Source organism: Rutidosis leptorrhynchoides, chromosome 1, assembly GCF_046630445.1.
Source record: "Rutidosis leptorrhynchoides isolate AG116_Rl617_1_P2 chromosome 1, CSIRO_AGI_Rlap_v1, whole genome shotgun sequence".
NCBI classification, from domain to species: Eukaryota; Viridiplantae; Streptophyta; class Magnoliopsida; order Asterales; family Asteraceae; genus Rutidosis; species Rutidosis leptorrhynchoides.
Window position 1 is genome coordinate 342,363,260 of NC_092333.1, and position 72,089 is coordinate 342,435,348.

The following is a 72,089-nucleotide window of genomic DNA, read 5'->3' on the forward strand; positions in this document are numbered from 1 at the left end:
ACTCAATTAGCATGTCATCGTACCCAAAACATTTAACAAGTCGTACATTAACACGAAACCGCATTATATATATATATATATATATATATATATATATATATATATATATATATATATATATATATATATATATATATATATATATATATATATATATATATATATATATATATATATATATATAACAATATGCTAAATAAACGACAATCTCAATATGGTTAACCATAAACGCTATGGTGCTACCGGCTCGTGGTTCACACCATACGCAATTGAGTCATACTCTTTTATAGTGCTACCGGCTCGTGGTTCACACTTGATGCTACTGGCTCGTGGTTCACATCTAGTTTATAGTGTTACCGGCTCGTGGTTCACACTCGATGCTACCGGCTCGTGGTTCACATCTAGTTTATAGTGCTACCGGCTCGTGGTTCACACTTGATGCTACCGGCTCGTGGTTCACATCTTATCGCACACATGTTATGGCACTACCAGCTCGATGGTTCATACCATAACACCCACAAATAAACGCATCATATACACATACGTATAATTACTCCACTCACCTCAAAATCTCTTGTGAAAGATAATCAAGCTCGGAAATCTTCAATGTAATGTACCTATTACATTATACATAATATCAATCACAAACTCAAGTTGGTCAACCAACTAAAACTCCATTCTAGTGTATCTTGACCCATGGTGCAATTTTGACCCATTCACACCCTTAACCCTAATATTTGGGTTAACATCTCCAAAACCCTAATCGTTAGCCAAGTTAGGTTTAAAACGCATTTCAACACAAGGTTCATGCATTACACAACAACATTAACTAACTTTGGTCCATCTTGACCCATTTGACCAAATTAAGGTCAACACACCCATTTCGGGTTATCCCCCAACCACACAATGCCCATTTACTTATCTCTAGGTGTTCTAGTAATTAACTAACTAATTTAAGCTCATAAACATCAATTAATACTTCGAAAAACCCTAGTTAATCATCTTTAGGTCTTCATGACCCAAATTCACCCAAAACACCCAATTTACTAACAAAGTGGGTTTTAAGTTCACCATTAACCCTAACACTAACCCTTTCACAAAATTATATTAGGAAATCAAGATTAGAGCATACCACTACAATCAAAACGTAGCTAGAGGATAGATGAACAACTTTAATGCTTGCACTTAGACCCGAAATCGGCTTCTGAAATGTCCCGTTCATATTGATTATAAACGTTCCATATTAATTGATTTCGTTGCGAGGTTTTGACCTCTATATGAGACGTTTTTCAAAGACTGTATTCATTTTTAAAACAACCATAACCTTTATTTTATCAATAAAGTTTTTAAAAGCATTACGTAGATTATCAAATAATGATAATCTAAAATATACTGTTTACACATGACCATTACATAATGGTTTACAATAGAAATATATTACATCGACATATGTTTCTTGAATGCAGTTTTTACACAATATCATACAAACATGGACTCCAAATCTTGTCCTTATTTTAGTATGCAACAGCAGAAGCTCTTAGTATTCACCTGAGAATAAACATGCTTTAAACGTCAACAAAAATGTTAGTGAGTTATAGGTTTAACCTATATATATCAAATCATAACAATAGACCACAAGATTTCATATTTCAATACACATCCCATACATAGAGATAAAAATCATTCATATGGTGAACACCTGGTAACCGACATTAACAAGATGCATATATAAGAATATCCCCATCATTCCGGGACACCCTTCGGATATGATATAAATTTCGAAGTACTAAAGCATCCGGTACTTTGGATGGGGTTTGTAGGCCCAATAGATCTATCTTTAGGATTCGCGTCAATTAGGGTGTCTGTTCCCTAATTCTTAGATTACCAGACTTAATAAAAAGGGGGCATATTCGATTTTGATAATTCAACCATAGAATGTAGTTTCACGTACTTGTGTCTATTTTGTAAATCATTTATAAAACCTGCATGTATTCTCATCCCAAAAATATTAGATTTTAAAAGTGAGACTATAACTCACTTTCACAGATATTTCCTTCCTCGAAAATAAGACTTGGCCACGGATCGATTCACGAACCTATACAAATATGTACATATATATCAAAGTATGATCAAAATATAATTACAACCATTTTTATTATGTTTTAAAGATTTGAGTGTATTAAGTCAGTTGTCCTCGTTAGTAACCTACAACTAGTTGTCCATAGTTAGATGTACTGAAATAAATCGATATATATTATCTTGAACCAATCCACGACCCAGTGTATACACGTCTCAGGCTAGATCACAACTCAAAGTATATATATTTTTGGAATCAACCTCAACCCTGTATAGCTAACTCCAACATTACTGCATATAGAGTGTCTATGGTTGTTCCAAATAATATATATACATGGGTCGATATGATATGTCAAAACATTTGCATACGTGTCTATGGTATCCCAAGATTACATAATATATTAGAATACATGTATAATACAATATAAGTTAGCTAGGATATGATTTGTATAGATTTGTTAAACATTTCCCGTAGCTAAAAAGATCAAAAATATTCAATCTTGTTTTACCCATAACTTCTTCATTTTAAATCCATTTTAAGTGAATCAAATTGCCATGGTTTCATATTGAACTCTAATTTAAGAATTCAAACAGAAAAAGTATAGGTTTATAGTGGAAAATTTAAGTTACGTGTCAATTACTAAAGAGGTAGTCATTTCCGTCGAAAGAACGACATCTTGATGACCATTTTGAAAAACATACTTTCACTTTGAGTTTAACCAAGATTTTTGGATATAGTTTCATGTTCATATGAAAAATTATTTTCCCAGAAGAACAACTTTTAAATCAAAGTTTATCATAGTTTTTAATTATCCAAACAGCCCCCGGTTTCACTACGACAGCGCATATCCGATTTTATGGTGTTCATCGTGTTTCCAGGTTTTAAATCATTAAGTTAGCATATCATATAGATATAGAATATGTGTTTAGTTGATTTTAAAAGTCAAGTTAGAAGGATTAACTTTTGTTTGCGAACAAGTTTAGAATTAACTAAACTATGTTCTGGTGATTACAAGTTTAAACCTTCGAATAAGATAACTTTATATATATATGAATCGAATGATGTTATGAACATCATTACTACCTCAAGTTTTATGGATAAACCTACTAGAAAAGAGACAAATGGATCTAGCTTCAAAGGATCCTTGGATGGCTTGAAAGTTCTTGAAGCAGAATCATGACACGAAAACAAGTTCAAGTAAGATTTCCACTCGAAATAAGATTGTTATAGTTATAGAAATTGAATCAAAGTTTGAATATGAGTATTACCTTGTATTAGAAAGATATCTTACTGTAAATAAGAAAGATTTCTTGAGGTTGGATGATCACTTTACAAGATTGGAAGTAAGCTAGCAAACTTGGAAGTATTCTTGATTTTATGAAACAAGAACTTATAGAATTTATGAAGAACACTTAGAACTTGAAGATAGAACTTGAGAGAGATCACTTAGATGAAGAAAATTGAAGAATGAAAGTGTTTGTAGGTGTTTTTGGTCGTTGTTATATGGATTAGATATAAAGAATGTGTAATTTTGTTTTCATGTAAATAAGTCATGAATGATTACTCATATTTTTGTAATTTTATGAGATATTTCATGCTAGTTGCCAAATGATGGTTCCCACATGTGTTAGGTGACTCACATGGGCTGATAAGAGCTGATCATTGGAGTGTATATACCAATAGTACATACATCTAAAAGCTGTGTATTGTACGAGTACGAATACGGGTGCATACGAGTAGAATTGTTGATGAAACTGAACGAGGATGTAATTGTAAGCATTTTTGTTAAGTCGAAGTATTTTGATAAGTGTCTTGAAGTCTTTCAAAAGTGTATGAATACATATTAAAACACTACATGTATATACATCTTAACTGAGTCGTTAAGTCATCGTTAGTCGTTACATGTAAATGTTGATTTGAAACCTTTAAGTTAACGATTATGTTAAATGTTGTTAACCCAATTTTTATTATATCTAAAGATATGTTAAATTGTTATATTATCATGATATTATGATATATAATATATATTAGTATGATATATATACATTTAAATGTCGTTACAATGATAATCGTTACATATATGTCTCGTTTCGAAATCATTAAGTTAGTAGTCTTATTTTTACATATGTAGTTCATTGTTAATACACTTAATGATATATTTACTTATAGTTTAACATAATTAAACAAGTGTATCAATATCTTACTAGGTACATATGAATCATATTAAGATATTGATACACTTGGTTAATTATGTTAAATGATAAGTAAATATATTATTAAGTGTATTAACAATGAAATACATATGTAAAAATAAGACTACTAACTTAATGATTTCGAAACGAGACATATATGTAACGATTATCGTTGTAACGACATTTAACTGTATATATATCATACTAAGATATATTATATATCATAATATCATGATAATATAAAAATTTAACATCTCATTTGTTATAATAAATAATGGGTTAACAACATTCAACAAGATCGTTAACCTAAAGGTTTCAAAACAACATTCATGTAACGACTAACAATGACTTAATGACTCAGTTAAAATGTATATACATGTAATGTTTTAATATGTATTCATACACTTTTGAAAGACTTCAAGACACTTATCAAAATACTTCTACTTAACAAAAATGCTTACAATTACATCCTCGTTCAGTTTCCTCAACAATTCTACTCGTATGCACCCGTATTCGTACTCGTACAATACACAGCTTTTAGATGTATGTACTATTGGTATATACACTCCAATGATCAGCTCTTAGCAGCCCATGTGAGTCACCTAACACATGTGGGAACCATCATTTGGCAACTAGCATAAAATATCTCATAAAATTACAAAAATATGAGTAATCATTCATGGCTTATTTACATGAAAACAAAATTACATATCCTTTATATCTAATCCATACACCAACGACCAAAAACACCTACAAACACTTTTATTCTTCAATTTTCTTCATCTAATTGATCTCTCTCAAGTTCTATCTTCAAGTTCTAAGTGTTCTTCATAAATTCCAAAAGTTCTAGTTTCATAAAATCAAGAATACTTCCAAGATTGCAAGTTTACTTCCAAGTTTTCTAAATCCATTCCAAGTAATCATCCAAGATCAAGAAACCTTTGTTACTTACAGTAGGTTATCTTTCTAATACAAGGTAATAATCATATTCAAACTTTAATTCAATTTCTATAACTATAACAATCTTATTTCGAGTGGAAATCTTACTTGAAATTGTTTTCGTGTCATGATTCTGCTTCAAGAACTTTCAAGCCATCCAAGGATCCTTTGAAGCTAGATCTATTTTTTCATTTCCAGTAGGTTTATCCAAGGAACTTAAGGTAGTAATGATGTTCATAACATCATTCTATTCATACATATAAAGCTATCTTATTCGAAGGTTAAATTTGTAATCACTAGAACATAGTTTAGTTAATTCTAAACTTGTTCGCAAATAAAAGTTAATCCTTCTAACTTGACTTTTAAAATCAACTAAACACATATTCTATATCTATATTATTTGCTAACTTAATGATTTAAAACCTGGAAACACGAAAAACACCGTAAAACCGGATTTACGCCGTCGTAGTAACACCGCGGGCTGTTTTGGGTTAGTTAATTAAAAACTATGATAAACTTGATTTAAAAGTTGTTATTCTGGGAAAATGATTTTTATTATGAACATGAAACTATATCCAAAAATTATGGTTAAACTCAAAGTGGAAGTATGTTTTCTAAAATGGTCATCTAGACGTCGTTCTTTCGACTGAAATGACTACCTTTACAAAAATGACTTGTAACTTATTTTTCCAACTATAAACCTATACTTTTTCTGTTTAGATTCATGAAATAGAGTTCAATATGAAACCATAGCAATTTGATTCACTCAAAACGGATTTAAAATGAAGAAGTTATGGGTAAAACAAGATTGGATAATTTTTCTCATTTTAGCTACGTGAAAATTGGTAACAAATCTATTCCAACCATAACTTAATCAACTTGTATTGTATATTATGTAATCTTGAGATACCATAGAAACATATACAATGTTTCAACCTATCATGTCGACACATCTATATATATATTTCGGAACAACCATAGACACTCTATATGTGAATGTTGGAGTTTGCTATACAGGGTTGAGGTTGATTCCAAAATATATATAGTTTGAGTTGTGATCAATACTGAGATATGTATACACTGGGTCGTGGATTGATTCAAGATAATATTTATCGATTTATTTCTGTACATCTAATTGTGGACAACTAGTTGTTGGTTACTAACGAGGACAGCTGACTTAATAAACTTAAAACATCAAAATATATTAAAAGTGTTGTAAATATATTTTGAACATACTTTGATATATATGTATATATTGTTATAGGTTCGTGAATCAACCAGTGGCCAAGTCTTACTTCCCGATGAAGTAAAAATCTGTGAAAGTGAGTTATAGTCCCACTTTTAAAATCTAATATTTTTGGGATGAGAATACATGCAGGTTTTATAAATGATTTAAAAAATAGACACAAGTACATGAAACTACATTCTATGGTTGAATTATCGAAATCGAATATGCCCCTTTTTATTAAGTCTGGTAATCTAAGAATTAGGGAACAGACACCCTAATTGACGCGTATCCTAAAGATAGATCTATTGGGCCTAACAAACCCCATCCAAAGTACCGGATGCTTTAGTACTTCGAAATTTATATCATATCCAAAGGGTGTCCCGAAATGATGGGGATATTCTTATATATGCATCTTGTTAATGTCGGTTACCAGGTATTCACCATATGAATGATTTTTATCTCTATGTATGGGATGCATATTGAAATATGAAATCTTGTGGTCTATTGTTACGATTTGATATATATAGGTTAAACCTATAACTCACCAACATTTTTATTGACGTTTAAAGCATGTTTATTCTCAGGTAAATACTAACAGCTTCCGCTGTTGCATACTAAAATAAGGACAAGATTTGGAGTCCATGTTTGTATGATATTGTGTAAAAACTGCATTCAAGAAACTAATTTCGATGTAACATATTTGTATTGTAAACCATTATGTAATGGTCGTGTGTAAACAGAATATTTTAGATTATCATTATTTGATAATCTACGTAAAGCTTTTTAAACCTTTATTTATGAAATAAAGGTTATGGTTTGTTTTAAAAATGAATGCAGTCTTTGAAAAACGTCTCATATAGAGGTCAAAACCTCGCAACGAAATCAATTAATATGGAACGTTTTTAATCAATAAGAACGGGACATTTCAGTTGGTATCCGAGCGTTGGTCTTAGAGAACCAGAAAATTTGCATTAGTGTGTCTTATCGAGTTTGTTAGGATGCATTAGTGAGTCTGGACTTCGACCGTGTTTTCTTTAAAAATGATTGCTTAACATTTTTGTTGGAAACTATATATTATTAACATGTATATATTATGTGATATATTAATCTCTTAACATGTTTGATATTGTGTGATAGATGTCTACCTCTAGCACAAATCCCATTGACTCACCTAATAATAACGAAGAGTCGAATATATATTGGACTGATTCACAAGTTCCCGAAGAAGAACCGGAAGAAGAATCAGAACCGGAAGAAGAATCAGAACCGGAAGAGGAGGAACCGGAGGAGGAAATAGAACCGGTGGGGGAAATAATAAAACGGCTAAGTAAAAGAAAATCCTCAACCAACCGACCAAGGTGAATTATGCTCAATGGTGTTTTCGCCAAGGAAGTAAAATATTGGGAGGATTACCAATTCTCCGATGAATCGGATTCCGACGAGAATTCCGATGATGTTATAGAAATTACCCCAACTGAATTTAAAAAGGCAAAAGAAAATAATATGGGAAAGGGCATAAAAATAGAGAAATCTAATTTCAACCCCGATGAACTTTATATGTATCGTCAACCCCTGAAGCCCTTAAGTTGTAACAATGACCCGGGAACCTCTAAACCACCAGGTTTTTCTAAACCGTTGTGGAAAACGACAGCTCGTATTAGGGGAACATCATATATCCCTAGAAACTTGGCAAAATGAACCAAAACCGAAGAAGAAGAAGAAACGAGCGAGTCAGAATAAGATAGTTGTATTCGTGTGGTGTAATATATGTAATATAGTGTGCTTATGCTTTATGATATATGTAAAAATTGCTTGTATTAATAAGTATTTTTTTTTATGAATCTAACTCTTGTCTATTTTACAGTATAAAAACACAAAATAGATAGACAACCCAATATTTTAAGAGACCTACCCGGAGACATGATTGATGAAATCTTGTCTAGAGTCGGTCAGAATTCTTCGGCACAACTATTTACGGCGAAATCAGTTTGTAAGACATTCGAAGAACGTTCCAAGAATGTCTTGGTTTATAAGAGACTTTCCTTTGAAAGATGGGGGATATCACATTGGGAAACCCATAAGTTACGATGTGTTTACTTTGACGCATATATTTCGGGGAACCCAAATGCTATTTTACGCAACGGGTTAAGAAATTATTTTGACTCAATGTATCCGAATATAGGACTTCATGATTTAGAAAAAGCGGCTAACATGCAACATAAAGAATCATGCTATGTTTACGGGTTAGTAATGTTCGCTTCTCACCAAAGTGGGAAAAAGAACATCGGGCTACAACTATTAAACAAAACATTCCCACAAGTGACGGAGTCAGTAATTGGGGTAAGAAATGAGGTTTTTAGGTTATTACGAGACTGTTGGTCATTACGTAACCCTCTACCCTTTGATGACGTTACAACACACTGTCTAATCAACGGCCATAACGGTTATGTTCCACAAGACCAAGGATGGGAAGTAGTCCTAGTAAAACCAGAATGCATGACTTGTTTCTGGACGTATGAATTACGTGTCTTTATTGCCTTTGCTGAACGACTTGTGTACTAGCTAGAATTATCTTCACAACTATCTTGTATCAAAGTTATTGTGTGCTATATTTCATGCTTTATGTAAAATAAGCGGTATTGTAAGTTTGTAAAATATTGTATAAAAGTTTGAACGCGAAATATTATTATAATCAGTTTTTCATATAGAATTGTAGTAGTTGAATTGTATATTAGCTGCTAAGTATGAACTTAACGGGTAGGTACTACCCGAATTTAAACTTATAAAACGCTAATATGAAGAAAAAGCTTTTATAAATGAGTTCATATTATGCTACGAAATACTATTAACTACTCTTAATATTCTGTATGATTAACTTGTTCCATTTGACTATTTTGAAGGAAATGGCACCGACTACTCGACACACCGTGAATATGAATGAAGAGGAATTCCGTACTTTTCTAGCTTCAAACATAGCCGCATTACAGGCTGTGCTACATACCAACAATTACCTTGGATCTAGCCGTACAGGAAATCGTGTAGGATGCACCTACAAAGAATTCACTGCCTGCAAACCTTTGGAATTTGATGGAACCGAAGGACCGATCGGATTGAAACGGTGGACCGAGAAGGTCGAATCGATGTTTGCCATAAGTAAGTGTACTGAAGAGGATAAAGTGAAGTACGCTACACATACCTTCACAGGTTCTGCGTTAACATGGTGGAATACCTATCTAGAGCAAGTGGGACAAGATGATGCGTACGCACTACTGTGGTCAGCATTCAAGCACTTGATAAACGAGAAGTACCGTCCCAGAACCGAGGTCAATAAGCTCACGACAGAACTTAGAGGGTTACGAACTCAAGGATTTGATATTACCACGTACGAAAGACGATTCACAGAATTGTACCTATTGTATCCGGGAGCGTTCGAAGATGAGGAAGAGAAGGTCGACGCGTTTGTGAAAGGATTACCGGAAAGAATCCAAGAAGATATAAGTTCACACGAGCCCGCCGACATACAACAGGCATGTAGAATGGCTCACAAACTAGTGAACCAGATTGAGGAAAGAATTAAAGAACAGACGGCTGAAGAGGCCAATGTGAAGCAAGTCAAAAGAAAGTGGGAGGAAAATGGTGATAAGAATCACCAATACAACAACAACAGCAATTACAATAATAATCGCAACAATTATCCCAACAATCGCAACATCAATCGCAACTACAACAAACGGCACAACAACAACAACAACAACAACAACAACAACAACAACAACAACAACAACAACAACAACAACAACAACAACAACAATAACAACAACAACAACAGCAGCAACTACAACAGCAACTACAACAATCATCCCAACAACAATAACAACCGCAACAACAACAACAATCAGAAGCAGCTATGCCAAAGGTGTGAAAAGTATCACTCGGGGTTCTGCACCAAATTTTGCAACAAGTGTAAAAGAAATGGTCATAGCGCGGCAAAGTGTGAGGTCTACGGACCAGGGGTTAATAGAACGAAAGGAACAAATGGTGTCGGAACGAGTAATTGCGGAGCAAGTAGTGTCGGAGCAAGTTATGCCAATGTAGTTTGTTATAAATGTGGAAAACCGGGCCACATTATTAGAAATTGCCCGAACCAGGAGAACACGAATGGACAAGGATGCGGAAGAGTTTTCAATATTAATGCGGCAGAGGCACAGGAAGACCCGGAGCTTGTTATGGGTACGTTTCTTGTTGATAATAAATCTGCTTACGTTTTATTTGATTCGGGTGCGGATAGAAGCTATATGAGTAGAGATTTTTGTGCTAAATTAAGTTGTCCATTGACGCCATTGGATAGTAATTTTTTACTTGAATTAGCAAACGGTAAATTAATTTCAGCAGATAATATATGCCGGAATCGAGAAATTAAACTGGGTAGCGAAATATTTAAGATTGATTTGATACCAGTATAGTTAGGGAGTTTTGATGTAATAGTTGGCATGGACTGGCTGAAGAAGGTGAAAGCAGAGATCGTATGTTATAAAAATGCAATTCGCATTGTACGAGAAGAAGGAGAACCCTTAATGGTGTACGGAGAAAAGGGCAACATGAAGCTACATCTTATTAGTAATTTGAAGGTATAAAAACTAATAAGAAAAGGTTGATATGCTGTTCTAGCACACGTCGAGAAAGTACAAACTGAAGAAAAGAGCATCAATGATGTTCCCGTCGCAAAATAATTTCCCGATGTATTTCCGAAAGAATTACCGGGACTACCTCCACATCGATATGTTGAATTTCAAATAGATCTTGTACCAGGAGCTGCACCAATAGCTCGTGCTCCTTATAGACTCGCACCCAGCGAGATGAAAGAACTGCAAAGCCAACTGCAAGAACTATTAGAACGTGGTTTCATTCAACCAAGCACATCACTATGGGGAGCTCCTGTTTTGTTTGTCAAGAAGAAGGATGGTACATTTAGGTTGTGTATTGACTACATAGAGTTGAATAAACTTACCATCAAAAACCGTTATCCAATGCCGAGAATTGACGACTTATTTGATCAACTACAAGGCTCGTCGGTTTTTTCGAAGATTGATTTACGTTCTGGATATCATCAAATGCGAGTAAAGGAGGATGATATTCCAAAAACTGCTTTTAGGACGCGTTATGATCATTACGAGTTTATGGTTATGCCGTTTGGATTGACTAACGCACCAGCTGTGTTCATGGACCTTATGAACCGAGTGTGTGGGCCATATCTTGACAAGTTTGTCATTGTTTTCATCGATGACATACTTATTTACTCAAAGAATGATCAAGAGCACGAAGAACATTTGAGAAAAGTGCTAGAAGTATTGAGGAAAGAAAAACTGTACGCTAAGTTTTCAAAGTGTGCATTTTGGTTGGAAGAAGTTCAATTCCTCGGTCACATAGTGAACAAAGAAGGTATCCAGGTGGACCCAGCAAAGATCGAAACCGTTGAAAAGTGGGAAACCCCAAAAACTCCGAAGCATATACGTCAATTTTTAGGATTGGCTGGTTACTACAGAAGATTCATCCAAGATTTCTCCAAAATAGCAAAACCCTTGACTGCATTAACGCATAAAGGGAAGAAATTTGAATGGAAGGATGAACAAAAGAAGGCGTTTCAATTATTGAAGAAAAAGCTAACTACGGCACCTATATTGTCATTGCCTGAAGGGAATGATGATTTTGTGATTTATTGTGACGCATCAAAGCAAGGTCTCGGTTGTGTATTAATGCAACGGACGAAGGTGATTGCTTATGCGTCTAGACAATTGAAGATTCACGAGCAAAATTATACGACGCATGATTTGGAATTAGGCGCGGTTGTTTTTGCATTAAAGACTTGGAGGCACTACTTATATGGGGTCAAAAGTATTATATATACCGACCACAAAAGTCTTCAACAAATATTTAATCAGAAACAACTGAATATGAGGCAGCGTAGGTGGATTGAATTGTTGAATGATTACGACTTTGAGATTCGTTACCACCCGGGGAAGGCAAATGTGGTAGCCGACGCCTTGAGCAGAAAGGATAGAGAACCCATTCGAGTAAAATCTATGAATATAATGATTCACACTAACCTTACTACTCAAATAAAGGAGGCGCAACAAGGAGTTTTACAAGAGGGAAATTTAAAGGATGAAATACCCAAAGGATCGGAGAAGCATCTTAATATTCGGGAAGACGGAACCCGGTATAGGGCTGAAAGGATTTGGGTACCAAAATTTGGAGATATGAGAGAAATGGTACTTAGAGAAGCTCATAAAACCTGATACTCAATACATCCTGGAACGGGGAAGAGGTACAAGGATCTTAAGAAATATTTTTGGTGGCCTGGTATGAAAGCCGATATTGCTAAATATGTAGGAGAATGTTTGACGTGTTCTAAGGTCAAAGATGAACATCAGAAACCATCAGGTCTACTACAACAACCTGAAATCCCGGAATGGAAATGGGAAAACATTACCATGGATTTCATTACTAAATTTCCAAGGACTACTAGTGGTTATGATACTATTTGGGTAATAGTTGATCGTCTCACCAAGTCAGCACACTTCCTGCCAATAAGAGAAGATGACAAGATGGAGAAGTTAGCATGACTGTATTTGAAGGAAGTCGTCTCCAGACATGGAATACCAATCTCTATTATCTCTGATAGGGATGGAAGATTTATTTCAAGATTCTGGCAGACATTACAGCAAGCATTGGGAACTTGTCTAGACATGAGTATTGCCTATCATCCACAAACTGATGGGCAGAGCGAAATGACGATACAAACGCTTGAAGACATGCTACGAGCTTGTGTTATTGATTTCGGAAACAGTTGGGATCGACATCTACCGTTAGCAGAATTTTCCTACAACAACAGCTACCATTCAAGCATTGAGATGGCGCTGTTTGAAGCACTTTATGGTAGAAAGTGCAGGTCTCTGATTTGTTGGAGTAAAGTGGGGGATAGACAGATTACGGGTCCGGAGATAATACAAGAAACTACCGAGAAAATCATCCAAATTCAACAAAGATTGAAAACCGCCCAGAGTCGACAAAAGAGCTACGCGGACAGTAAAAGAAAAGATATAGAGTTTGAAATTGGAGAAATGGTCTTGCTTAAGGTTTCACCTTGGAAAGGCGTTGTTCGATTTGGTAAACGGGGGAAACTAAATCCAAGGTACATTGGACCATTCAAGATTATAGATCGTTTCGGACCAGTAGCTTACCAACTGGAGCTACCTCAACAACTCGCAGCTGTACATAACACTTTCCACATCTCAAATTTGAAGAAATGTTTTGCTAAAGAAGATCTCACTATTTCGTTGGACGAAATCCAAATCAATGAAAAACTTCAATTCATTGAAGAACCCGTCGAAATAATGGATCGTGAGGTTAAGAGACTTAAACAAAACAAGACACCGATTGTTAAGGTTCGATGAAATGCTCGTAGAGGACTCGAGTTCACCTGGGAGCGTGAAGATCAGATGAAGAAGAAATAGCCGCATTTATTTCCAGAAGATACGTCAACACCTCCAACTGCTTAAAATTTCGGGACGAAATTTATTTAACGGGTAGGTACTGTAGTGACCCGAACTTTTCCATGTTATTATATATATTAAATGAAATTGTTATTTACATGATTAAGTGTTTCCAACATGTTAAGCAATCAAACTTGTTAAGACTTGATTAATTGAAATAGGTTTCATATAGACAATTGACCACCCAAGTTGACCGGTGATTCACGAACGTTAAAACTTGTAAAAACTATACGATGACATATATATGGTTATATATATAGTTAACATGATTTTATTATAAGTATGTATCTCATTAGGTATTTTAACAATGAGTTATATACATAAAAATGAGACTATTAATTTAAGAAACTCGAAAACGATATATATAACGATTATCGTTATAACAACGTCTTACTAGGTACATATGAATCATATTAAGATATTGATACACTTGGTTAATTATGTTAAATGATAAGTAAATATATTATTAAGTGTATTAACAATGAAATACATATGTAAAAATAAGACTACTAACTTAATGATTTCGAAACGAGACATATATGTAACGATTATCGTTGTAACGACATTTAACTGTATATATATCATACTAAGATATATTATATATCATAATATCATGATAATATAACAATTTAACATCTCATTTGTTTTAATAAATAATGGGTTAACAACATTCAACAAGATCGTTAACCTAAAGGTTTCAAAACAACATTTACATGTAACGACTAACGATGACTTAACGACTCAGTTAAAATGTATATACATGTAGTGTTTTAATATGTATTCATACACTTTTGAAAGACTTCAAGACACTTATCAAAATACTTCTACTTAACAAAAATGCTTACAATTACATCCTCGTTTAGTTTCATCAACAATTCTACTCGTATGCACCCGTATTCGTACTCGTACAATACACAGCTTTTAGATGTATGTACTATTGGTATATACACTCCAATGATCAGCTCTTAGCAGACCATGTGAGTCACCTAACATATGTGGGAACCATCATTTGGCAACTAGCATAAAATATCTCATAAAATTACAAAAATATGAGTAATCATTCATGACTTATTTACATGAAAACAAAATTACATATCCTTTATATCTAATCCATACACCAATGACCAAAAACACCTACAAACACTTTTATTCTTCAATTTTCTTCATCTAATTGATCTCTCTCAAGTTTTATCTTCAAGTTCTAAGTGTTCTTCATAAATTCCAAAAGTTCTAGTTTCATAAAATCAAGAATACTTCCAAGATTGCAAGTTTACTTCCAAGTTTTCTAAATCCATTCCAAGTAATCATCCAAGATCAAGAAACCTTTGTTACTTACAGTAGGTTATCTTTCTAATACAAGGTAATAATCATATTCAAACTTTAATTCAATTTCTATAACTATAACAATCTTATTTCGAGTGGAAATCTTACTTGAAATTGTTTTCGTGTCAAGATTCTGCTTCAAGAACTTTCAAGCCATCCAATGATCCTTTGAAGCTAGATCTATTTTTCTCATTTCCAGTAGGTTTATCCAAGGAACTTGAGGTAGTAATGATGTTCATAACATCATTCTATTCATACATATAAAGCTATCTTATTCGAAGGTTTAAACTTGTAATCACTAGAACATAGTTTAGTTAATTCTAAACTTGTTGGCAAATAAAAGTTAATCCTTCTAACTTGACTTTTAAAATCAACTAAACACATGTTATATATCTATATGATTTTCTAACTTAATGATTTAAAACCTGGAAACACGAAAAACACCGTAAAACCGGATTTACGCCGTCGTAGTAACACCGCGGGCTGTTTTGGGTTAGTTAATTAAAAACTATGATAAACTTGATTTAAAAGTTGTTATTCTGGGAAAATGATTTTTATTATGAACATGAAACTATATCCAAAAATTATGGTTAAACTCAAAGTGGAAGTATGTTTTCTAAAATGGTCATCTAGACGTCGTTCTTTCGACTGAAATGACTACCTTTACAAAAATGACTTGTAACTTATTTTTCCGACTATAAACCTATACTTTTTCTGTTTAGATTCATGAAATAGAGTTCAATATGAAACCATAGCAATTTGATTCACTCAAAACGGATTTAAAATGAAGAAGTTATGGGTAAAACAAGATTGGATAATTTTTCTCATTTTAGCTACGTGAAAATTGGTAACAAATCTATTCCAACCATAACTTAATCAACTTGTATTGTATATTATGTAATCTTGAGATACCATAGACACGTATACAATGTTTCGACATATCATGTCGACACATCTATATATATTTCGGAACAACCATAGACACTCTATATGTGAATGTTGGAGTTTGCTATACAGGGTTGAGGTTGATTCCAAAATATATATAGTTTGAGTTGTGATCAATACTGAGATACGTATACACTGGGTCGTGGATTGATTCAAGATAATATTTATCGATTTATTTCTGTACATCTAACTGTGGACAACTAGTTGTAGGTTACTAACGAGGACAGCTGACTTAAAAAACTTAAAACATCAAAATATATTAAAAGTGTTGTAAATATATTTTGAACATACTTTGATATATATGTATATATTGTTATAGGTTCGTGAATCAACCAGTGGCCAAGTCTTTCTTCCCGATGAAGTAAAAATCTGTGAAAGTGAGTTATAGTCCCACTTTTAAAATCTAATATTTTTGGGATGAGAATACATGCAGGTTTTATAAATGATTTAAAAAATAGACACAAGTACGTGAAACTACATTCTATGGTTGAATTATCGAAATCGAATATGCCCCTTTTTATTAAGTCTGGTAATCTAAGAATTAGGGAACAGACACCCTAATTGACGCGAATCCTAAAGATAGATCTATTGGGCCTAACAAACCCCATCCAAAGTACCGGATGCTTTAGTACTTCGAAATTTATATCATATCTGAAGGGTGTCCCGGAATGATGGGGATATTCTTATATATGCATCTTGTTAATGTCGGTTACCAGGTATTCACCATATGAATGATTTTTATCTCTATGTATGGGATGTATATTGAAATATGAAATCTTGTGGTCTATTGTTACGATTTGATATATATAGGTTAAACCTATAACTCACCAACATTTTTGTTGACGTTTAAAGCATGTTTATTCTCAGGTAAATACTAAGAGCTTCCGCTGTTGCATACTAAAATAAGGACAAGATTTGGAGTCCATGTTTGTATGATATTGTGTAAAAACTGCATTCAAGAAACTGATTTCGATGTAACATATTTGTATTGTAAACCATTATGTAATGGTCGTGTGTAAACAGAATATTTTAGATTATCATTATTTGATAATCTACGTAAAGCTTTTTAAATCTTTATTTATGAAATAAATGTTATGGTTTGTTTTAAAAATGAATGCAGCCTTTGAAAAATTTCTCATATAGAGGTCAAAACCTCGCAACGAAATCAATTAATATGGAACGTTTATAATCAATATGAACGGTACATTTCAACATTTCACTTAATCCACCAATTAACAACATAAACTAAGTACTTAAGTACTTATTACACCAACAATAGCCTCAAATCCTAGTTTGACACCAAATCAAGGTCAACACCCATTTTAACCAATAAACATGTTCTGATGAACATCATAATTACCAACACACTTGCTAACTAGTGATTAACACCCAAACCATGACAACTACTTCCAAATTCGCCATCTAGCCCTAAACCCACAATATCGGGTTTACTTACACAATACATACAACAAAACCTCCAATGTCATAAAAATGTGGTTTATAACCCAACACTAACACAAACCCAAACTCAAATCAAGAATCTAACACTAAAATTCGGATATATGGTTTTCCTTAGCACCAAAATGAGTCCTAGTAGCTAGAAACATCAAGAAGCACCAAGATCCACTCCAATTTGGGCAAGAATCATCATCTTCTTCAACCATGCAAGCTTTCTCTCTCTAAAAACCCACTTCCTCTCTCTAAGAAGGGTTTGGTTGGTGAGAAATGAAGATAAGAGTAGGTTTTGAGGTATAAATCTGACTCCATGTGCAAAGACCCAAATGCCCTCATCAATTTTACAAAATTACAAAATAAAACCCTTCAGGCACAAAGTGTAAGACCCAGTTTTCAGTTCAGTAAAATGGGACGCCGTCCAAACATCTAGGACGCCGTCCAAGTGGTCTGACGGGCCAGCTTAGGTAAATTGTTTTATTTAGAAAGGTATTTTGGTATTTTCACTTGTGGGACGAATTCAGGCCACAAAACCTGATCCATCGTCATCCTTATCTTCATTTATCACACTCTTCCACCTCCATCTTAAATTAGAGAGAGAAACGAGGTTTCTAGAGTGAGAAAGTGAAGATACTTGAAGAGGGAGAGTGATTCGGGTCAAAGCGTAAGAGTCAAGGTTGTTCTCATTGTTACTAGCTAGGTTTTGATTGTGGTGGTATATCCTAATCTTGATTTTCTTTACTTTGATTTGTGCGTGGGTTAGGGTTTGGGTTAGTAGTGAGCATAAAACCCATTTGTTGGTGATTTGGGGGTTTTTGGGTAAGATTGGGTCATGAGAACCCAAGAATGACTAACCTAGGTTTTGAGATGATAAATTGTGTTTATGGGTCTTAAATGGGTGGTTAATTACTAGCACACTTTGTTGCTAAGTGAATGGGTGATGTTTGGGTTTGTGGATGACCCAAATGGGTGTGTTGACCTTGGAATGGGTCAAATGAGTCTTAGGTGACCTAAGTTGCCTAATGAGTATGAAAATACACTAACCTTGTATTAGTAAGGGTATTAAGACCATAATCAATTGATGTTAGTGATTTGGTGTAGTCTAGACCTAGTGTGAGGGTTAATGGTGCAAATGGGTCACATTTGCACTATGGGTCAAAATGACACTAGGATGGTGAGTGAGTTGGTTAACTAACTAGATTGTATGATTGATTATGTGCATAATGTAAAAGGTACGTTACATTGAAGGTTGCAAGCTTGACTTATCGTTCACCAAATGCATTAAGGTGAGTGGAATAATTATGCGTGTACGTATATAATGTATTTATTTGTGTAGCGCGAAATGTGGGTTAGTCGCGGTGTTAAGACACTACATTTCATGTGACGAGTGGGTTAGTAGCGGTGTTAAGACACCACTCCTAGAAGTTTGATGGGTGGGTTAGTCACGGTGTAAAGACACCACCCGGGGGTTAGTGATACGCGGTGTTAAGTACGCTAACAGATATTGTGAACACCGATGGTCTTTCGCGAGCACCATTCTCTTGTATGATTGGTTAACCATGGTTATGTGTTATAGTGTAGCATATTCTATTGTTTTGACTATATGCTATTGGATATGCTATATGCGGTATTGGAGATTATTAGCTTTATACTTTGAGATGGTATGCTAATTAAAATGCTAGCATGTATGCGGTATGTGTGTAAGTGTTTGCAAGTAGGTATATTATATATGTATGTGTATAATTATTGCATTTACTAATCGTTTTGCTTACCCTCTCGTTGTTTACCTTTTTAGCTTCAGGTGTGGATAAGGCTCAGGGCAAGCTTGGGGAATAGAGGACTTCCCATCATTTTGTGTTGGATAACGTTTTGGATTTTGGCCTAAGTATGGGGTAGTTTAATCCCAAACACCATGTTCGTTAAATGTTTGGAAGTTAAACTCTTTTGGGTCAAAATTGCTACATTAACGTAATTAACGGGTCGTTGTAGTCCCAAGGGTCGTTGTCTAAACACTTCTATCTTATGTATTGGATGTATTTAAACATAGGGCAATGATTATATATTATTTCGGTATTGAATCGAAGTGTTTAATGGGATTTTAAAAGTGTTGGGGTTGTTCAGGTCTGCTGGGCGCCGTCAAGGATAAACGGCCCTTATAAATGGCTTGGCTTGACAAACGACCCCTGCAAACGGCCTGCCAAACGGCTTGCCAAACGGCCTGCCAGCCCTTTGCAGGGAAATTTTATGCTTATTTAAAGGGTCTTTGTCATTCATTCCAACACACACTTCAATTCACTTCTTTCTATCACTTGTACAATATTAGTCATACTTTCAAGGTCTTCGACTCCGTGCGAGAAACCTAGTACCCGGAGAAGAACGCCGAAGATTGTATTAGGAGCGGTCTGGAGTTTGAAGTTGTCACTTTTGTATTCAGAACTGGTTTAATAGACTGGTACTTCTATCCTTTGTCTTTATCTAATGTCTTCTATCATTATGTTCTGTGATGTTGTTGCCATGATTAGCGAGTAGTTATCTTTAGTGTATGCTACGATGTAATAGTTATAATGCCGAAATAATGTTATGGTTTATGTATGTTGTTGAAATGCTTTCCGATTATGCTTTAAACTCAATCACTTTTCCAACTAATAGAACGTAGTTATTGGCTCTGCTATTGGGAAGTCGCGAACCCCGATTCAGAGTACACTATCTGTGTCTCCCCTTGGTAAGAGAAGTCTATCAGATACAACGTAAGATCAACTGAGGCACACCGGTTGTAGTAAGTCTATCAAGCTTTAGATTCCGACTGAGGACTCTTTCGTAGTGAAACATCTGACTAGACCCTTAGTACATTGTTGGTCCCAGACCATGCTAGTGTAGTCACCAAGCATATAAACTTCGTACGTGCATGCTGAAGCACAACGGTTGTTGTAAGCTGTACCTCTGCTAAGTAAGGCCGTGGAACACGGCCAGTGTTGATTAATACACTGCACCATAACGTGATCTCAAGCATTGCTCCCCGCTTGAGAGATTCTTAGTTAATTAAGGAACTGTTTGTTTAAACATATACAGGATTGGACGGTTAGGATAACCGAACGTGTTCATGGAAGTCAACCTGACTTGGCCATGGTGTTCTTTATGGTTGAACTCTTTTTAAGGGCCTAACTATCTTTTAAAAACCAATCATTAACGAAAGCATTGAAACACATCACGTCTCTCGGATATGGTAAACCATGCATTCTATTATGTTTAAGAAAGTTTAGACCTTTATGGAATGTTAATACATCACCCAACCGAGTCACTCAATTGGATGAACCGTCTGAATGTGTATGCATGTAGTCAAATGCATGGGCGTTGGGGGTAAGGGACGTTGCTGTCTATTCAGAATCTTCAAGCCTATCGCATTACCCAGTGACATGTCTTACGATAGGGGCGTTTAGGACAAGTGTAATGAATACAAGGACTCTTCCTATTCATGAGCCAGCATTCAATAATCTCGGCAGAATAACTGATGAAATTATAGTATGTACTTGTTTTAACCTTATCTGAATTACGAATTTTATCGCATTTACTTTATCTGTCTTATAAACTAGAAAAGCCCAAAATTAGGTAACCACTACTCCTTCATAACTACCTTAAGCTTTAATATAGGTTCGATTCTACTGATATCTTAATAATACGACTCTAGGTCATACTTCCCTTACTCATAATAAGGAGTAGTATGATTTAGGCCCCACTAAATATAAATTTAAAACAGTACCCCCCTCTTGGTGGTTGATTCTAACGTGTTGCGACTAAACGACACCGCACAAATAAAACCGTCCGTTTCGGCCATATCAAGAGGGAAGCTAGTTTTTGGCATCGCTGCCAGGGAACTGGTATCAGACAATACTACTCTCTATCAAACTTATTCACAAGCATTTAGTGGTGTCTAAGAAAGATAATTATATACGGACTTGGTTGTTGGATTTTCCGAACAGTCTCCAATTATATTGGGACCAAAAGGATCCAGCCTCTCCGTATTCAGCCTGGCCACTTGGTGTGTTGACTAGTTCGTGCGAAGCTTTGTTATCGAAATACCAGGGAATCAGTAGCCAGAGCCAAAAACATATTCAACCTTAGGATAGTTAGTTTATCTTAGACTAAATTAGATTACTTTAGACTACCTTAGATTAAGATTACCTTAGATTACAATTACCTTAGATTACCTTAGAAGTTTAGTTTATCTGCTTAAAATTAAAAAGGCATACCCAGTGTATGACCCAAACCCGATGTAGACCAGTGTCGTTGTTATTCGTACCTGATCCAGACGCAATAATCTCTAAAACACGCAAGGAAGCATGAATCAGAAATCAAATGGCGTTACGCGTTACTTTAGCCAAAAATACCAAACCCTCGATTGAAGGTCGAAGAGGACCAATCAGATTTCCAGAGATTCAAGGACACTCGTTTGAGTTAAAACATCACATCATCCAGCTCATCCAAAATAGCTGTCAGTTTCATGGATTATCGAATGACGATCTTAATTCTCACCTTGATAAATTCATATCTCTTTCAAACTCCTACAAACAGCCAGGGATATGACAAGATATAGTCCGGCTATACTTGTTTTCCTATTCTCTCACTCATCATGCTCAAACATGGTTCGAAGGACTGGAAAATGATTCCATCACGTCATGGACAGAGATGGCTACTAAATTCCTAACTAAATATTTCCCTCCTTCTAAACAAACCTAACTAAAGAATGACATCATTAACTTCAAAAAAAGTTATGATGAATCTCTTTACACTGCATGGGAACGATTCAAAACCCTGCTGAAGAATTGCCCTAATTACCAACTAGAACAGTCAGCTCAAATCTGTACCTTCTAAAATGGTCTTACGGTAAATCATAGGACGATGATCGATGCAGCAGCTCAAGGAAATCTGATGAACCAAACTGCAGACGAAGCATGGGAATTGCTCGAGAATATGACAATGCATCATCATGACTGGAACAGTGGTGAAACAACTTCATCATCTGTCCCACTCTCTGCACTTAACAATCAAACGGAGGACATCAAATCCCTCACGGATAAGATGGAATCTCTCGCTAAACAACTTGGAGAATTGAAGATGCAGCCGCAGAAGGTCAACCAAGCTCAGGCTTGTGTTAATTGTACTAACCTGCAACCCACTGAAGAATATCAAGTTGAGTACGAAAACCCTGACGATTCAGTCTATTATGTTCAATACCCATCTCGTCCATCAAATCCTGGATTCAAACAATAACCTAGGGTTAATCAATTTCAACGAAGCAACTAGCCTTTTCACTATCGCTACCCACCTTATCCAGCTCAACAATCTCAATTGTCCTACGATCAACCACTTCAACTCACTGGTTCACCAGTCGAGGAAAATTCCCCTACCACCCAGATTAGAAAAGTAACTAACCCCACTCTCGGAGCTGATGATCAGTTGACTCAGTTCATTCAAGGACAATAACAGCTAAATCAGAGAACTGTAGCCAGACAAGATCAGACAGAGATACTAATGAGAAATCAATTGGCTTTACTCAAAAGTCTGGAGACGCAGCTTAGACAGTTATCACAACGCCTTGACACCCGACCACAGGGAAGGTTACCCAATAATACTATCTAAAATCTCCACTTAGAGGAAGCTAAGCAAATGGATTCCGTAATCCCAGAGGAAGAACCACAGAGAAGGTCAGCTAGGCTCAAGAACAAATCAGCATATACTCAGAAGCTGACCCCTGCAACTGTAGTTCGTGTACCCTATCCTGGAAGGCTACAGGAGGAACCATCCAAGCATGATTCCAGTTTCTAACGACCCCTGCAAACGGCCTGCCAAATGGCCTGCCAGCCGTTTGCAGGGAAATTTTATGCTTATTTAAAGGGTCTTTGTCTTTCATTCCAACATACACTTCAATTCACTTCTTTCTCTCTCTTGTACAATATTAGTCATACTTTCAAGGTCTTCGACTCCGTGCGGGAAACCTAGTACTCATAGAAGAACGCTGAAGATTGTATTAGGAGTGGTCTGAAGTTTGAAGTTGTCACATTTGTATTCAGAACTCGTTTAATCTACAGGTACTTCTATCCTTTATCTTTATCTAATGACTTCTATCATTATGTTCTGTGATGTTGTTGCCATGATTAGCGAGTAGTTATCTTTAGTGTATGCTATGATGTAGGCAGTTATAATGTCGAAATAATGTTATGGTTTGTGTATGTTGTTGAAATGTTTTCCGATTATTCTTTAAACTCATTCGCTTTTCTAACTAATAGAACGTAGTTATTGGCTCTGCTATTGGGAAGTCATGAACCCCGATTCAGAGTACACTATCTGTGTCACCCCTTGGTAAGAGAAGTCTATCGGATACAATGTAAGATCAGCTGAGGCACACCGGTTGTAGTAAGTCTATCAAGCTTTGGATTTCGACCAAGGACTCTTTCGTAGTGAAACATCTGACTAGACCCTTAGTACATTGTCGGTCTCAGACCAAGCTAGTGTAGTCACCAAGCATATAAACTTCGTACGTGCATTCTGAAGCACAACGGTTGTTGTAAGCTGTACCTCTGCTAAGTAAGGCCATGGAACACGACCAGTGTTGATTAGTACACTGCACCATAACGCGATCTCAAGCATTGCACCCCGCTTGAGGGATTCTTAGTTAATTAAGAAATTGTTTGTTTAAACACATAAAGGATTGGACCGTTAGGATAACCGAACGTGTTCATGGAAGTCAACCTGACTTGGCCATGGTGTTCTTTATGGTTGACTCTTTTTAAGGGCCTAACTATCTTTTAAAAACCAATCATTAATGAAAGCATTGAAACACATCACGTCTCTCGGATATGGTAAACCCTGTATTCTATTATGCTTAAGAAAGTTTAGACCTTTGTGGAATGTTAATACATCACCAAACCGAGTCGCTTAATTGGATGAGACGTCTGAATGTGTATGCCTGTAGTCAACTACACGGGCGTTGGGGGTAAGGGACATTGTTGTCTATTCAGAATCTTCAAGCCTATCGCATTACCCAGTGACATGTCTTACGATAGGGGCGTTTAGGACCAGTGTAATGAATACAAGGCCTCCGCCTATTCATGAGCCAGCATTTCGTAATCTCGGCAGAATAACTGATGAAATTATAGTATGTACTTGTTTTAACCTTATCTGAATTACGAATTTTATTGCATTTACTTTATCTGTCTTATAAACTAGAAAATCCCAAAATTAGGTTACCACTACTCCTTCATAACTATCTTAAGCTTTAATATTGGTTCGATTCTACTGATATCTTAATAATACGACTCTAGGTCATACTTCCTTTACTCATAATAAGGAGTAGTACGATTTAGGCCCCGCTAAATATAAATTTAAAATAGTACCCCCTCTTAGTGGTTGATTCTGATGTGTTGCGACTTAACGACACCGCACAAATAAAACGGTCCGTTTCGGCCATATCAGTACTTGTGCAAGTTCAAAATGCTCATACCGCGCAGTCGATTCTTGTAATAACTTCAAATATTTTTGCATTGAGAGTTCATGCGCGTCGAATGTGCCATTGAACTGATTTGCCACTAACTGTGAATCTGTGAAAGCGCGCAATTTGGTGACATGCATTTTATGCGCGATATTCAAACCAGCAAGTAGTGCTTCATATGCAGCTTCATTATTTGTTACATCAAAATTGAAACGTAGCGTGTATGTATGCTCCTCACCACGTGGGGCTGTTAACACTAGACCCGCACCAGCACCCTCTGCGCATGAGGCTCCATCAGTAAATAAATCCCATGTCTCGCCTGGCACTGTGTTTGACTCTGTTCGTTCATTAATTACTTCCATCTCACCAGACATTTTTGCTAGGTAGTCCGCTAAAACTTGCCCTTTTATAGCGTTACGCTGAAGATATGAAATTTCATAAGCACCTTACTCCACTGCCCACATCGCGAGCCTACTATATATTTCCGGTTTTGTTAACACTTGCTTAATTGGCATGTTAGTTAGTACATGAATTAGATGCCCTTGAAAATATCTCTGCAACCTTCGTGACGTTAATATAAGTGCGTACACAAATTTTTCGATAGGGGCATAGTTTATTTCACTACCCGTAAGAGGTTTGCTAACAAAGTACATTGGCTTTTGTATCTTGTCTCTTTCCGCAACTAAAACTGATCCAAAGGCTTCATTTGCCACTGATATATAGAGGTAAAGAATTTCGCCCTTAATTGGTGCCATTAATGTAGTCAAAGTTTTCAAATATTTCTTCATTTCCTGAAACGCGGTTTCAACCTCACTTGTCCATACAAAGCTTTTTTGCTTTAAACATCCCTTCAAAGTCCTGAAAAATGGCAACTGCCTTTCTGCGGCCTTGGACAAAAATCTTGTTAATGCAGCTAATTTGCCCACAAACTTTGCACTTCTTTAACTGTCTCCGGCGCAGTCATATTCTTAATAACCGCAATTTTCTTCGGGTTAGCTTGAATACCTTATTCAGTAACAAAATAGCCAAAAACTTTCCTTCTGTCTCGCCAAAACTACATTTTGACGGATTAAGCTTCATATTTATCCTGCGCAACGTATTAAATGTTTTTCGCATATCGTCCATAATGCGTGCTTGCATTGTACTTTTAATTACTAGATCATCCACATAAGCCTCAAGGTTGCGCCCAATTTGGTTTTCAAACGCAGCGTCAATTAGCCGCTGGTATGTTGCACCCGCATTGATTAATCCAAAGAGCATCGTTATATAAGAAAATATACCTTTGCTTGTGTAGAAAGCGGTTTTATCTTCATCTTCCTTAGCCATTGGAATCTGATGATATCCCCTCGCAGCATCTAAAAAACATTTGAATGGAAAGGCATGTAATGACTCCACTTTTAAATAAATTTCTGGAAGCGGGTAATTATCTTTAGGACATGCTTTATTGAGATCTTTGAAATCAATACACATCCTCCATGAGCCATCGGGCTTCTTTACTAAAACCGGGTTCGCGATCCATTATTGGTATTTAAGTTCGCGCAAAATTCCTGCTGCTACCAGCTTTGTTACCTCCTCGCATAACCATTTAGTGCGATCTGGGGCCATACCCTTGCGCTTCTGGACTACAGGCTTTAAGGCAGGATTGACATTAAACTTGTGTTCTGCTATATGACGCGGAACACCAGTCATATCCTTCTCACACCAAACAAAAACATATATGTATTCCATGAGTAATTGCACAATCTGCGCTTTTGTATCCGCACTAATATTAAGGTCGATTTTAAATTTTTGATCGGGATACTCAAGATTAACCACTACCATGTTATCCTCAGCATCAGCGCATTCTTTAACTACACCTTTCATGGTAACAGTTGCACAAATAGGGATGACACTCGTCGAGCTTACCGTCGCCACACCTTTACGCGTTGTAAATTTAATCATGGCATGAATGGTAGATGGAACAGTTCCAAATTTTCCCAGCGCAGATCTACCTAATAGCATATTGTAGCGGGAAGAAGTTCGCATAACATAGAAGTCTAATTGTGCTTGGCGCACCAAATTAGCATCATTTTTGAAATGTCCCGTTCATATTAATTATAAACGTTCCATATTAATTGATTTCGTCGCGAGGTTTTGACCTCTATATGAGACGTTTTTCAAAGACTGCATTCATTTTTAAAACAACCATAACCTTTATTTTATCGATAAAGGTTTAAAAAGCATTACGTAGATTATCAAATAATGATAATCGAAAATATACCGTTTACACACGACCATTACATAATGGTTTACAATAAGAATATATTACATCAAAAATAATTTTCTTGAATGCAGTTTTTACATAATATCATACAAGCATGGACTCCAAATCTTGTCCTTATTTTAGTATGCAACAGCGGAAGCTCTTAATAATCACCTGAGAATAAACATGCTTAAAACATCAACAAAAATGTTTGTGAGTTATAGGTTTAACCTATATATTATCAAATCATAATAATAGACCACAAGATTTCATATTTCAATACATCCCATACATAGAGATAAAAAAATCATTCATACGGTGAACACCTGGTAACTGACATTAACAAGATGCATATAGAATATCCCCATCATTCCGGGACACCCATCAGACATGATAAAATTGAAGTACTAAAGCATTCCAAATTCCAGAATGGGGCTTGTTGGGCCCGATAGATCTATCTTTAGGATTCGCGTCAATTTGGGGGTCTGTTCCCAAATTCTTAGGCTACCAAGCTAAAAAGGGGCATATTCGGCTTCGATCATTCACCCATATAAATTAGTTTCATTTACTTGTGTCTATTTCGTAAAATATTTATAAAATTGCATGTATTCTCATCCCAAAATATTAGATTTTAAAAGTGGGACTATAACTCACTTTCACAGATTTTTACTTCGTCGGTAAGTAAGACTTGGCCACTGGTCGATTCACGAACCTATAACAAATATGTACATATATATCAAAGTATGTTCAAAATATATTTACAACATTTTTAATACGTTTTAATGTTTTAAGTTTATTAAGTCAGCTGTCCTAGTTAGTAACCTACAACTAGTTGTCCATAGTTAGATGTACAGAAAATAAATTGATATATATTATCATGACCCAATCCACGACCCAGTGTATACACGTCTCAGGCTAGATCACAACTCAAAGTATATATATTTTTGGAATCAACCTCAACCCTGTATAGCTAACTTCAACATTACTGCATATAGAGTGTCTATGGTTGTTCCAAATAATATATATAGATGGGTCGATATTATATGTCAAAACATTTGCATACGTGTCTATGGTATCCCAAGATTACATAATATATTAGAATATATGTATTATACAATATAAGTTCGCTAGGATATGATTAATATAGATTTGTTACCAATTTTCACGTACCTACAACAAGTAAAAAATATCCAATCTTGTTTTACCCTTAACTTCTTCATTTTAAATCCGTTTTGAGTGAATCCAATTGCTATGGTTTCATATTGAACTTAAGTTTATGAATCTATACAGAAAAAGTATAGGTTTATAGTCGAAAATATAAGTTACAAGTTGTTTTTGTAAGAGTAGTCATGTTAGTCGAAAGAACGACGTCTTGATGACCATTTTGAAAAACATACTTTCCACTTTGAGTTTAAACGTATGAAATCATCTTAATGAAAAATGTCGAGTTACTTAACTTATCGATATCCAACATCTAAGTTATTTACACTCCACGTTCTTACTTATAAATTACTTTACCATTTTCCGAATGTTGTCAAAAAGAATAGATTTCTTAAATCACAGTGGACCTCATAACATAGACCCGTAATCATATCACAATGTATCTGATAAATCAATCATTTGATATTATCTTCTAATTCCATCGATAAACATATTGAAACAAATACATTCATATAAAGTATTATACGTTTAATACTTTATTAATATTCTCAAGTTATAATATATATATATATATATATACATATTTATTTATATAAAACGGTTCGTGAATCGTTGAAATTTGGCTGAGGTTATAATGAACGTATGAACACAATTTAAAATTCTTGAGATTTAACTTAACAAACTTTGCTTATCGTGTCGGAATAATATAAAGATAAAGTTTAAATTTGGTTGGAAATTTCCGAGTTGTCACAGTACCTACCCGTTAAAGAAATTTTGTCCCGAAATTTGAATGGGATAGTCATGGCTGACAATAAGTATGTTTTCATGACGTATACGAGTTGGAAATTAGAGTTTTATTATCATCAAGTAATATAGATAAAGCAATTTGATTTTTGTGAAGAGTACGAGTGAAGTTATCACAAAAGAATGAAATAAGTAAATGCACGTTCTTTTCAACCATTGACATAGTCACAGTTGATTTCCGAAATTCAAGGAATTTAGAGAAAATATTCGTAATAATATTTGGTTCTTCGGTAATTAAGGAAGTTAGGATCAGCTTTGATTGAATGCGATAATCTGTTTTGATTGCTCTGTCAGATATTTTACTATATATCCACCCCCTTCGTTTCCTTATTTCCACAACTCACACCTTTTATTCTTTCTCCCTCAATTCATACTTTATAGCATTCGCTAATATGCTCCATCCAGTTCTGATTCTTGATATACTCCTAACTTTCATATCTGTCATTCTTCTTTTTCATCTGCCGCCGGAAGAATCTATTTACTTCTACTATACTCTTGGTTTTATAGTGTTTTTAGTTCTCCTGTGTATTTATATTGCTATATGCATCGATATATATGGTTTGTAATTTCTGGGTTGTTGTTGGGTTTTATATCTTCCCTTATACTTCAAAGTCCCTGCTTCTGTCTTCTATAATCATTGTCATCCACAGTTAATACTCCCTCCTATTTGCTGCGATTTATACTCCAATTTCTATTTTGGGGCTTTGTCTTTTCGTTTCTTCTTCTTGCGATTAAGCATATCTTGTAATGGTCCATAATTCGTAGATATAGATTTCGGAATGAACATTGTTAATGTTCTAAGAAGGAAATGGTAATTGCACGGTCTTGATTTGTTAATTTACCAGAATACACTGGAAAAGACCGAATCATCAAGAAATATTTTCTTAATATTTTAGAGGTTAAATAGAATACAAGAGTCGTGTAACATGGCACATGATGATGTTATGATCTGTGAATCATCACGTTCCATTTAAAAACTCAGCATGACTTACTGTAATATAATCACGTTGATCAAGTGTCATTATATTATACTAACTCATGCTTCAGTTCCCAACACTACTTCAATAGTATACATATTTTAAATTCGAATTTTTCAGAATTTAAAAACTAAAATAGTTTCTTTTATGATGTAACACAGATAGCGCAAAGAGGTAAATGATTTCGAATAACAATAGTTATAAAGATATCTTCAGAAACATAGAAGATATTTATAATGAAAGATATGATGATATCTTAGAATATCTAAGATCAGAGGATGATGAAGAATATTATTCACAAGGGTTTAGAGTCAGGAGTAAGGTATTTGATAATAATTTCAGCAGACACTGAATCATTTGGATTCTTTGAAGGTAGGTTTAGTTTTTGTGATTTGTCCATAGCCTCCTTCATGGTCTGCTTAATCCATTTTCCAGTTCCAAACCTTCTCTTTTTCTGAGCTTTTCCAACACACTATCTTTTATTATCAAACTTTTGACTGTTAAGGTCGTTTACAGTTTTTGCTACTTCATCAGCATTTTCTAAACTTCGGAGAACTAGTTCGCATTTTAGAGTGTTTTTCAGAAACTTCACATTCAAAGTATATAAGTCTAGGAGATAGACGTTATATATATACACCTATAACCGTTGGCGGAGACATGCTGCAAGATTTTAAAATACTGATTGCTGATTCCCAGTAATTGGCATGACAATTCTTGTTACAAGATGCGAATGAGTAAATGATGGGGTTTCGATAAATATAATGACTTTTCGGAAAGTCAAAGATCAGTGAAGTTGTTGGTAAGTTTATTTCTAATGTGGTGAGACATAAAAGGTTCTCCGGTAATGATGACGAAAGGGCAACGTCTATATCAAGGTTATAATAAGACTGTTTCAACTAAAAAGTTGAAGTTGACTTGCTGAAGCTGTGACAAAACTGACTAATTTGAAAAGGAATCGTAAAGTTATTTTTGCTAATAAATGCCAAAGGGTCTGACACGGATACGTGTTAAATTATGACTCTCGTTTCGAGAGCTTTTCAGATGCAAGACTGTGGTTAATATGTGGTTGGATCATCATCTCGATTGTTCATTATTTGAAGTGTCTTCAGGAATTTCTAAGGGTTTTGAACGCAGATTGTAATAGTTAATATACATATGATGTTCTAACATAGTTTTGAAGTCAAAGTATAGCTTGTAAAAGATGTAAGGATCTAAGAATGATGATTTTGGTCATATCTCGAGTTGAATTCTGAGATTTCAAAATTAGAATATGTAATTAAATTCTGAATGAGTATGGTTGTTTTGATTTCTATAAAAGAATGTATATTGTTGTAAAAGTAGGGAGTATAATAGATGATTTGCTGAATCAGATTCGAAGAATGTAACATATTAATTGTGAATTTACATATCTCTCGGGTATTACCTACCCGTTAAAAAAAATTTCACAATTAATATTTTGTACAAAAGAATTTTATTACAGTCTTTATGAAAATATATATATGTATATTTTCTTCAGATGTAACATAGATTTAATGAGTTAATGTTAAATTAAACTCATTTGATTTACGGTTGTAACTAGAATTGAATATCCCTAAAGGCTTTAAAAATTACATAACTTTTACGGAGTATTTATTTAATGACATTGAAATTATGAATCAATACTTCGTTATTTGTTGATGTATAATGTTCGGTTCGTGGAATTCTTGTGAATTTCGCAAAGTACGAATGATGTTATTTGAAAAGTTTCAAGTACATCGATGATGAAAGTGTAAAATCAAACATATATTTGAATAATACACTTGATTTATTATGAGATGGAATTTATTGAATTAAAACAGAGATTGTAGTTAACGATGGTTAAGTTGTTAAGGAAGGGTGTACATCTTAGCATATTAGTAATATGAATTTAATCGAGTAGTATCTACCCTTATTTAATTCATACGTAATAGCTTAGTACGAAAGATTTATTTTGATCTCAATATATATATATATATATATATATATATATATATATATATATATAATATACATATAATTTCTTCAGATGAAATGAGTTAATACTTCATAACTCGTTGATAAAATATACGCGTCATTGATTCGTAATGATGTCCACGGTGATTCTTGAACTGACGGAGTTTGTGATGTTATAGGTGCTGCTGATTCTAATGACACTGACGACACTGACTGTGATGGTGATGCTACGGTACTGTTGATTATGTTGGTAACACAAGTCTAGCTTATAAATCACGCATCATTCTTGTCAGGGTTTCTACTCTTCCTTCTATCATTTCGATTCACTCATCTGATTTATGGTTAGGGTTAGAATAGATAATCTCTAAGACTTTAGAGATTACATAATCGCCGCGGAGTGTTTCTCCAATGAAGTTATGAATAAATACTTCATCATTTGTTGTTGTTGGTATTCCTTGGTATCTACAGGGCATATGACATTGGTGCTCGTGGGACAGATTGTAAAGTTGAGGTTTACGACACGGTTGTGGTTGGGGGTGTAATGGTACTGTTGGCGTTGATGATGGTAGTATTGATTCTGCTGCTGGTGCTGCTTCTGGTATTTGTAACCTTTGCACCATATTCTCCAAAGCCACTACCCGAGCGCGAAGCTCGTTGACTTCTTCTATTACACCGGGGTGATTGTCGGTTCGGACGAGCGAATAAATAAAATCTAAAATTTGATGTAGTATATAATCGTGACGAGATACTCTGGAGATGAGAGAGAAAATGGTGTTTCGGATAGGTTCGCCGGTAAGTGCTTCAGGTTCTTCGCCAAGAGGGCAATGTGGTGGATGGAAAGGATCGCCTTCTTCTCTCCAATGATTGAGGAGGCTATGAACCCATCCCCAATTCATCCAAAATAGATGATGGCTGATTGATTGATCCATTCCAGTCACACTGCTTTCAGAGCTTGAGTGAGATTCCATATCGGAATTCGAGAGACTTGAACTAATGACGAATTCCATTTTATTCGATTGAATAAAGGATTTTTCGATATGAAATGATTTTCCGGCTATCGGGTGGTATTCTAATTACATAGAATAACTATATATATAGCGCAAAAGATTTTGTAGATTACGGAGGAATTTACGGGATATGTTAGGAAAAGTTTACAGTAACAGATATGATAAGATATGAATTTTGTCTATACACTATTCATGCAATCAATGCAGTAAGACGTGTCTAGACTAAGAATGATAAGCAGGCAATTTCCGACAAAAATGATAAGCAAAACTTTTGACAATGCAGACACGGTCGAAGTCCAGACTCACTAATGCATCCTAACGACTATCAGTTAGACACACTAATGCAGACCTGGTTCGCTAAGACCACCGCTCTGATACCAACTGAAAGGACCCGTTCATATACATTATAAACGATTCACAATAGTTGATTACATCGTGAGGTATTTGACATCTATATGATACATTTTACAAACATTGCATTTATTTTTAAAAGACAAACTTTATTCACATCAAAAGTTGACGGCATGCATACCATTTCATAATATCCAAATATAAATGATCTAATCTGTCATTTACTTAATCATAATCTTTATTGAACTCAATGACTTGAATACAACGTCTTTTAAAATATGCCATGAATGACTCCAAGTAATATCTCTAAAATGAGCAAATGCACAGCGGAAGATTTCTTTCATACCTGAGAATAAACATGCTTTCAAGTGTCAACCAAAAGGTTGGTGAGTTCATTAGTTTATCATAAACGATCATTTTCATTATTTTAATAGACCACAAGATTTTCATTTCTCATAAATACACATCTCATATCAGGCATTTCGCAAACTGCATAGAGTTAAAAATCATTCATATGGATTGAACACCTGGTAACCGACGTTAACTTAATGCATAGAATATCCCCAAAACAGAACCTCTCATCTGTATAATAATCTCGAAGTACTAAAACATTCGTACCCCGAATGGGACTTATCAAGGTCCATAGATCTATCTTTAGGATTCGCATCAATCAGGGGCCATTTCCCTAAATTCTTAGGTTACCATACTTGAAGGGCGATATTCAGTTTAATAATCCAACCATAGAATGTAATTTTAAGTACTTGTGTCTATTTCGTAAAGCAATTGTAAAAGCAGCGCATGTATTCTCAGTCCCAAAAATATATATTGCAAAAGCATTTAAAAAGGGAGCAAATGAAACTCACAATACTGTATTTTGTAGTAAAAATACATATGACGTCATTGAACAAGTGCAATGTTGGCCTTGGATTCACGAACCTATATTAATTATATATATTTATATGTTTGATCAATATCTGTCTAACAATTTAGGTCAAGTCATAGTGTATCACAATTCTAATGCTCGAGACTAAATATGCAAAAGTCAACAAAATCATATTGACCAAAATGTCTTCCAAAATTTATACATGATTATTATATAGTTTAAATATAGTCGTTTTATTTATTTAAATATTTTTAATAGATTTTATTAAAGTAAATAATATAGTTCTTTTATTAATAAATAAAATTTTATATTAAAATTTATATAATAAAAATATACTTTTATATATCTTAAGTAATAAAATTTAAAAACTTCAATTAATATCATAAAAATAATATAATAGGTATTATTAATGTAATTATATTATACGTAGTAAAATATCTTTGTATCACATATTTATTTGATAAAATAATATTGATAATAATAATAATAATAATAATAATAGGTAAAAGTTGTATTATTTTGTAATAATTATTATTATTCTACTAATAAAAATAACAATAATTATATTTTTTAAAAATGATAAAATGATATTTTTTATTAAGAAAAGTACTAAAATGATAATAATAATGATGTTTCATATTAATAATGATATTTTTATTAAAAATAATAATTTTAGTAAAAATGATAGTTTTAATATTAATAATACTTTTAATAATAATAATAGTAAATTAATGAAAATGATATTTTTCCTTTAAATCAATATCTTACAATATCCTAATTTCATCATGATACTCATACTCATTATTTCCTAATCGCTTCGTTTAATAGCTTTTAGTCGTCTTTTATATCGCGTTCATACTAATAATAATAATAGTAATCATAATAATTAGATGTTACTAATATTAGTTTTAATTATAATAATACTAATAATAATATTAATGATAATACTAATAACTATTTGAATGATAATAATAATAATAATAATAATAATAATAATAATAATAATAATAATAATAATAATAATTATAATTATAATTATAATAATAATAATTATAACCTTAACGATAATAACGATAGTAATAATAATGAAAATAACAATAATATCTTTTATTAATAACGACAATGATAATAATAATAATTATAATAATTATAATAATTAGATTATAACGACGATAATAACGACGATAATAATAATCATTTTTAATAATAATACAAAAATTCAATTGACTTTAACTTCTAAACCGTTCATCTAAACCATTCGATATCTAAATGAAAAGTTCTCAATTTTTCGCTAGCTTTCCAATGACATGCATATCATATATCTTATCTTAATAGCATATGTATTTAATTCAAGATTTGACATAACCTATCTAACGACAATAACGAACGTATAAGCATGCATAATCCTATATACTCGAGCACTAGTCAGGGATACACTAATAATATATAAAAGTTAAGTTATGAGTGCTCACGTATCAATATTGAGATTCAATATTGCAGGAAAAGTACGTAGACGCAACGAAGATGATAAACACTAGTTTGACTCACGAGCAATACTCCCGAACCATACCCATAACCTCCATAGCTATAACCCATAATTTCCTTAGCTCTATCCCGCTCGAAAAACAATTTCGAAATCACTCGGACAGCACTCCGTCGTAATATTATATGTATACTAATAATATCTTGAAATAATACGGAGTAAATATATATATATATATATATATATATATATATATATATATATATATATATATATATATATATATATATATATATGTAAATCGATTGAGAGAGTTTAGAGAAAAATATATTCAAGTTTCTATGAAATAATGAAACCTATTGAATTCTTTTTATAATAGATTTTTAAATTATTAAAGTGAATTATTAATGTATGAATTATTAAAGTGAATTATTAAAGTATGAATTATTAAAGTGAATTATTAAAGTATGAATTATTAAAGTGAATTATTAAAGTTAAAGTAAAGTAAAAATAAAGTAAAGGTAAAGTTTAAGTATAGTAAAAGTATAAAACTATGTAAGTATAATACGCGTATAAATATATATAATATTAATTTAAATCGTTATATATATTTAATATAAATATCGTTATCTTTATCATACTGGTTAAGTAATGAGTTGTCAAAAGTGGTTCTAGATATTTATAAAAGTTATATATGTTATAATAATAATGTTCTTTTTAAACTGAAAACGTTTTTGTACGTTTGAAACTAAATCAAATAAATATGATAATTTTGTTTTCCAAAACTAAATATATTTAAGAATCATTTTGTTTAAAGGTTAAAATAATGAAAATCGTTATATCATAAAACGTTTTAGAAAAGTAGAATCATATATATATTCATAATAGGCTTCAAGTTTTTAAATTACAGTCTGTTGGTGAAGCATGCGATAAAGTTCAAAGGTTAAATAAACGTATGAAATCATCTTAATGAAAAATATCGAGTTACTTAACTTGTCGATATCCAACATCTAAGTTATTTACACTCCACGTTCTTACTTATAAATCACTTTACCATTTTCCGAATGTTGTCAAAAAGAATAGATTTCTTAAATCACAATGGACCTCATAACATAGACCCGTAATCATATCACAATGTATCTGATAAATCAATCATTTGATATTATCTTCTAATTCCATCGATAAACATATTGAAACAAATACATTCATATAAAGTATTATACGTTTAATACTTTATTAATATTCTCAAGTTATAATATATATATATATATATATATATATATATATATATATATATATATATATATATATATATATATATATATATATATATATACATATTTATTTATATAAAACGGTTCATGAATCGTTGAAATTTGGCTGAGGTTATAATGAATGTATGAACACAATTTAAAATTCTTGAGATTTAACTTAACAAACTTTGCTTATCGTGTCGGAATAATATAAAGATAAAGTTTAAATTTGGTTGAAAATTTCCGGGTTGTCACAACAAACGACCTCTGCTCTCACCTTTTTCAACCAGTCCATACCAATTATTACATCAAAACTCCCTAACTCGACTGGTATTAAATCAATTTTAAACGTTTCATCCCCCAGTTTAATTTCTCTATCCCGACATATATTATCTGCTGAAATTAATTTACCGTTTGCTAATTCGAGCAAAAATTTACTATCCAAAGGCGTCAATGGGCAACTTAATTTAGCACAAAAATCTCTACTCATATAGCTTCTATCCGCACCCGAATCAAATAAAACATAAGCAGATTTATTATCAATAAGAAACTTACCCGTAACAAGCTCCGGGTCTTCCTACGCTTCTGTCGTATTAATATTGAAAACTCTTCCGTGGCCCTGCCCATTAGTATTCCCCTGATTCGGACAATTACTTCTAATGTGGCCCGGTTTTCCACATCCATAACAAACAAAGGCGGCATTACATGTTTCGCCACTATTTGTTCCTTTAGTTCGGTTAAACTTTGGTCCGTAGACCTCGCACTTTTTTGCACCATGGCTAGTTCTTTTACACTTGGTGCAAAATGTCGTGCAGAACCCATTCTGGTGATACTCTTCACACCTTTGGCATTTTTGGTTTTTGTTGCCGTTGTTGTTATTGAGGTTGTTGTTGAGATTATTATTGTTATTGGAATGGTTGTTGTAGTTGTTGTTATTGGGACGTTTGTTGTAGTTATTGTTAGGATTGCGGTTATTGTTACGATTGTTGTTGCGGTTGTGGTTGTAATTGTTGTTGTTGTTGTATTGGTGACCCTTGTCACTGGTTTCTTCCCACTTTCTCTTGAGTTGTTTCGTGTTGGCTTCTTCGGCTGCCTGCTCTTTAATTCTTCCCTCAATCTGATTTATGAGTTTATGAGCCATTCTACTTGCCTTTTGTATGGAAGTGGGCTCGTGTGAACTCACATCTTCTTGAATCCTTACTGGTAACCGTTTTACAAATGCGTCAATATTCTCTTCTTCATCTTCGAACGCTCCCGGACACAATAGGCACAACTCTGTGAATCGTCGTTCATATGTGGTAATGTCGAACCCTTGTGTTCGTAACTCCCTAAGTTCTACCTTGAGTTTATTGACTTTGTTTCTAGGACGGTACTGCTCGTTCATCAATTGCTTGAATGCCGACCACGGTAGTGCGTAAGCAGCATTTTGCCCTACCTGTTCAAGATAGGTGTTCCACCACGTTAACGCAGTACCTGTGAAGGTATGCGTAGCGTACTTAACTTTGTCCTCTTCAGTACACTTACTTATGGTAAACACCGATTCGACTTTCTCGGTCCACCGTTTCAATCCAATTGGTCCTTCAGTTCCATCAAATTCCAAAGGTTTGCAGGCAGTGAATTCTTTGTAGGAGCATCCTACACGATTTCTTGTGGAATTAGTTCCACTGCTAGATCCAGAGTTATTGTTATTTTGCATCGCAGCCTGTACTGCGGCTATGTTTGCTGCAAGGAAAATACGAAAGTCTTCCTCGCTCATGTTCAAATTCTGACGAGTCGCCGGTGCCATTTCCTTTAAAAATAGCCAAAAGAATTGAGTTAATCATATAGAATTTAAGAGTAGTCAATAGTATCTCGTAGCATTATATGAACTTATTTATAAGAGCTTTTTCTTCATATTAGCATTTTCTAGTTTAAATTCAGGTACTACCTACCCGTTAAGTTCATACTTAGTAGCTAATATACAATTCAACTACTACAATTCCATATGAAAAATTGATTATAATAATATATCACATACAAATATTCTTCAAACTTACAACTTCGCTATATTACATATAACATGAAATATAGTACACTTTGATACAAGACAGTTTTGAAGATAAACCTAGTTAATACGCAAGTTGTTCAGCAAAGGAAATAAAGACACGTAATTCATAAGTCCAGAAACAAGTCATGCATTCTGGTTTTACTAAGACGACTTCCCATCCTTGGTCTTGTGGAAAATAACCGTTATGACCATTGGCTAGGCAGCATGTTGTAATATCGTCAAAAGGACGAGGGTTTCGTAATGTCCAACAGCCCCGTAATAATCTAAAAACCTTGTTTCTCACCCCAACTACTGAATCCGTCACTTGTGGGAAGGTTTTATTTAAAAGTTGCAATCTGATGTTCTTTTTCTCACTTTGGTAAGAAGCGAACATCACTAACCCATAAGCATAACATGCTTCTTTATGTTGCATGTTAGAAGCTCTTTCTAATTCACGAAATCCTATATTGGGATATGTTGAGTCAAAATAGGTTCTTAACCCGTAGCGTAAAATTGCATTTGGGTTCCCTGCATTTAACGCTTTAAAGAAAACATGGCGTAACTTACGGTCTCCCCAATGTGATATACCCCACCTATTAAAGGAAAGCCTTTTATAAACTAAGGCATTTCTGGAAAGTCTTTCAAATGTTTGACAAGTTAATTTTGCCATAATTAATTATGCTGATGAATTCTGACCGACTCTAGACAAGATTTCCTCAATCATATCCTCTGGTAGATCTTCAAAAATATTCGGTTGTCTACCCTTAACGTCCATTTTGTTTTTATACTGTAAAATAGACAAGGATTAGATTCGTAAAAGATAATTAACAAACAATACAAGCAATTTTTACATAGAACATAAAAGTACAAGCACACTACAATACATATAATACACAACATGATTACAACCCTCTAATCTGAATCACTGGTTTCTTATTCTTCGGACTTGGTTCGTTTTCCTAATTTTCTAGGAATATATGGTGCTCCTCTAATACGAGCCATCATTTTCCACAATGGTTTAGAAAAACCTGGTGGTTTAGAGGTTCTCGGGTTATTGTTACAATTTAGGAAATACGGACGTTGCCGATACATATAAAGTTCATCGGGGTTGGAATCAGGTTTCTCTATTTTTATACCTTTTCCCTTATTATTTTCTTTTGCTATATTAAATTGGGTCGAGGTAATTTCTATAACATCATCAGAATCCTCATCGGGATCCGATTCATCGAAAAATTGGTAATCTTCCCAATATTTTGTTTCCTCGGCGGAAACACTATTGACCATGTTAACTTTGGTCCGTTGGTTGATGATTTTATTTTATTTAATCGATTTACTGTAGGTATCAATATTTCTTCCTCCGGAACCTCTTCTTCTTCCAGTTCCTCCTCTTTCGGTTCCTCCTCTTCTGATTCCTCTTCTTCCGATTCCTCTTCTTCCGGTTCCTCTTCTTCCGGTTCCTCTTCGGGAATTTGTGAATCTTCCCAAATTATATCCGACTCTTCATTATTATTAGGTGAGTCGATGGGATTTGTACTAGTGGTAGACATCTATCACACGATATCAAACATATTAAGAGGTTAATATATCACATAATATTTACATGTTAATAATATATAGTTTCCAACAAAAGTGTTAAGCAATTGTTTTTAAAGAAAACACGGTCGAAGTCCAGACTTACTAATGTATCCTAACAAACTCGATAAGACACACTAATGCAAATTTCTGGTTCTCTAAGACCAACGCTCGGATACCAACTGAAATGTCCCGTTCATATTGATTATAAACGTTCCATATTAATTGATTTCGTCGCGAGGCTTTGACCTCTATATGAGACGTTTTTCAAAGACTGCATTCATTTTTAAAACAACCATAACCTTTATTTTATCGATAAAGGTTTAAAAAGCATTACGTAGATTGTAACACCCCATTCCAACAAGGAAATGGAAGGTTACATTTATTTATTACTAAATTATTGAAACCAAAAATAGTCTAACAATATTAAACGACAAAGTCTAAAGCAACTGAATTATTAAAATCTCTAATAAAACTTAAAATCTCCAAATCTTAACATAAGTCTGAATAATTATTAATAAGGGTAGTCTCTAAGGCATCTTCCAATCCATAAGCTCTCTCACTCATCCCATATGATTCTGATTACCTGCCGCAGGAAAAGAAAAATGTGGCTGAGCTAATAGCTCAGTGCGCGGATGTTGACAGATATAAACAGTAATAATAAACATTTTAAAGTATAAGAACGGAAGGAATTAAATAACATTATTTTTACATTTTTTTATAAGTCTCCATCGATTACCACCACAACACCAGAGTAAGAAATGAAATAAGGCTGAAGCAACGAGGGGTTGGGAAATTATACCGAGTACACCTAACAGAAACAGAATATGGACAGAACAGAACAGAATGCACAACATCAGTGCCATATCACAAATCATATATCGCATGTCAGAATCACACACTGGTCATGACTCTAGGTGCAACCCTAAATCGGAAGGTGTGTATGGCACTACACTACACAACCGTCTACAGAAATCTGTCCATAGTATAACCTAGGATGCATCCATACACCTCCCAAATAATCAAAAAACTCTCCCACGAGCATAATCACATAATATAACAGAATATAACATAACGCTCTTCAAAGAGCAATAACAGAAGTGGAGACGCCGCGGACTAATCGCACCGCCACGGATAGTGCCTTGTCATTGGTCGCCACAATGACAAGCCTGTGGGCACCCCACAGGTAGTTACCTCAGTATACCTATCTCCTGTCTACAGAATCTAGGGTTCTATGGTAGTACAGTGAACATACCAACCAACACCAGAATTATGTTCACCGTACATATGGAACCTAATCAAATGAAACACAAAGAACGCTTGCAAATAAATAAGTTCACAAAGCTTATCAAAACTCATTTCATTTCAGAAAAAGGTTTTTTCTCAAAGATTACGAGAATAATCAGATCATGTAAAGTTTTTCATTTCATCATACAAAAACATTTTCTCAAAAGTTTCCACAAAAATATATCTCATAATTTAGTTCAACTCAAATAGATAGATTAAGCACGCGAAATCAAATAACGAAGTGATAACAAGATAATCATGAAGCATATCAAAGGTAACGCTGAAAGAACAGTACAGACATCCGTACCTGGATTAATGTGTAAAACTCAGAAAGTCAGAAAGTCAGAAAGATGCTCCAATATCCTCAACAACGGCTACCTAGAATAATTAACTAAACTTAGCATTCAATCTCAAAGTCCTAATGTTATAATGACCCATTATATATATATATATATATATATATATATATATATATATATATATATATATATATATATATATATATATATATATATATATATATATATATATATATATATATATATATTATGGCGTTAAATGATACGAGTACATCTTCTAACTTGGTTATTTTATTTGCAGACCTTCATATAGTTTAGAGATAATCGTAACATCCAAATCAAAATCGTATATTGTCGTCTTGTTTTGTATTAGACTCCATCCGAGTTTCATCAATCTATGTATATCCACATTATCTACTTATTTATCACTATCTATTAATTATTTATTTATTTATTCTACATCCATCTATCTGTTTATATATCTCTATATTTTACGTATATATATGTTAATACTTAAAGTGTTGACATTTCATTTATAAGGACGTTAACTCATAAAAGGAAATTTTCATATACTTAATCTTTTAACATAGCATGTACCCTAGGGTCTGAAGTGTGATCATCTTCTTGTTTAATACAGGCCGAGAAATACAGGGACTTTGAAGGTTTAATTATTTAATCTTTGGTCATAGTTTACTAAGCCACATCTTGGTCCAGATTAATACCGTAAAATATGAGGTTCTAATTCACTAGTAAAAGACGTACCTTAGGACCGGTAACTTATAAAAACGTACAACGTAATTTAAAAGATATAACTTAAGAGCTAGTTTGGTTTATATTAATTAAAGATACATGAAATGATCGATTAACATAGATTAATAACATATACATTTTTTTTTTTTGTATATTTGAGTTTTGTTATGAGTACCTTTAAAGAGCAACACCAGATTATGGTTGTAAAACTTTTTCCTTTCTCTTAAACTCCACTCTGTGATTCTTCCAATAAAGTTTTAGAATGTATTATGTGATTTGGTGATTAATGATTAGTTGAAATGGTGTGTTGTATATAACCCGACGTTGGCCAGTAAATCCCGGATAATACTCACGTATTTGCAACGGTTTTGACTACATCAAAATGTTTCCAGAATTCCAACCAGATTAGTCACGTGTGAATTTCATATTCCTTTGTTTCCTTTATTCAACTCAATTACAAGCCTAATTATTATCATTAAAGTTAATTAATACTCCGTATTTCTTTAGAATATCTCTACTAAGATAATTATCTTGTGAATTTATTTATTTGACTCATAAGTACTCAAGGTTAAATTATTAATTGAGACATATTATATAATTCATTCCTTAAAATCTTATTTGAATCTGACGTTATCTATTTTTATATATACTTAATACATAGTTAATTAATATTTTATTTTGGGTCATTATAACATATCCCACTAAAAATGATTTCGTCCCCGAAATCAATGATAAAAAAAAAACTCTAAACATATCATTCTAAATTTTTGGTCATTATAACATATCCCACTAAAAGAATGATTTCGTCCCCGAAATCAACAAAATTAGAAATCGAAAACAACAAAATTAGCGTTCTAACCTTTAGGCGAACAAAGAAGGGTAACGCTCACGAATAGACTCCTCGGGTTCCCAAGTGGCTTCCCGCTCCGGGTGATTCCTCCACAACACTTTAACGTAAGGGATCGTTTTGTGTCGTAGTACTCGTTCCTCACGAGCTAGAATTTCCTGAGCTTCTTCTTCACACGAGAGATCTTCGCGAATCTCATGGAGTGGATATTGAACAACATGGAGTGGAGAGTAGTTGTAGCCTCGTAAACAAGACACATGAAACACATTATGCACATGAGACAACGCCGGGGGTAACGCCAAACGACATGATACCTCTCCAACTCTTTCCAAAATCTCAAAAGGACCAATGAATCTCGGGCTAAGTTTTCCTTTAAGGCCAAAACGTCGAACGCCCTTACAAGGAGAAACTTTAAGAAAAACGTGTTCACCGACTTCAAACTCGAGAGCTCGTCGATGCTTATCGGCATAACTCTTCTGACGCGTGCGGGCCTCTTTCTACTTCTCTTTCGCTAATTCAACTTTTTCATTAGTAACTCGGACTAACTCGGGACCTTCAATAACCTTCTCACCGGGTTCGTTCCAACAAATCGGAGCCCTACATTTCCGCCCATACAACATCTCGTAGGGTGCCATGTCTATACTAGCGTGCCAACTGTTATTATAAGCAAATTCAACCAAGCAAAGATAATCGTCCCAACTCCCTGTCCACTCTAAGGCACAAGCCCTTAGCATATCTTCTAATGTCTGGATGGTCCTCTCTGACTGACCATCTGTTTGCGGGTGGAATGCAGTGATATACTTCAACTTCGTACCAAAAGCCTTCTGAAACCCTTTCCAAAACTGTGAAGTAAACCGAGGATCTCTATCCTAAACAATTGACACCGGGGTACCATGAAGTCTGACAATCTCCTTTTGAAAAATTTCGGCCAACTGACTAGCAGAATACGTCTCACGAATAGGTAAAAAGTGTGCGGATTTTGTAAGACGATCCACTACAACCCATATTGCATCATTCTTTCTTAGCGTTTTTGGCAAGCCTGTCACCAAGTCCATCGTAACCTCATCCCACTTCCATACAGGAATATCTAGTGGTTGTAACAATCCACTAGCCCTCTGATGCTCTATCTTCACCTGCTGACATGTAAGGCATTTAGCCACAAATTCTGCTATGTCTTTCTTCATCCCACTCCACCAAAAATGTTTCTTCAAATCTCGGTACATTTTTGCAGAACCAGGATGAATAGAAAATGCAGAACTGTGAGCCTCTGTCAATAATGCTTCTCGAATCTCTACATCATTAGGAACACATAGTCTGTCACCTTTCCAAACAACTTCATGTTGATCAACTCAGAACTCGTGTTGTTTATCATTCTCCAAGTTTTGTACAATAGCCCACAACTCCCCATCATCCTTCTGAGCTTCCTTAATTCATGACATTAAGGTAGGCTCGACAGTCAAATGAGCGATGCTGCCACCTACTTGCTTAGTGTATACCTCTAATTAAGACGTTCCATATCGGCGATGATTTCAGGCTGAGTAATAAGACATGATATACTACCCGAACTCTTTCTGCTTAGGGCATCAGCAACAACATTTACTTTTCCAGGATGATACTGAATGTTGGCGTCATAATCTTTTAAGAGTTCCAACCACCTCCTCTGTCTCATGTTCAACTCTTTTTGCGTGAAAATGTACTTAAGACTTTTGTGATCGGTGAAAATATCACAAGTCTCACCATACAAATAGTGCCTCCAAATCTTAAGGGCGAACACGACAGCAGCAAGCTCCAAGTCGTGGGTAGGGTAGTTCTTCTCATATGGTTTTAGTTGACTCGAAGCGTAGGCGATTACCTTCCCATGTTGCATCAGAACACACCCCAAACCTTTATTCGAAGCATCACTATAAATCTGAAATCCACCTGTTCCTTCTGGCACAGCAAGGATCGGTGCAGTAACTAATCTTTTCTTTAATTCCTCAAAACATTTCTCGCGTTCATCATTCCATTCAAACTTCACCCCCTTTTTGATCAATTGCGTTAATGGCAAGGCTAAAGTTGAAAAACCTTCCACAAAACGGCGATAGTAGCCTGCCAAACCCAAGAAACTTCGTACTTCTGTGACCGAGTTAGGTCTTGGCCAATTGGTAACGGCCTCAACCTTTACAGGATCAACTTCAATTCCATCTCCAGATACCACATGACCAAGAAAAGAAACACGCTGTAACCAGAATTCACACTTTGAAAATTTAGCAAATAACTTCCTCTCTCGGAGAATACCCAAAACGATACATAGGTGCTCTTCATGTTCCTATTTTGACTTCGAGTACACCAAGATGTCATCAATGAAGACTACAACAAGCTTATCCAGATAATCATGAAAGACACGATTCATTAAATCCATAAAGACAGCTGGAGCATTCGTCAATCCAAAAGGCATCACTAAGAATTTATAATGCCCGTAGCGAGTACGAAATGCCGTCTTAGGAATGTCTTCTGCTCTCACCCGCAGTTGATGATAACCTGATCTCAAATCTATCTTAAAGAAACACTTGGCCCCTTGAAGCTGATCAAACAAGTCGTCTATACGAGGCAAAGGATATCTGTTTCTGATAGTAACTCGATTTAGCTCTCTATAGTCGACGCACAACCTCATAGAGCCATCCTTTTTCTTCACAAACAAAATAGGAGCACTCCATGGAGATACACTCGGCCTTATAAATCCACGGTCTAACAAATCTTGCAATTGTTCTTTCAATTCCAACAACTCTAAAGGTGCCATTCTGTAATGTGCCTTTGTGATTGGCTCAGCACCAGGAACAAGTTCAATTGTGAATTCAACCTCCCTGTCTGGCGGCAATCCAGGGAGTTCCTCGAAAAATACATCTGGAAATTCTTTGACAACCGGATGATCATCAATGCTAACCTCTTTCTTTGAGCTATCATGAATAGCTACAAGATAAACCTCATAACCACCACTGATAAGTTTTCTTGCCTTTATAGTAGAAATAAGTTTTACAAGTCCACTTGGTGAAGTTCCTTGATACACAAACTCTGGTTTAGAGGCATATCCGAATATAATTCGTTTACCATAACAGTCAACATAAGCATGATGTGGAGACAACCAATACATTCCCAAAATAATGTTGAAATCATGCATCTCCAAAGGAAGTAATTGAGCGTGGAGAACATTATTATCAATCGAGACAGGACAATCATTATACACGTGTGTAATTGTCACAGAATATCCAAAAGGAGTAGAAATACAAACAGGTGGATGTAACACGGAAGGAGACAAATTAACACGTTTAGAAAATGATAACGATATAACAGAATGAGTAGCACCCGTATCAAATAATACATGAGCCTTAATACCATTTAAAGTAACAGTGCCAGAAACGGTACCTTGAGCTTGTGATGCCTGACGCGTAGTCATCGTAAAAACTCTCCCATAAGTAGTTCCCTGATCATTTCCCCCATTCTTCTTATTAGTGTCACGAGAAGTACAATCCTTGATCATGTGCCCTTTTTTACCACATCTAAAGCATGCACCTATCTCTTTATAGCAAGGTTTTCCTGGATGATTTGCCCCACATTTTGAGCATGGTGGAAGCGGAATCAAGTTTGGGTTGTTTCTATCAGTTGAACCCGACCGCTGACCTGAACCCTGAGCCTGACCATGATTATTTCCACGATTCTGCCATTGACCTTGACCATTATTATTACCCCTGTGCTGATACGTATCGCTCTGTGAGTGCCCAGAATGGCTCCCACGGGATCGGTTACCATTATCTCGTTTATGCCCTGACTGAACCTTACCATAACGATCTGAACCAGATCCATAGTACTCAGTATCTCTACCTCTCTTCCTGTCATTGGTAGCTCTATGCGCAAGAAAGTCAGCCCTCTCTAACTATAGATTTTTAGCAGCGTTGGCCACTTCCGATACCGTGTGAAACTTAGTATTAAGAATTTCTCGTCTATATTCATAAAGTAGGGCCCACTTGAATTTCTCAACCTGCTCTTCTACAGTACCAGCTGAGCTACCAGCAACACCAGCCACTCTGATAAAACGCTCCATGAAAGTATTTATAGGCTCACCGGGATTCTGTCTGATGTTATTATATTCTCTCTTATACGCTTCTCTATCAGCAATCAGAAAGTAGTGTTTATAAAACACTTCAAGGAAATCACGCCATGCCAAAGCCTCTACATAACCATCCCCTTCATCAGATTTTACAGCTTGCCACCAACGGTTGGCATCTCCTTCTAACTTCCAGGTAGCCATACGAACTTTCTGGTTCTCCGTACAATCTAACACCTCGAATATTTTCTCCAAATGCGCAATCCAATTTTCAGCATCTAAAGGCATTTTCCCGCCACGATATACTTATGGCTTCTATTTCTGAAACTTCTCCAACAATGAATAAGTAGGTAGTGTAGCGATCATTTCAGTTCCCGTGTTATCAACGCTTCCCCTACCATTAGTTCCCGTAGAATTTGCTTGAATTGCAGTTGCAACAGCTTGCGGAACAACTTGAGCGATAGCAGCAGCCACTGCTTGATTCACTGCCGCTAGGATAGCCGGATCAATATTTTCCGTGTTGTTATTTTGTGTAGTGCGGCTGTTAACACTTCTTTTCTTAGGAGGCATCTATAACGGAAAAGAACAAACAATTTTAGGAAGGATTAGAAACAAATGAAATACGGTAGAGTACAAAATATGGAAGCAGAATCCTATTCGATGATCTACCCGAATCCTATCTGATGATCTACCCAAAACTCACAGGTCAAACCTAAAGGTAACTACAAGAGGGAACCTGGCTCTGAAACCATTAGATGTAACACCCCATTCCAACTAGGAAATGGAAGGTTACATTTATTTATTACAAAATTATTGAAACCAAAAATAGTCTAACAATATTAAACGACAAAGTCTAAAGCAACTGAATTATTAAAATCTCTAATAAAACTTAAAATCTCCAAATCTTAACATAAGTCTGAATAATTATTAATAAGGGTAGTCTCTAAGGCATCTTCCAATCCATAAGCTCTCTCACTCATCCCATATGATTCTGATTACTGCCGCAGGAAAAGAAAAATGCGGCTAAGCTAATAGCTCAGTGCGCGGATGTTGACAGATATAAACAGTAATAATAAACATTTTAAAGTATAAGAACGGAAGGAATTAAATAACATTATTTTTACATTTATTTTATAAGTCTCCATCGATTACCACCACAACACCAGAGTAAGAAATGAAATAAGGCTGAAGCAACGAGGGGTTGGGAAATTATACCGAGTACACCTAACAGAAACAGAATATGGACAGAATAGAACAGAATGCACAACATCAGTGCCATATCATATCACAAATCATATATCGCATGTCAGAATCACACACTGGTCATGACTCCAGGTGCAACCCTAAATCGGAAGGTGTGTATGGCACTACACTACACAACCGTCTACAGAAATCTGTCCATTGTATAACCTAGGATGCATCCATATGCCTCCCAAATAATCAGAAAGCTCTTCCACGAGCATAATCACATAATATAACAGAATATAACATAACGCTCTTCAAAGAGCAATAACAGAAGTAGGGACGCCGCGGACTAATCGCACCGCCACAGATAGTGCCTTGTCATTGGTCGCCACAATGACAAGCCTGTGGGCACCCCACAGGTAGTTACCTCGGTATACCTATCTCCTGTCTACAGAATCTAGGGTTCTATGGTAGCACAGCGAACATACCAACCAACACCAGAATTACGTTCACCGTACATATGGAACCTAATCAAATGAAACACAAAGAATGCTCGCAAATAAATAAGTTCACAAAGCTTATCAAAACTCATTTCATTTCAGTAAAAGGTTTTTTCTCAAAGATTACGAGAATAATCAGATCATGCAAAGTTTCTCATTTCATCATACAAAAACATTTTCTCAAAGGTTTTCACAAAAATATATCTCATAATTTAGTTCAACTCAAATAGATAGATTAAGCACGCGAAATCAAATAACGAAGTGATAACAAGATAATCATGAAGCATATCAAAGGTGACGCTGAAAGAACAGTACAGACATCCGTACTTGGATTAATGTGTAAAACTCAGAAAGTCGGAAAGTCAGAAAGATGCTCCAATATCCTCAACAACGGCTACCTAGAATAATTAACTAAACTTAGCATTCAATCTCAAAGTCCTAATGTTATAATGACCCATTATATATATATATATATATATATATATATATATATATATATATATATATATATATATATATATATATATATATATATATATATGGCGTTAAATGATACGAGTACATCTTCTAACTTGGTTATTTTATTTGCAGACCCATTATATATATATATATATATATATATATATATATATATATATATATATATATATATATATATATATATATATATGGCGTTAAATGATACGAGTACATCTTCTAACTTGGTTATTTTATTTGCAGACCTTCATATAGTTTAGAGATAATCGTAACATCCAAATCAAAATCGTATATTGTCGTCTTGTTTTGTATTAGACTCCATCCGAGTTTCATCAATCTATGTATATCCACATTATCTACTTATTTATCACTATCTATTAATTATTTATTTATTTATTCTACATCCATCTATCTGTTTATATATCTCTATATTTTACGTATATATATGTTAATACTTAAAGTGTTGACATTTCATTTATAAGGAGGTTAACTCATAAAAGGAAATTTTCATATACTTAATCTTTTAACATAGCATGTACCCTAGGGTCTGAAGTGTGATCATCTTCTTGTTTAATACGGGCCGAGAAATACAGGGACTTTGAAGGTTTAATTATTTAATCTTTGGTCATAGTTTACTAAGCCACATCTTAGTCCAGATTAATACCGTAAAATATGAGGTTCTAATTCACTAGTAAATGACGTACCTTAGGACCGGTAACTTATAAAAACGTACAACGTAATTTAAAAGATATAACTTAAGAGCTGGTTTGGTTTATATTAATTAAAGATACAAGAAATGATCGATTAACAGAGATTAATAACATATACATTTTTTTTTTTTGTATATTTGAGTTTTGTTATGAGTACCTTTAAAGAGCAACACCAGATTATGGTTGTAAAACTTTTTCCTTTCTCTTAAACTCCACTCTGTGATTCTTCCAATAAAGTTTTAGAATGTATTATGTGATTTGGTGATTAATGATTAGTTGAAATGGTGTGTTGTATATAACCCGACGTTGGCCAGTAAATCCCGGATAATACTCACGTATTTGCAACGGTTTTGACTACATCAAAATGTTTCCAGAATTCCAACCCGATTAGTCACGTGTGAATTTCATATTTCTTTGTTTCCTTTATTCAACTCAATTACATGCCTAATTATTATCATTAAAGTTAATTAATACTCCGTATTTCTTTAGAATATCTCTACTAAGATAATTATCTTGTGAATTTATTTATTTGACTCATAAGTACTCAAGGTTAAATTATTAATTGAGACATATTATATAATTCGTTCCTTAAAATCTTATTTGAATCTGACGTTATCTATTTTTATATATACTTAATACTTAGTTAATTAATATTTTATTTTGGGTCATTATAACATATCCCACTAAAAATGATTTCGTCCCCGAAATCAATGATAAAAAAAAAACTCTAAACATATCATTCTAAATTTTTGGTCATTATAACATATCCCACTAAAAGAATGATTTCTTCCCCGAAATCAACAAAATTAGAAATCGAAAACAACAAGATTAGCGTTCTAACCTTTAGGCGAACAAAGAAGGGTAACGCTCACGAATAGACTCCTCGGGTTCCCAAGTGGCTTCCCGCTCCGGGTGATTCCTCCACAACACTTTAACGTAAGGGATCGTTTTGTGTCGTAGTACTCGTTCCTCACGAGCTAGAATTTCATGAGCTTCTTCTTCACACGAGAGATCTTCGCGAATCTCATGGAGTGGATATTGAACAACATGGAGTGGAGAGTAGTTGTAGCCTCGTAAACAAGACACATGAAACACATTATGCACATGAGACAACGTCGGGGATAACGCCAAACGACATGATACCTCTCCAACTCTTTCCAAAATCTCAAAAGGACCAATGAATCTCGGGCTAAGTTTTCCTTTAAGGCCAAAACGTCGAACGCCCTTACAAGGAGAAACTTTAAGAAACACGTGTTCACCGACTTCAAACTCGAGAGCTCGTCGATGCTTATCGGCATAACTCTTCTGACGCGTGCGGGCCTCTTTCTACTTCTCTTTCGCTAATTCAACTTTTTCATTAGTAACTCGGACTAACTCGGGACCTTCAATAACCTTCTCACCGGGTTTGTTCCAACAAATCGGAGCCCTACATTTCCACCCATACAACATCTCGTAGGATGCCATGTCTATACTAGCGTGTCAACTGTTATTATAAGCAAATTCAACCAAGCAAAGATAATCGTCCCAACTCCCTGTCCACTCTAAGGCACAAGCCCTTAGCATATCTTCTAATGTCTGGATGGTCCTCTCTGACTGACCATCTGTTTGCGGGTGGAATGCAGTGCTATACTTCAACTTCGTACCAAAAGCCTTCTGAAACCCTTTCCAAAATTGTGAAATAAAACGAGGATCTCTATCTGAAACAATTGACACCGGGGTACCATGAAGTCTGACAATCTCCTTTTGAAAAATTTCGGCCAACTGACTAGCAGAATACGTCTCACGAATAGGTAAAAAGTGTGCGGATTTTGTAAGACGATCCACTACAACCCAGATTGCATCATTCTTTCTTAGCGTTTTTGGCAAGCCTGTCACCAAATCCATCGTAACCTCATCCCATTTCCAAAGAGGAATATCTAGTGGTTGTAACAATCCACTAGCCCTCTGATGCTCTATCTTCACCTGCTGACATGTAAGGCATTTAGCCACAAATTTTGCTATGTATTTCTTCATCACACTCCACCAAAAATGTTTCTTCAAATCTCGGTACATTTTTGCAGAACCAGGATGAATAGAAAATGCAGAACTGTGAGCCTCTGTCAATAATGCTTCTCGAATCTCTACATCATTAGGAACACATAGTCTGTCACCTTGCCAAACAACTTCATGTTGATTAACTCGGAACTCGTGTTGTTTATCATTCTCCAAGTTTTGTACAATAGCCCACAACTCCTCATCATCCTTCTGAGCTAACTTAATTCATGTCACTAAGGTAGGCTCGACAGTCAAATGAGCGATGCTGCCACCTACTTGCTTAGTGTATACCTCTAATTCAAGACGTTCCATATCGGCGATGATTTCAGGCTGAGTAATAAGACATGATATACTACCCAACTCTTTCTGCTTAGGGCATCAGCAACAACATTTGCTTTTCCAGGATGATACTGAATGTTGGCGTCATAATCTTTTAAGAGTTCCAACCACCTCCTCTGTCTCATGTTCAACTCTTTTTGCGTGAAAATGTACTTAAGACTTTTGTGATCGGTGAAAATATCACAAGTCTCACCATACAAATAGTGCCTCCAAATCTTAAGGGCGAACACGACAGTAGCAAGCTCCAAGTCGTGGGTAGGGTAGTTCTTCTCATATGGTTTTAGTTGCCTCGAAGCGTAGGCGATTACCTTCCCATGTTGCATCAGAACACACCCCAAACCCTTATTCGAAGCATCACTATAAATCTGAAATCCACCTGTTCCTTCTGGCACAGCAAGGATCGGTGCAGTAACTAATCTCTTCTTTAATTCCTCAAAACATTTCTCGCGTTCATTATTCCATTCAAACTTCACCCCCTTTTTGATCAATTGCATTAATGGCAAGGCTAAAGTTGAAAAACCTTCCACAAAACGGCGATAGTAGCCTGCCAAACCTAAGAAACTTCGTACTTCTGTGACCGAGTTAGGTCTTGGCCAATTGGTAACGGCCTCAGCCTTTGCAGGATCAATATTTTATGGACGTTACTTAATACTTATATATAATTAATACTTAGTTAATTAATATTTTATTTTGGGTCATTATATAGATTATCAAATAATGATAATCTAAAATATACCGTTTACACACGACCATTACATAATGGTTTACAATAAGAATATATTACATCAAAAATAAGTTTCTTGAATGCAGTTTTTACATAATATCATACAAGCATGGACTCCTAATCTTGTCCTTATTTTAGTATGCAACAGCGGAAGCTCTTAATAATCACCTGAGAATAAACATGCTTAAAACGTCAACAAAAAATGTTCGTGAGTTATAGATTTAACCTATATATTATCAAATCATAATAATAGACCACAAGATTTCATATTTCAATACATCCCATACATAGAGATAAAAAAATCATTCATACGGTGAACACCTGGTAACTGACATTAACAAGATGCATATAGAATATCCCCATCATTCTGGGACACCCATCGGACATGATAAAATCGAAGTACTAAAGCATTCCAAATTCCAGAATGGGGCTTGTTGGGCCCGATAGATCTATCTTTAGGATTCGCGTCAATTTGGGGGTCTGTTCCCAAATTCTTAGGCTACCAAGCTAAAAAGGGGCATATTCGGCTTCGATCATTCACCCATATAAAGTAGTTTCATTTACTTGTGTCTATTTCGTAAAATATTTATAAAATTGCATGTATTCTCATCCTAAAATATTAGATTTTAAAAGTGGGACTATAACTCACTTTCACAAATTTTTACTTCGTCGGGAGTAAGACTTGGCCACTGGTCGATTCACAAACCTATAACAAATATGTACATATATATCAAAGTATGTTCAAAATAAATTTACAACATTTTTAATACGTTTTAATGTTTTAAGTTTATTAAGTCAGCTGTCATCGTTAGTAACCTACAACTAGTTGTCCATAGTTAGATGTACAGAAAATAAATTGATATATATTATCTTGACCCAATCCACGACCCAGTGTATACACGTCTCAGGCTAGATCACAACTCAAAGTATATATATTTTTGGAATCAACCTCAACCCTGTATAGCTAACTCCAACATTACTGCATATAGAGTGTCTATGGTTGTTCCAAATAATATATATAGATGGGTCGATATGATATGTCAAAACATTTGCATACGTGTCTATGGTATCCCAAGATTACATAATATATTAGAATACATGTATTATACAATATAAGTTAGCTAGGATATGATTAATATAGATTTGTTACCAATTTTCACGTAGCTACAACAAGTAAAAATATCCAATCTTGTTTTATCCATAACTTCTTCGTTTTAAATCTGTTTTGAGTGAATCCAATTGCTATGGTTTCATATTGAACTTAAGTTTATGAATCTATACAGAAAAAGTATAGGTTTATAGTCGGAAATATAAGTTACAAGTCATTTTTGTAAGAGTAGTCATTTCAGTCGAAAGAACGATGTCTTGATGACCATTTTGAAAAACATACTTCCACTTTGAGTTTAACCATGATTTTTGGATATAGTTTCATGTTCATAAGAAAAATCATTTTCCCAGAAGAACAACTTTTAAATCAAAGTTTATCATAGTTTTTAATTATCAAACCCAAAACAGCCCGCGGTGTTACTACGACGGCGTATGTCCGGTTTTACGGTGTTTTTCGTGTTTCCAGGTTTTAAATCATTAAGTTAGCATATCATATATATATATATATATATATATATATATATATATATATATATATATATATATATATATATATATATATATATATATATATATATATATATATATATATATATATATATAGAACATGTTTTTAGTTGATTTTAAAAGTCAAGTTAGAAGGATTAACTTTTGTTTGCGAACAAGTTTAGAATTAACTAAACTATGTTCTGGTGATTTCAAGTTTAAACCTTCGAATAAGGTAGTTATATATATATGAATCGAATGATGTTATGAACATCATTACTACCTCAGATTTTGTGGATAAACCTTCTGGAAATGAGAAAAGTAGATCTAGCTTCAAAGGATCATTGGATGGCTTGAAAGTTCTTGAAGTAGAATCATGACACGAAAACAAGTACAAGTAAGATTTCCACTCGAAATAAGATTGTTATAGTTATAGAAATTGAATCAAAGTTTGAATATAAGTATTACCTTGTATTAGAAAGATATATTATTGTAAATAAGAAAGATTTCTTGAGGTCGGATGATCAATTTACAAGATTGGAAGTAAGCTAGCAAACTTGGAAGTATTCTTGATTTTATGAAACTAGAACTTATAGAATTTATGAAGAACATTTAGAACTTGAAGATAGAACTTGAGAGAGATCAATTAGATGAAGAAAATTGAAGAATGAAAGTGTTTGTAGGTGTTTTTGATCGTTGGTATATGGATTAGATATAAAGGATGTGTAATTTTGTTTACATGTAAATAAGTCATGAATGATTACTAATATTTTTGTAATTTTATGAGATATTTCATGCTAGTTGCCAAATGATGGTTCCCACATGTGTTAGGTGACTCACATGGGCTGCTAAGAGCTGATCATTGGAGTATATATGCTAATAGTACATACATCTAAAAGCTGTGTATTGTACGAGTACGAATACGGGTGCATACAAGTAGAATTATTGATGAAACTGAACGAAGATGTAATTGTAAGCATTTTTATTAAGTAGAAGTACTTTGATAAGTGTCTTGAAGTCTTTCAAAAGTGTATGAATACATATTAAAACACTACATGTATATACATTTTAACTGAGTCGTTAAGTCATCGTTAGTCGTTACATGTAAGTGTTGTTTTGAAACCTTTAGGTTAACGATCTTGTTAAGTGTTGTTAACCCATTGTTTATTATATCAAATGAGATGTTAAATTATTACGTTATCATGATATTATGATGTATTAATATATCTTAATATGATATATATATATATATATATATATATATATATATATATATATATATATATATATATATATATATATATATACAATTAAATGTCGTTACAACGATAATCGTTACATATATGCCTCGTTTCGAAATCATTAAGTTAGTAGTCTTGTTTTTACATATGTAGTTCATTGTTAATATACTTAATGATATGTTTACTTATCATAATACCATGTTAACTATATATATATCCATATATATGACATCATATAGTTTTTACAAGTTTTAACGTTCGTGAATCACCGGTCAACTTGGGTGGTCAATTGTCTATATAAAATCTATTTCAATTAATCAAGTCTTAACAAGTTCGATTGCTTAACATGTTGGAAATACTTAATCATGTAAATAATAATTTCATTTAATATATATAAACATGGAAAAATTCGGGTCACTACAATTTTCATCAACAAGCTCAATATTTAAAGACAACTGCCCTATAAGTAATGAAGATTCTCCCGCAAAGCCAGTTAGCGAGGCTGCGGTGGGTTTTAAATTCGCCTTAATACTCTCCGGTAATCGAACAAAACATTGCCCATAAACAATGTCGACACTATTGCCATTATCAACATGAATCTTCATAATTGTGATTCCAGTCTGCGCAATTTTGCACGATATTACTATCGGCATTTCAGAGAAATCTTCGCTTTGCATTTCGGGGAAACTTATTGGCGCAAACTGCCATTTCTGAAGCATTTTTGTAGATTTTCGCTTTCTTCCCTTCTTTTGAGCATTTGCTTGGATAGTAACAGTAGTATCACAAACATTTTCAGTATTACTCGTCATTTCAACGAGTAATCAATTTGTCGCAAATTTCAAACGTGTTTACCTGTGAATCATCAAAACAACACACGATTAGAATTAAACAGACCATTTTATCGTTCAATAGCACAAAACAAAAATTTTCGAGTTTAATTTTGAACGTGTCACACGGATGGTGCCCAAATGATCAATCCTATATTAAAAATACTTAATTAAGGATTGAATGCAATGAGATTAAAGTGGTGGAATGGGATGTTGATGATTGTTTTAAAGTCTTGATTATTGCTTAGCATAATTCACCATAACACAATGTAAAAATTCTTTGGTCGAAGTCACAAGTGAAAATTACAAAGGCTAGATCAAATGACAGATAATCAACAACCTATAAATGAGAGGCCAAACTCCCTATTTATAGTTTTTTAGAATATTCGCGGTGTGCGGATTAACTATTATCTGCATTGACTTAGCGGAAGGAATCCGCAATCTTTATTAATGCGCAATCTGATCCGCAAACTTAACTTTCAGCGGATCTTCCAAATCCTTTAAACATATTTCGCGTAACTTCTGTTTCCAGCCTTTAGCACTTCAAATATACATATACAATGCTATGTATATGATCACTAGGCTCAAGCCCAAAGGATGTTTTGTGGCCAATTGATACACTCACGAATGTCACAACTACTATATTTTAAAATGGATAGTGGAGTAACTCATGGAAGAAGCCCATGTTCCCATGTCTAGCAATGGTCCATGCTTGTTTTTAGTAGCAGTTAAATTACAGGCATTAGATGAAAAGTTGGTTGCACATGTTCTCCCTGCACGTACACATGAACTAATCTATTTATTTAGTGCATTATTAGTAGTTTATATATGTTGGAAAATAGTACTAATCGTAGGATTTGCACTATATATTTGTCTAGTTGTTTTCTATTTGAGAATATGAATGAAAAACTGGTTTTCTTCTTAGTCATATTTCTTAAGAGATTGAACATCTTGAATCGGTCGACATCATTGGAGTTAGCAGTAGACTCGAATAGACCGTATCACACTTAAACATTAGAATTACACGAACATTAGGTAAATGGACTCCCCATGAAATAGTGACTCCTAAAATTAAAAAAAAATCTTTTGAACTCCGGTTGTAGTTTTGAACATACCACAAGGACTCCTTGTGTAATATTGTCAAAAGAAAAAATTTCAAATCTAAAAATATACTCCAACTCGTTTCATCCAAACACACCCAACTTAATCATTCCGAATTTTGAATGCTTTAAAGCTATAATTGGGTTAATGAGATAAAGGCGTTTCAGAAAACTGCAGCAGAGCACACAATAACACATACTATAGATAGAAGTCTTGCTAAGGAAATAAGAAATTCACATCATGTAAACAAATCTGAACAAGCAAAATACAGTATCGTATAACACAAGATTTACAAATATAATCTACCAGATTTTCACAGCTTTCTATATATCGAAACATCATTAAGAACTTCCATAAAAATCAAAAAACATTGTGAAAACAAGCTTTTTGAATGAACAACAAAGTTTCCCCAAGCAACGAAATATCAATCTCCACATAGTGCCATCATGTCCACAGATTTGTAACGAAAGTCCATCCACCATAATTGAACACCAACTCATATTGCGGCCCGCACTGCACCTCGAGCAACATCACGTCTCATTTCCGCTGCCTTACCACTTCCTCGGAAATACATGTATACTTGCTGCATAATCAAAATTCAAAATAAATATTATATCAAGCTCAAACTTCTTTTTTGGCATATTTGATACTCCATTTAATTACAGAATTTCCATATTATTGTTTTATATCCTTAAATCTCTATTGTTTAATATTTATTTGGGTTCTTTAATATAAAAAAAGCGAAGAGATGAACCTGAATAACCCAAATGCTGAGCAAAGACTCTAGACAGAATAACCCGAATCCTACAAAATAGAAAATCTACAAGAAAAAAAAAGAACAATACACTTGGTAAGCATACTTAAAGAAGAAAGAAAACCGAATTCAACAACTTGGAAGAAAACTTACCCCAACCAACGCGTGGTTGCCTACAAGGTCTGTTGACTTAGTGTGCACATCATAACACAAATCTATACTACCGATTATATATAGGCCTACGGGGTCACACACAATGAGCACTTAGATATCCGATTATATGTATATATTGTATGTACATATTTATTATCACCAAATAAGAGAAATAAAAGTGGTGTTATTAACTAGTTATTAGTTATTATATATTAATCAATAAATATGAATTATTAATTATTATATATTAATAACTTAAATATAAATATAATAACTAATATAAATGTCACATGGAGTTGTTGTATATATTCTTGGAGTAGTTTACCGACACAAATATGATAGCCACACAAAAATTATTAAACTATAATAAAATGGTTCTTGGAATCTCTAAAAGAGTCCAGAGACAAATTGTGAGGAATAACACAAATCATAAAATGTTTCTAAGCATTGTCGTTTGTTTATTGTTACTATTATTATCTATAGTATATAGTATATATACAATAACAAATGAAAAGATTGAATGTGATCTAAAAAAAACACACCACATATTCTGCCAGTTTTTGGTTTTGGGTTGCCGAGAAGAAAAAGAAACAAAAGGGTTTTGTTAGTTTTCTTTTGCGTAGTATTTGGTGATTAGAGATCTAGTAATCTCCGGTATTTGCCTGACGTGCTGTGTGGATCAACTGTAGAGATATTCAAACTTTTGAATATATGTTTCAACCTATCTTGGACATCAATTCGCAAAGAGTTCTTTCTACCGTTCTTGCATTACTCGCTAAAGGTACATCTAAACTTCTCTTTGTGAATTTATTAGTTGACAATTATTAGTGGTGTAATTTGATCTTGTTGGGATCGTTAATCGTGTGAATGTTTTACTTGAAAGTTTATTATAAATAATAAAAGACGTTTATTATTAAATAAAAATATGTTTATTTTTACATTCCGCTGCGTTTATAAATTTTAAAGTACACACGGTTTTCCATTAGTGGTATCCGAGCCGCTTTTACACCATCTTAATTGTCGCGTGATTTTCTTTAGATTTAGCTTTGTGGTGTATAGGTGAAAGTCAAAACCTTTTTGGTTTTTAAATTCAACTCGGTTGATCTAGACTTAACTTCATGACGCACAAATATAATTGAAAGAATATCACTACTTTAAATTGTAGATTTAATTATTATGGCTTGAATAATTGTTATAATTGTTGAGTGTTTATTTTCATGGTTATACACATGTATTGTAACCATGGACAAGCCATATGTAGATTTTTAATAATGTAGTTATTAAAATTGTGATTGCATACATAGCCCGTAATGCCCCAACCTATGTGTTTGATTATATGTGAATGTTATGATTGTTGGTCATGGCGATTTTAAGCCATGTTGGTTATTGATTTATTGAAAGGCCATTTTGAAGTCAAAGTTGTATTATATTTATTTTTCATTTTCATAGTATTGTATTTAAGTTTATTTCAATTTGTAAAAGTACTAGTTTAGTTGTATTTTTAAATTTAAATAAATGTAACAAGATGAAGATTGAAGATAAAGATACAACATGGAGATTGGCTTAGAAGATGGCGAATAGATCAAGTTAACAACAATGTTGTTCGACAAGTTTTCACTTGGTTCTTAAATCAAGTGGGAGCTATGATATTATCCTTAGTTTGACCTCTTGATCCCATGTCGGCTCATGGGATCAAGCATAAGATTTTTGGGCTAGGCTATGTGTGTGTGATGCATGGTTGTGTTGTATTTTTGCATTTATATATAATTGTTGATTATAATATATGCTAAATATTTTTGATAGGAAACATTAAATAAAACCGGTAACGAGTTTCAAATATTAAAATTGATGATTTTAAAAAGTTAAACTCTAACGAGTTTAAAGTTAAATAATTTTGAGACTTAAATTACATATGTTTTTTATGGAAACATTAAATAAAACTCTAAACGAGTTTCAAAGATTAAAATTAATGATTTTAAAATAAGTTAAACTCTAACGAGTTTAATGTTAAATGATTTTGAAAGTCAAATAATATATATGGACGACATCTTTTAAAACTGTTTTAAAACGATACATGTTTGTGTATTTGTTATTTTTATATACTATAAATTAAATAACAAATTAGATCACAAACATAATCGACATATACAATTGGTTAAAATATTTTTAACTAATAGTGTAGCGAATCTTGTGTGCATGCATTGTTCGCTGACACGAACATTTTCAAAATACCCGTCAAATTTAAGTCATGCCATCCAATGAGCTTGCAAACACTCCTCGTTATTTTTCTGATCTAGTGAGACTAGGCTGAATTATAGCCACGAGGTGGATTTTTCGATCTAGTGAGATTAGCGTGAATTTCCACTGTTTTCAAATTGGACGACTTAATCGTATTCACGATGAGACCTGAGTTCGAGGAAAGGATGGGACAAACATGCCAATAGATAATAATGGTTTGTTGGACTGCACATATCTCAAGGTCCCATAAAGATCTAAGAGTTGCACTTGTAATGCAATTGATACTCGCTACCTACCAAAGACTCCATAACTGCTAGCTGATCAACAGATGTGGCTATGGAATCTCTATATGGATCTTAGGCTTTAGTAAATTAATTGTTTTTAAATAATATTATAAAAACTTGGGTAGTTAATTTATTAAAGCTCAATATCAAAAATACTAAATTGAATCTTATATCTGTTGTAGATGTCAAATAATTAAAACGTAAACCAAAACACACTTCCTTCTTTGTTGGAGAAGGATAAACTCTATCTTCAAACTTCCTAGACTGGAAATGCAACCTGAGAACTGTTTCTCAAGCATAAATGAAAGTTGAACAAAATTAGAACCCTTATCCGATCCTCCTATTTGCGCAGCTCCTGCTACTCAGCAAAATGCTTATCGGAAGTTGTTCGATGAGTAGGGGAAGTAGGATAAAAAGGGTGAAAAAGAATAAGCCGAATACTTTGTGGAAGGAAATGATAAATCATTATTTCAGGAACATTATTTCACCTTCCAAGAAGGAAATCCCAACTAAAGACGCCGAATATTTCCATTGTGGAAAGGTTGGCAATTAGAGAAGGAAGTTGTCCTATTTACCAATCTGAGCTGAGAAAAGGCAATGCTGGTAAGATTAGAAATCTCAAGTATATTTCATATATAGTTATATACTTCTTCTAGTGATTCCTAGATCATTGTTAAACGGTTGTGGTCTTCACACCTGTAACAATATAAATGGAACGAGAAGAAATAATAGACTGACGAAAGGCACACTGGATTTGCGAGTGGACAATGGGAATCAAGCTTCGATTGAAGCCGTTGGTCACTATGAGCTTACTCATCCAAGTGGTCTTATTATTTTATTGAAACAATGTTATTATGCTCCTAGTATTAGGAGCAATATGATTTGAATGATACTGGTATTAAACTTGCATTTACGCACTTTGGTATTTCAGTTTCTAAGGATAATATTTTTTTTTTCTTAATGCCTATCCAAGTGATGGTATTTTTGAAATTGATATGCATGGTGTGATTTCAAATGAGAATTCTATGTATACCTGTAACGTCAAGTGATTCAAGCAACACTTGAATAAGACCTTTCTATGACATTGTCGTCTTGGTCATATAAATAACGCATTTCAAAACTCCATTCTTATGGACTTTTGGAATCAAATGGCTTTGATTCATTTGATGTATGTGAGTAATGTTTATGTGAGAGGATGACAAAGGCTCATTTCTCCGATTAGGTGAAAGAGCTACATATCTTTTAGGACTAATACATATTCATGTATGTGGCCCTTTAGAACAATGTCTAGAGATGATAAATCTTACTTCGTTAAATTAACTATGGTTTTTGTAGATATGGTTATGTTTACTTGCTGAAACATAAACATGGAGTTTTTGAAAGGCATGAAGTCTTTCAAAAAGAAGTTAAGAATTAGCTTAGAAAGACCATTAAATCAGCATAGTTATGAATTTATTGTAATGCCATTTGGTCTCACTAACGCACCGGCGGTGTTCATGGACCTTATGAACCGCGTGTACAAACCGTATCTCGATAAATTCATTATTGTGTTCATCGATGATATCTTGATCTATTCTAGAAGCGAAGAAGAGCATGAACAACACCTCCGACTCGTACTCGAACTCTTTAGACAAGAACGACTCTACGCCAAATTCTCCAAGGGTGAATTTTGGTTGAAGGAAGTTCAATTTCTTGGTCATGTTGTAAGTGATCAAGGTATTAAGGTTGATCCATCGAAAATCGTAGCCATTAGCAAATGGGAGACTCCTACTACTCCTACTCACATACGTCAATTCTTGGGTCTCGCCGGGTACTATCGTAGATTCATCGAAAACTTCTCCTTGGTTGCTCGTCCTCTAACCGCGTTAACTCACAAGGGGAAGATGGGACGACCCGAAAATTTTCGACCAATTTTAAACTTAATCTTTATATGATTTCAATTGGATAAGCAAAATCTATAATATTGAGTCTTAAAATGTTGGAACAGTTTACATGAATACATTTGTCCTTTAACTATTCCCGACGATTCACGAACCATTGTGTGCAAGTAAATATGTAAATAAATATATATAAATATAAAAGTATTTATATGATATCTTGAGTTAGTAAAATAAACTTTAACCAATCGAAATTAAACATATAAAATAATAATAAATTAAGTAGTTATATATAAATCTATGCATGATATTATTACGAATCTATATGTATATGTGTGGTTCTATTAATACTTATTAATTGTATATTGTAATATAAATATATATATGAGAAATTACTACCCAATAAAAAGTTATTACATAATATAAAATACAAAACTTCATAAACAATAACATGTAATAGTAATATATTAAAAAAAAATTACAAGTTAGAATAAAATTGTTATATCAATGTTATTACTTTCATTGCTATAAAAATTACTAATAATATTAAAATCAGTATTAGGGGTATTAGCATTTAATATATATAAATATGAAATGTGATAAATATAATTTGTTATAGTATTATTATTTCCAATAGTATTATTATTAATAATATTAGTAACTTTATAAGTTAATATTGTTATAATTAATAATAACATTGTAACTATTATGATCAATAACATTATTATCATTATATTATAAAGTGTTATTAATATTTATAACATTGAGAGTGTTATTATAATTATATTTATTAATTTATAAGATTAAATATAAATACATATAATATAATTACATATATATATATAAAAACAGATTTGTGTATACATATATACTGTTATAATTATACAAATACGTATTATTTAATCAGAATTATATTTATATATAAATACATATACAGAATTATATATATATATATATATATATATATATATATATATATATATATATATATATATATATATATATATATAACACCAATACAAATATTATATATAAATATAAATACGATATATACACAGATAAAGATATAAAATTACGATCATATACAACAGCGTACACATTCTATTTCAAGTCTTTATCAAGATGTAGGAGATCTTGATTTTTGTCTCTAAAATCTGTACCAGGAAGAAAATCGAATCAGATACAACCAAAAGCTGTTTACCATCACATTCAACTTCTATTTTCTTTATTTTTTTTTTCTTCTTCTTCCTTGTCTGATTAGGGAAGCTGTGTCAACCACTTGCCTATAAAACCCACGACTTTAAACAATATTAGGGATTAAATCCTTTCTTTTATCCATCATAATTAGCAATTAAAATCACAAAAACCTCTTTCTGATTGATTTTAAAAACTGGAAACCAAGTCAAACACCTTCATACCTCTGTTCTTATTTATTTCTACCAAAACCCGAATTCAAAACGAATTTCAAAATGTAATAATGAGGAAGTGTTAGTAATCTCATACTAAAACTATCTGTGGAGTTTCAAGTTCCAATACTTGATATGGAGTTAGAATTTCTGAAGTCAAATTTGATATTTCAAAAGTCAAACAAGTATTTTATGATCGAATTGAAGTTATAGGGAAGGTTTCTGTTGAAATTAACTATCCACAAAGTTTCTAATGAAGAATTGAAAAACGTTTCATGTTGTACATAAACTGTAAAACATCTTCAAACTTGAAATCAATATTTATATGTTTTTTTTCTTCGAAGCACAGCAGCAATTCTTTCATTTAAATTCTGTTCTGTTAATCAGAGATGATGATTACTGTGATTGGTTAGTAAATTCAAAATTCGGTTTTGTGATTATTATTAAGATTAAAAAGAAGCTGGTCGAATTAAACTAGTGAAGACGAAGAGGAATGTGAGACAGGAACATTACGGATTAAGTATTAGAAGGTTTGATATGATTTCGGATAATGGGCAATAGCCCAGCTGGTTTAATGAGTTAACGGGTTTCGAGAGGTCAGGGGTTCGAGTCCCTGGAGTGGCTGTAATCTTTTTAGGCCAATTTTTGTTGAGGTAGTTAATTATTATTATTATTATTATTAATTATTCTTATTATTATTGTTATTAGTATTATTATTAATTAATACTTATTATTATTAGTATGATAATTACTATTAAATATTATTATTATTGTTACTAGTGTTATGATTATTATTGTTATTATTATTAATATTAATATTAAAAAATTTATTGTTATTAATGTTACTAATAAAAGTATGTACTTATCAATTATTATTATTATTATTAGGTATTAGTAACATTATGATTATTATTATTATTATTATTATCATTTTGCTATTATGAAAACTCATTATGTATTATTCATAATTATTAGTATTATTAATATCAATATAAGTATTATTATGATTAGGTCTATTATTAAAAATTGTTATTATTAAAATAATACAAACTATTATTATTAGGATTAATAATAGTATTAGTATCATTGTAGATTTATTATCCTTATTATTATTAACATAATTATTATTATTAAGATTACCATTAATAATAAGATTGTTATAATTATTATTATTATTAAGTATTATGTACTAATATCAAAAATTATTCTTTTCATTACCATTATTACTAAATTATTCATTTTATCAAAAACTACTAATATTATCATTATGAGATTTATAATCAAAAACTATCATCAATATTATTAATAACAAAATTATTAACTTTAATATTTTATTAGTAACATAAGGTATTATCATTATTATCATTTTTACCATCTCAAATACTATTTAGGTATTATGATAATTACTAAGTTAACAAATAAATGAATTATATATATATAAAAATATTTAATACATACAACGCAACAAAAATTTATATTTTTATATATACAAAAATGAATATATATTAATAACAAAATATATAGGTTACTAAAAAGAATTAAATCATTAACAATTATATATATATATATATATATATATATATATATATATATATATATATATATATATATATATATATATATATATATATATATATATATATATATATATAAATTGCTCGACTACAAGGATATGTATTAATAAATATACAAATGATATAGGTTCGTGAATCCGAGGCCAACCCTGCATTGTTCAGTTGTTCAATATAGTCATATGTATTTTTACTACAAAATACATTAGGTGCGTTCATTTGATTCCCTTTTACTCTTTACATTTTTTGGGACTGGGAATACATGCGCTACTTTTACAACTGCTTTATTAAATGTTTTTGAAATACATTTTGAATTGCGAATACATGAAATGATTTTATAAATGTTTGACGAGATAGACACAAGCAAAACATTCCTCGAATAAATTATGTGGATGTGATAATTGCCACCATTGAATTATGTAGACGTGATAATTGCCACAATTGATATGAATATTTTTTCCTTGATTATTATTGCTTGGTAACCTAAGAATTAGGGAACATCACTAATTTTGAGAATTAGTGCACGCCTAATTGACGCGAATCCTAAAGGTAGCTACCGGGTTTAACACCCCCACCCAGAATGTTCACTAGACGGAAGAGCTAGTTGGCGTGGTGTTTAGTACTTCGAAGTTTATATGATTATTATACAGACGAGATGTTCTGTTTTGGGGATATTATTTATGCGCATTATATGTTAAGGTCGGTTACCAAGCCAAGCTATGAAAGCAAAGAAAAGTGAATGTTATGTATCGAGAGAATGATTTTATACACAGGTTATGTGTATGTTATTTTTATGCACGAGATATGTGTACGGTTACTAAGATTTATGAAAGATGATTTCGTACACGAGAAAGGTGTACTGTATTTAAAATATATCGCATGTACATTACAGGTGGGTATAGGATTCGGGCCCATTTGTACCATGCAGGATTTAAATCTTGTGGTCTATCAAAATGATGAATTTTATTGTTTTATGATAAACCTATGAACTCACCAACCTTTTGGTTAACACTTGAAAGCATGTTTATTCTCATGTATGAAAGAAATCTTCCACTGTGCATTTGCTCATATTAGAGATATTACTTGGAGTCATTCATGACATATTTCAAAAGACGTTGCATTCAAGTCGTCGAGTTCATCAAGATTATTATTAAGTCAATTATAGTTGGAGGTATTATGAAATAGTATACTTGCCGTCAACTTTTAATGTAAAGAAAGTTTGTCTTTTAAAAACGAATGCAATATTTGTAAAAATTTATCATATAGAGGTCATGAACCTCGCGATGTAATCAACTATTGTGAATCGTTTATAATCGATATGGACTTCGTCCAGATAGATTAGGACGGGTTTTGAAAGTTGGTATCAGAGCAGTGGTCTTAGCAAACCATGTTTTGCATTAGTGTGTCTAACCGATAGTTTTTTAGATACATTAGTGAGTCTGGACTTCGACCGTGTCTGCATGTCAAAAGTTTTGCTTATCATTTAGTGTCGAAAATTATTTGCTTATCATCCTTAAAGTCTAGACACGTCTTACTGCCTCTATTGCATAGACAAAGTATAGATAAATTCATATCTCAGCGTATCTGTTATTGTTACCTTTGCCTGACAGCTTTCGTAGATTCCACCGTAACTTATGGGATTTTAGTATTATATATGCATATGTAAACTATGTATTGCAGGGTACTAATCTACATCCTATAATCTATTTCTTATTGAAAATCCTTCATCTGATCATACGAGATGAATCCCTCAACCAGTTCAAATTCCTCGGATTCCGACAGCTATTTCGATATGGAGTTTCACCTAAGCTCCGAAAGCAGCGTCACCAGAATGAATCATCCAATCATCCATCCCCAATTCATCTGATGGGTTCGTAGTCGAATTAATCCATGAAGATGCGAAGAAGGCGATCCTTTCCATCAACCAAATTCACCTCTTGGTGAAGAACCTGAAGCACTTACCGGCGAACCTGTTCGAAACACCATTTTCATACTCATTTCCAGAGTATCTCGCCACGATTATATTCTATTTAAAATTCTAAACCTTATTCATTCGCTCGTTCTGACCGACAATCATCCTGGAGTAATCGAAGAAGTCAACAAACTTCGCGCCTGAGTAATGATTTTTGGAGAATATGGTGCAAAATTTACCAGCTTCAACAACATCTTCGGCACCAGTACCATCAACAATCCATGCCTCAACATCTCATTCTGTACCTTGAGTATAATCATCGTTCTACGTATCGTTCTACATCAAATATCTTCGTTCTTCATGGCGATTATGTAATCTCTAATGTTATAAAGATTGTGTATTCTAGTTTTGACGGTAAACCAAATGAGTTTAATATTATATCTACTCATTAAATTCATGATTACATCTGAAGAAAATATATATGTATATATATATTTTCATAAAGATTGTAATTAAAAATTCTTTTGTACAAAATGATAATGGTGAATATATTTTAACGGGTAGGTAATACCCGAGGAATATTTAGTTTTCACATTATTAAATTACACTGTACATTCTTCGAATCTGATTCAACAGTCATTTACTATCCTACTTACATCCACAGATATATGAATCCGTTCACCACAGAATAACCATTTTCATTCGATTTCATATTTGGATTTTGATTTATCAGAATCCAACAAGTGGCATAATGAAGAAAACATTTGACAAAATAAAATTTGTTAGAAACAGACAAATTAACTATGAAAAAAAAAATTTGTTAAGAATCCACGCTAACTGTTCCTAGCTAACTGTTAATTCCGTATTACCTTTTATTTATCGCAATTTATTTATCGCAATTTATTTATCGCATTTCATTTATCGCAATTTTAATTCTCGCAATTTTATTTATCGTCATTTAATTTCTGTTATTTATTTTACGCACTTTAAATATCAGGACACGTATACACGGTTTTGACATATCATATTGAAGCATCTATATATATTATTTGGAATAACCATAGACACTCTATATGCAGTAATGCTGGAGTTAGCTATACAGGGTTGAGGTTGATTCTACAATAATATATATAGTTTGAGTTGTGATCGAGTCTGAGACATGTAAACGGGTCACGATACGTATTAATTAATTCGAATATTATATATTAAACTATATATGAATTATTGGACTGTTAACTGTGGACTATCGACTGTGGACTAATAACATTGGACAATTAAAATGAATTAAAATATTGATTATAACATATGAAACTGAACATCTCTTTAAGTTTGCGACTTGATTTCATCTTAAACCTCATTTGTATCTTGACGATTACAATCTGCGTTCAAACCTTTCATGATTCTTGAAAACACCTCAATTGAGAGGATGAACCAACCGCACTTCATCTACGGAAGAAAATATTGATGCGTGTAATTATGCACCTGAAAACTCTCAGGAACTGAGTAAATGTTTAACGCGTAGCTATGCTAATCCCTTAGCGTTATTATTACCGAAAACAACTTTTCAATCTCTTTCCAAATTAGCCAATTTTGTCACAGCTCCAGCAAATCAACTTCGACTTTTCGTTCGAAACAACCTTATTATAACCTTGAGATATGTGCGTGCTCTTTTATTATTACCGGGGAACCTTTTAGATTCCACCATATTACCATCACCGTTTAATCATCTAAAAACACAATTCTCCTGAAACCACCTCGGATTGATAACCGATTATTCAGATATCATAGCATTAAATGCAGAGGAAACAGAAAAATAGTAGATGGTCTAAACGGCCAAAAGTTTGATGATAAAGAAGGGAGTGTTAGGAACGCTCGATAGAAAATTTTGTACTAAAAAACAGATTGAGCAAACCATGAAGGAGACCAAGGACAAATACAAAGACCATACCATATATTCAAAGAATCCAGGTAATTCTGGATCCGATGAAACCTTCAACGAATATCTTGCTCTGTACTCATGTTAAAATCTTGCGAAAAATCTTTCTTCATCAACCATCGAACTTAGAAATTCCAAAATATCATCATAAATATCTTCAATATTTCTGAAGATATTTTCATAAATATTCTCGTCTGAAATTATTTAACTCTTCGTGCTATCTATATTATATCATAAAGGAAACTACTTTAGTTTCTAAATTTCTTTAAAATTCGAGTTTGAATTATGAATGATTTTGAAGTAGTGTTGGAAATTGATGCATGAGTTAGTATAATATAATGACACTTGATCAACGTGATTATATTACAGTAAGTCATGCTGAGTTTCTAATGGAACGTGATGATTCACAGATCATAACGTCATCATGTGCCATGTTACACAACTCTTTCATTCTGCTTAAACATATCAAGAAAGTATATTCTTGATAGTTCTATTCTCAGTGACACTGGTAATTTAACAAATCAAATCGTACTACTACCTTTCCTTTTTACCTTGTATATTATGATAATTCAAAACTCCATACCTATGAATTCTGGACCATTATTCGCTTGACTTAAAGTCAGAAAAAGAAAAACAAAAGCATGAAGCTCCGAAATATAAAGGAGAATATAAAGTCTAATAATAACACATAAATTACAAACCGTGTATATCGATGTTTATCACAACATAAAGAAACGGGAGAATTAAAAACACTACAACCCCAAGGGTGAAGTAGAAGAAAACAGATTCCTCCGGTGGAAGTTGGAAAAGTAGAATGATTGTTGCGATAGTCAGGATAAGGACAAGGGTCAGAACTGGACTAAGCATTTTCACAATCTTTTGGATGTATGAACTAAGAAAGAAAGTATAGGAATGGTGAGAATAATGGAATGGAAGAGTTTAATTTATAATGGAAATACCCGACAGAGCAATCAAAACAGATGACCGCATTTAGTTAAAGAGATCCTAATTTCCTTAAATTCCAAATAATCAGATCTA

The 72,089-nt window shown here is 33.5% G+C and overlaps 2 protein-coding genes across 2 annotated transcripts; both read right to left on the minus strand.

Moving 5' to 3' along the window:
• Nucleotides 1–25,134: 25,134 nt before the first annotated feature.
• Nucleotides 25,135–25,569, minus strand: LOC139899696 (uncharacterized). Its single transcript, XM_071882541.1, has one exon. It carries the CDS (start codon nucleotides 25,567–25,569, stop codon nucleotides 25,135–25,137), a length of 435 nt encoding a protein of 144 aa, XP_071738642.1.
• Nucleotides 25,570–51,904: 26,335 nt separating this feature from the next.
• LOC139899713 (uncharacterized) lies at nucleotides 51,905–52,525 on the minus strand. Its single transcript, XM_071882560.1, has 2 exons — nucleotides 52,454–52,525; nucleotides 51,905–52,387 (listed from the first exon to the last, which is right to left on the minus strand). Exons 1-2 carry the CDS (start codon nucleotides 52,523–52,525, stop codon nucleotides 51,905–51,907), a joined length of 555 nt encoding a protein of 184 aa, XP_071738661.1.
• Nucleotides 52,526–72,089: the final 19,564 nt, after the last annotated feature.

Coding starts and splice junctions, on each gene's coding strand:
- LOC139899696 (XM_071882541.1), bottom strand. CDS start 25,569: ATGTCTGGTGAGATGGAAGTAATTAATGAACGAACAGAGTCAAACACA.
- LOC139899713 (XM_071882560.1), bottom strand. CDS start 52,525: ATGGCATCCTACGAGATGTTGTATGGGTGGAAATGTAGGGCTCCGATT. Junction 52,388..52,453: donor GGAACAAACCCGGTGAGAAG/GTTATTGAAGGT, acceptor AAAGAGAAGTAG/AAAGAGGCCCGCACGCGTCA.